We start from the raw sequence: 58,078 nt of genomic DNA, 5'->3' as shown, positions 1-58,078 counted from the left end.
GTAAGTATTTAGCTTACCTCTATTCTGTCCTCCAAATCCCAGTTCTAATGGTTTTCATTTTGGAAGATGCCATTTTATCCTCATCCATCGGTAGACTTCTTCCATTTGTTGTCCCACAGTCTCAGGTCTTGAACATATTCCTTGATTGTTGTATCTTACACCTCACATGTAGAAGGCAGAGCTCCCAGTGAACTAACTTCCTTCACTAGTGGCATATGGAGCCAGTACTTGGAACCAGTGTTTGACATGGAGGAAGTAGCATGTTGAAAGAGAGAGTCCCAAGAAACATTCTTTTCACAACAGGTTCCTCCCAGTCTCAGCAACCGTTTGAAAATAGGGATGCTGGGGCTAACTGTTCTTTAAGAAAGAGATCTATGGGAACAAATAGGCAGGCATACAACAGTGTGGAGGTTTGAGGAGAGTTCACACACTCAGCATACATTCCTGCCAGAGACACTCTAGATTGTGCAGCCTCACCTCACTTTCATTTGCATTCTCAGGACTTGACATTGGTGCTTGGCATTTACCCTTCAGATTCAATATGCCTAGTTAGAATATATCATTTGGAGAGACTGAAAGAGAGTACAGCTAGCAGCCAGACCCTTGGAAATTTTTGTGTAAAATTTGTGGAATTGTCCAGGCGGTGGTGGCACATGGCTTTAATCCCAGCACTAGGGAGATGGAGGCAAGCAGATCTTTGTAAGTTTGAGGCCAGTCTGGTCTACAAGAGCTAGTTCCAGGAGAGGCTCCAAAGCTACAAAGAAATACTGTCTCAACAAATTATGCAATTATATGAAAGCTTGGAGTAAGTTCATATATGAGAACATCCAAGTTTCAGTGTTCAGTGACTAGATTAAAATTTCCTGGGACCTCTCTTTTTTTTAATCTCACGTCCATCTTTCTCACAGCTGTCCTCACTAGTTATCTGGGAAGGGAATACTAGAATCTGGGAAGGAAGCCTTGATGTTTTCAGGTCTACCATGCTGAAATTACAGGAACATTCTGATCATTCTTGTTCCAGCAATCTCTTTTGTTGTTACTGTTATTGTGTGTTCTTTTTTCAAAACATTTTCATCTCAGTGAAAGAGAAGCTGGAATGATTTTTTTAAAGATCTTAAGAGATCTTTACTGAACTGTGGGGATCCAGACCTACCCAAGACTTTCTCAGAGGCTCTCATGAAAAGAGAAAGAGAGTTTTAGTTCTTTGTCCTTGTTCAGGAGTGGACTTGGCAAAGCAGATCTGGAGCCAGTGCTTCCTTAGAGGAGTCAAGGTTGCGGTTTCTGGAAGGCTGACTCTTATCCCTGGGCTGTAGTTATCAGTTGACAGGCAGATATGTCTGAGGGAACCCTCATCTTGTTTGCCAGCATTGTCGATTTAGCTCTTTGAAGCACAATTAATAAAAACTCATAAAGAGAAATTGGGATTCAACCTGAAGGTCAGAAAACAAAGCAGCTAACCACTGGATCTTATCTTGACCTCAGTCTGAAATGGTGATCCTGCCTCCAGGAATCTCAGAATGAGACTGTGTCTGAGAGCTGTTACCTCCCATCTTATAATTCTCTCTAGGGGTTAGATTAAAGGTGTCTACCTCTGAGATTAAAAGCATGCATAGCCCCATTTCTATGGCAAGCTACTGTGGCTACTAGGATTAAAGGTATATGTTACCACCATCTGGTCTAAGACTGACTAGTGGGGCTGTTTTATCCTCTGATTTTAGACTAGTTTTATTTATTAAAATACAAATGAAATATTACTACATTTTCCCTTTTTATCTAAAATGAAAAGGCTATAACTAATATAAGAAAGCCATATACAATAAGTACAATGACTATATATAATATATCAGGCAATAAATACATCAATAATGTCTAGTCCATTCTTTTGCATGCTTGTATTTTCTGTTTACTTGGCATTATTTCCTTCTTGGGTCTCTGAGGGAGTTGAAGACAAGGTAGTTACAGTTTTCCTTGTTTACATGATGCGGAAAGCAAATTATGATAGAAAGTAATTTTGGTAAAAGACTTTGGACTCACCAAGATAGGATAGATGTGGAATATTTTCTCTGAATTTGTCAAATGCAAATGTACTAGACATTATTGATTGATTGTGGCTTTTCCGTATTGATTTTGTTCTGTTGCAAGGGAAATTTCCTTGATAAAAAGTGAGGAAAACACTTATCTGTTGATATAAGGATAATCAACAGATAAGGAGTTTGTTAGGGAGTTTCCCTCTTACAGAACTTTTGGTTACTGCCCAGGTATGTATGTCACTACACTACTCTTCCTGTGTTGGCTGTTGACGTGGTTCATAGACATCACAGCTGGCTATGACTTTTGATCGCCTCCTCTCTCTAGAAGCTTGCATGGTTACTTTTGGTCATATGAAAGCTAGACCTCAGGGAGAACGCATTCAGGTTAGTTCCAGATATGGGTCATCTTGGCCCTGTGTCTGGAATGTGTGCTATGTTCAGCAATAGGGACTTATCTTTGGGTAAGTCCATCTCTAGGGGGCTCCTGGGAAGAAAAAGGTCCTTATACTCAGAGAGAAGCACTAAGAGAACTAGGGTTTATCATTCAGGGGTGTCTTCTTAATGGAGAAGACACAAAGCAAATACCTGAATTCCATCCAGAAACTTGAGAATGAATTTTGTTAACAACCTGGTGATCTCTTCAGTCTCAAAAAGGACAGACATCACTTTAGTGACCCAGAATGATTATCCCAGATTCTTTCTTCCCTAGAAAATTACCAATCCCCAGGGAAGTTGTCACATGTACTTTGTGGCCTGCTGACCCTTATGTTATCAGTCAAAGACCACACTCGATTTTAGGTCTGTTAGTTACAGAACCAAACCTCATGATCACATGTACTTTGTAAGTGAGTCTCTATGTAATTACATCTTAAACTTTATTGTACACCTGAAATTCGACTGATTGGGCTGATTGTTGCTGGAAAACCTTTTCCAAAATTGTGCTGTGTATTAAATACACCAACAATGAACCACCTGGTATTAGACTCCTCGAAGTCTGATCCAGGCTGATGAAGTCAATTTATACCAATTTTTAATCTGATTTTTTAAATTTACTGATTTATTCTAATAAGCTATATTTTCTCTTTTACATACCAATCTCAGTTCCCACTCTGTCTCCTCCTCATGTACCTACTGTCTTCCTTCCATTCCATCCCCATCCACTCCTCCGAGAGGGTAAGGTTTCCCATGAGAAGTCATCACAGTCTAGCAGATTGCTTTGAGGCAGGACTAAGGCCCTCCCCACTATATCTAGGCTGAGAAAGGTATTCCTCCAAAGAGAATGGGTTCCAAAAAGCCAGTATAAACAGTGGGGATAAAACCTGGTCTCACTGCCAGTGGCTGCACAATCTGCCACAGCCATAAAACTCTCATCCACATTCAGAGGGCTTAGTTTGGTCCTATGCTGGTTCCCCTGCTGCCAGGTTGGAGTGGATGAGTTCCATTAGCTCCTTTAAGCTGTTTCAGTGAGTATCCCCATCATGGTCTTGACTCCTTTATTCATATTATCACTCCTCCCTCTCTTCGACTGGACTTTTGGAGCTCAGCCCAATGCTCTGTTGTGGATCTCTGCATCTGCTTCCAGCAGTTACTGGATGAAGGTTCTATGATAACATTTAAGATATTCACCAATCTGACTACAGGGCAAGGCCAGTTCAGGCAACCTCTCCACAATTGCTTAGGGTCTTAGCTAGGGTTATCCTTGTGGATTCTTGGAAATTTCTCTACTGCCAGATTTTTTACTACCCCCTACAATGACTCCCTCAATTAAGATATCTTTTTCCTTGTCCTCCCTCTCCGTACTTCTTCTATCTAGGCCATCCCGTTACCTTAAGATCTCTTTCCCATTCAATTTTTTTCCTGTTCCTTCCCTTCAACCCCTGTCTCCCCCACCCCCATGCTCCCAATTTTCTAGGAGATCTCGTCTATTTCCTCTTTGAAGAGGGATTCAAGTGTGTCTCTCTTACCTAGCTTCTCTTAGGCTCCTTATCCTTTGCTTTATGTCTAATAGCACTCATGATTGAGTACATACTGTGCTTGTCTTTCTGGGTCTGAGCTACCTACCTCACTCAGGATGCTTTTTTCTAGTTCCATCTATTTGCATGCAAATTTCAAGAAATTATTGATTTTTATCACAGAGTCGTACTCCATAGTTTTAATGTATTGGGTTTTTTTTATTTTTAAAACAATCTTATTTTATATACCAATCCCAGTTCACTCTTCCTCCAACCTCCCAATTTTTCAACCTTCTCCCCACACCACCCCTCGGAGAGGGTGAGGATTCCCATGGGGATTTAACAGAGTCTGTCACACCACTAAAGGTAGGACCAAAGTCCTCCCTACTGTATCTAGTCTGAGCAAGGAGTCCCTCCTTAAGGAATGGGTGCCAAAGAGCCAGTTCATGCAATACGGATAAATACTGGTTCCATTTCTAGTGGTTCCACCAACTGCCCCTGCCATACAACTGTCACCCTCATTCACAGGGCCTAGCTCGGTCTTCGACTGTTTCCTCAGTAGTCAGTCCAGTGTGAGTGAGCCCTCACTAGCTTGAGACAGCTGTTCCTGTGGGTATCCCCATTATGGTCTAGACCCCTATGCTTGTAATGTAGCTCCACCCTCTCTAAGACTGGGCTATAAGAGTTTGGCCCAGTGCTTAGCTGTGGATCTCTGCATTTGCTTCCATCAGTTACTGGATGAAGGTTCTATAGTCAGTCATCAATCTGATTACAGGGGAAGGGCAGTTTAGATGTCTTCTCCACTATTGCTTATATTCTTGTCTGGGATCATCCTTGTGGATTTTTGGGAGTTTCTAGTGCCTGATTTTTTTTTAAAGATTTATTTATTTATCAAGTATACAGTGGTTTGCCTGACTGTGGGCCAGAAGAGGGAACCAGATCTCATTACAGATGGTTGTGAGTCACCATGTGGTTGCTGGTAATTGAACTCAGGACCTTTGGAAGAACAGGCAGTGCTCTTAACCTCTGAGCCATCTCTCCAGCCCCTAGTGCCTGATTTCTTGCTAACCCCACAATGGATCCCTCTTTCAAGGCATCTCTTTCCTTGCTCTCACTCTCTGTCCTTTAACTAACTCAATTTTCTCAAACCCTCATATTCTCCTTGCTTCCCTTCTCCCCTTCTCATTCCTCTACCACACTCCCCCTTCCCCCATGCTGCCAATTTACTTAGGAAATTTTGTCTACTTCTCCTTCCCAGGATGTTCCATACATGTCTCTCTTAGGGTTCTTCTTGTTTCCTGTTTTCTCTGGGGTTGTAGACTATAGGCTGTTTATCCTTTGCTTTATGTCTAATATTTACTTATGAGTGAGTATATACTGTTTTTGTCTTTTTTTTGGTCTGGGCTACCTCACTCAAGATGACCTTTTCTAGTTTGATCATTTGCCTGCAAATTTTATGACTTTGTTAATTTTTAACACTGAGTAGTACTTCATTGTGTAACTGCACCACATTTTCTTTATCTATTCTTCATTTGAGGGGCATCTACGTTGTTTCCAGATTCTGGCTACTATGAATAAGGCTACTATGAAAATGGATGAGCAAATGTTCTCATAGTATGATTGAGCATCCTTTGGGTATATGCCTAAGAGTGGAATTGCTGGGTCTTGATGTAGGTTGATTCCCAATTTTCTGAGAACCTGCCATACTGATTTCCAATGTTGCAATATAAGTTTGCACTCCCATGAGCAATGGAATAGTGTTGTGCTTACTTCACATGCTGTCCAGCATAAACTATCATTAGTGGTTTTGATCTTAGCCATTCTGAATGGTATAAGATGGTATCTCAAAGTTGTTTTGGTTTGCATTTCCCTGATGGTTAAGGTTATTGAATATTTCCTTAAGTGTCTTTCAGCCATTTGAGATTTTTTTGTGTTGAGAATTCTCTGTTAAGATCTGCACCCCATTTTTTAATTGGATTATTTGTAATTTTGATATTTAGCTTCTTGAGTTCTTTATATATTTTGGAGATCAGTCTTCTTTCTGATGTGACATTGGTGAGGATCTATTACCATTCAGTAGGCTGTCCTTTTGTCTTTATTGACTGTATTCTTTGCTTTGCAGAAGTTTTTCGGTATCAGAAGGCCCCATTTATTTACGGTTGCTCACAGTGTATGTGCTACTGCTATTATGTTTAGGAAGTTGTTTTCTGAGCCCATGCATTACAGGCTACTTCCCACTTTCTCTTCTATCAGGTTCAGAGTGGTTGGATTTATTTTGAAGTCTTTGATCTATTTAGACTTGAGTTTTGTGCATGGCAATAGATATGGATCTATTTGCATTCATATACTTGCTAACATCCAGTTATGCCAGCACCATTTGCTGAAGATGCTTTCTTTTTCCATTGTTTAATTTTAGTTTCTTTTTCCAATATCAGGTATTCATAGGTGTGTGGATTAATATCTGGATCTTTGATTCAATTCCATTGTTTTAACTGTCATTTTTATGCAAATACCAAGGTGTTTATCATTACTAACTCCACAATGGCTCCCTAATAGCTCTATAATAGAGCTTGATGATGAGGATGGGGATGCCCCCAGAAGGTCCTTTATTGTACAGAATTGTTTCAACTATCCTGGGTTTTTTGTTCTTCCATATAAATTTGAGTTTTCTTCTTTTGAGGTCTTTGAAGAATTGTATTTTGATTTTGATGGGGATTGCATTAAATCCGTAGAGTGCTTTTGGTAGAATTTCCATTTTTATTATGCTGATCCAGCCTACCCAAGAGCATGGGAAGTCTTTCCATTTTCTGATATGTTCTTCAATTTTTTTCTTCAGTGACTTAAAATTCTTGTCATATAGGCCTCTCACTCCTTTGGTTAGTGTTACCTCAAGATATTTTATGTTATTTGTCACTATTGTGAATGGTAATGTTTCTCTAATTTCTTTCTCAGTTCCTTTATACTTTGTATATAGGAGGGCTAGTGATTTCTTTTAGTAAATCTTGTATCCTTCCATGTTACTGAAGGTGTTTATCTACTGTAGGAGTTCCCTCATCAAATTTTTGGGATTACTTATGTATACTATCATATTATCTACAAACAGCCAAATTTTGACTTCTTCCTTTCCAATTTGTATTGCTCTAGGTAGAACTTCAAGAACTATGTTGAATAAATAGGGAGAGAGTTGTCTCTTTCCTGATTTTAGTGAGATTAATTTGAGTTTCTCTGTTTAATTTGATATTGACTGTGGGCTTGCTGTATATTGCTTTTATTGTGTTTAGATATGTTCCTTGCATCCCTGATCTCTTTAAGATCTTTATCAGGAAGGGTGTTGGATTTTGTTGAATGATTTTTCAGCATCTAATGAGATGATCATATGATTTTTTTTCTTTCATCTTATTTATATTGTGGATTTCATTGATAGATTTTTGTATGATAAACCATCCCTGTATCTAAACAATGAAGCCAACCTGATCGTGGTGGATAATCCTTTTTCCCGTGTTCTTGAATTTGTTTTTTCAGCATATTATTGAATTTTTTACAGCTATGTTTATGAGGGAGATTGATCTGTAATTCTCTTTCTTGGGTGACCCTTTGTGTGATTTCAGTATCAGGGTAGCTACAGCCTCATAAAAAGAGTTTGACAAGGTTCCTTCTGTTTGTATTGGGTGAAACAGTTTGAGGGTTATGGGTATTAACTCTTCTTTGAAGTTGTGGTAGAATTCCTGGCTGAAACCATCAGGCCCTGGGCTTTTTTTGGTTGGCATTTTTTTGATGACAACTTCTATTTCTGGACAGATTATAGGTCTATTTAAGTTGTTCATTTTGTCTTGATATAATTTTGGTATGTGGTACCTATCCATATAATTGTCCATTTCTTTTACATTTTTCAATTTTGTGGTGTACAGGTACAGGTTTTTGAAGAGTGACCTAATAATTCTCTGAATTCTCTTAGTATCTGTTGTTATGTCCCTTTTTTCATTTCTGATTTTGTTAATGTGACTATTCTCTCTCTGCTTTTTCATTAGTTTGGATGAGGGTTGGTCTATCTTGCTGATTTTCTTTAAAAACCAGCTCTTTGTTTCATTGATTCTTTGTATTGTTTTCTTTGTTTCTATTTTATTGATTTCATCTCTCAATTTGATTTTTCTCCTATCATTTACTCCTCCTGGTGAATCTGCTTCTTTTTGTTCTAGAGCTTTCAGAAGTGCTGTTAAATCACTAATATGAGATTTCTCCACTTATTTTAAGTAGGCACTTAGTGCTAGGCACTTTTTTCTTAGTACTGCCTTCATAGTGTTTCATAGCTTTGGGTATGTTGTGCATTCATTTTCATTGAATTCTAGGAAATCCGTAATTTTTTTTTTTACTTATTCTTTGACCCGGGGTGATTCAACTGAGCATTGTTTGATTTCCATGAGTTATAGGCTTTCTTAAATCAGTGTTGTTGTTGAATTCTAACTTTAAGCCATGGTGATCCAATAAGGTACAGGATGTTATTCCACCATTTTTGTATCTGTTGAGGTTTTTTTTGTCACCAAGTACGGGGTCAATTTTATAAAAGGTTCTATGAGGTGCTGAAAAGAAGGTATATTCTTTTGTGTTTGGGTGAAATGTTCTAAAAATGCCTCTTAAGTTTATTTGAATCATGACACCTGTTAGTTTTCTTATTTCTCTGTTAATTTATTGACTGGTTGACCTGTCCATTGGGGAGAGTGAGGTGTTGAAGTCTCCTACTGTTAGTGTGTGGGGTTTGATGTGCGATTTAAGCTTTGGTAAAGTTTCTTTTACATATGTGTGTTCTCTTGTATTTGGCACATAGATGTTCAGAATTAAGACCTCGTCTTGAAGGATTTTTCATGTGATGAGTATGTAGTGTCCTTCTCCATCTGTTCTGATTGCTTTTACTTTGAAGTCTATTGAGTTAGATATTAGGATAGCTACACCAACTTGTCTCTTAGACACATTTGATTGGAAAATCTTTTCCCATACCTTTACTCTGAGGTAATGTCTGTCTTTAAGGTTGAGGTGTGTTTATTGTTTGCAACAGAAGGATGGATCATGTTTTCATATCCATTTTCTTAGCCTGTATCTTTTTTATGGATAAATTGAGTACATTGATATTAGCAGATATTTATGAGAAGTGATTATTTATTACTATATTTTTTCAGTGTTAGTGTTTATGTGTTTTCTTTCTTTGAGTTTTGCTGGTATGATGTTATCTGTTGTTTTTGTGGGTACAGTTAGCTTCCTTGGTTTGGAGTTTTCCTTCTAGTGCTTTCAGTAAGGGTGGTTTTGTAAATAGGTATTGTTTAAATCTGGTTTTGTCATTCATGGTGATTAAAAGTTTTACTGAGTATAGTAGTTTGGGCTTGCACCCATGGTCTCTTATTATCTTCAGCACATCTGTCCAAGACCTTCTGACTTTTAGGGTTTTCATTAAGGAGTCGGTATAAGCCAGACAGTGGTAGTGCATGGCTTTAATTTCAGCACTCAGGAGGCAGAGGCAGTAGGATCTCTGTGAGTTCAAGGCTAGCCTGGTCTACAAGAGCTAGTTTTCTGGACAGGCTCCAAAGCTGCAGAGAACACCCCCCCCTCAAGAAAAGACGTTTGCCTTTATATGTTACTTGGCCTTTGTCTTTGTAGCTCTTAATATTCTTTCTTTATTCTGTATGTTTAGTGTTTTGTTTATTATATGAAAAGAAACTTTTTTTGGTCTAGTCTACTTTGTGTTTTGTATGCTTCTTTTACTTTCCTAGGTATAACCTACTTTACGTTTGTAAAGTTTTCTTTTATGATTTTGATGAATATATTTTATGTGCCTTTGAGTTGGAGTTCTCCTTTTTCTATTCCTCTTATTCTTGGGTTCATTTTTTTACAGTGTTCTTGATTTCCTGGATGTATTGTGTTAAGAATTTGTTGGATTTAACATTTTTTTTGACTGATGAGCTTATTTCTTCTACTTTATCTTCAACTCCTGAGATTCTCTCTTAATCTCTTTTAAAAGATTCTCTTTTAATCTGTTGGTTCTGCTTACATCTGTATTTCCTGCTCTTTTACCCAGATCTTTGATTTCTAGAATTCTTTGGTTTGGGTTTTCTTTATTGACTCTAACTCAATTTTCAAGTCTTGAACTTTTTGAAATGTTATTTTCATCTGTTTGTTTTTTTCTTGGTTTTCTTGGCTTTTTAAAAGTGAATTATTGATTTTTTTCCAAGTTTTGTTTGTTTTTTTCCTCCATTTCTTTAAGGGAATTTTTCATTTCTTTTTTAAGCATCTCTATCATCTTAAGAAAGTTTTATTTAAGTGCCTTTTCTTCTGCTTCTTCTGAGTTAGGATGTTCAGGTCTTCATTTTGTAGAACTACTAGGTTCAGGTGTTACTATTTTGTTCTTTTGGTTGTTGAATATATTATTGCATTAGGACCTACCCATCTCTTCCTCCAAGGGATGCAGGTTGAGCCTGTTCTTTAGGGGGTCTCTCTTTCTCCAATTGGTACAGGTGGAGTCTGTGAATTAGGTGGTCACTCTTTCTCCTGGTGCCAGTGGAAATGTGCCTCTGGAAGTCCCTGATGCAACTTTGAGGATTCCTCTCCAGATGCAGCCAGGACAAAAGCTCCAATGGTCATAGATGAAGTAGGGGGACCAATGCAGGTGTAGGGAGGCTGTTCTGGGATCTCTGGGGTTTGGTGGTTTGGGTTGGGGCATGGGATGTTCCCTTATGGGTTACTGTCAGAGAGCTGAATGCTCCAGCTATGAATGCAGACACTGACCTGTCCAAGGGCAACCAGGGACAAGGCTCATGTTGTCATTGATATGGTGGGAGGGTGACTGAAGGTGTGTCCTTCAACTGCTAACCCAGACACTAAATTTCTGGGGGCAATCAGGGCCAAGGCTCTCTTGGTCAGAGATTTGGTAAGGAATGGATGCGGGTGTGAGGAGACTTCTCCCAGGTCTCTGGGGCCTACCTGGGTGGAGGTGGTGCATGGAATGTGTCTCTGGGGGCTAGGGTCCAGAGAACTGGGCTCTCCAACTATGACTGGGTCTTTATTCTTGTCCCATTGTTCAATTCACTTCCCTTTATGATATCTACAGAAACCCCCACAGGGACAACAAAGGGAAATAGTAATAGGCCCTCTGTTTGGGATAATCTTGCCTAACAAGTCAAAAGAGAACTTTTCATGCTCTGGAGATTTTGTTAGGTGGTCTTTGGCTTTTGGAGTGAGCATTGTTAGCCAGGTACAAGTTTATTAAAGTTTATTAATATTTATATAAAGAATTACATGTTCCATAGGGTCTTTAATTAGACGGTAGTATAATGCTTTATGACTTTTTCAGACATTCATACTCTTATTTTACCCCTCTCTCTTTCTTCTCTATTTCCCTCCTTTCCTCTTTCTAGAGAACCCTCCATTTTCCCATTTCTTCTACCTGCTTTTGTACCCTGCTGTTCTCCTATGTCACCCTCTTCTTCTTCTGTGTTTACCCCTTTCTCCATCCATCAAGAGCCCTTTATCCATTTACCTGATCAGACCATATTTACCTTGCTATTTCCCCACTCTGCTGCTCACTAGACCCTTTTCTTGACAATAGATCAGTTTTACTTTCCTGGATTCTGAAGTTACTCCAGGATATTTCTCACATATGAAGATTTGGATCTAGAAGCCTCTCATGGGAAAGAATCTGTGACATTGTCTTTCAGGGCCAGGATTACCTCATTCAATAGGATCTTTTCTAGTTCTATTAATGTACATACAAATTTCATTTTTTCTTTATAGCTGAATAACATTCCACAGTGTTTGTATACTCTGTTTTTATTAACTATGCATGTGTTGAAGGACATTTAGACTGTTTCTATTTCTTAACTATTGTGAATAGGGAAGCAGTGAACATGGCTGAGCACCAGTTTTTAAAAAAATCTTGGATAAATTCATCTTTCAAGTAAGTTGAATTTCTCCTGTCTACAAAATAGTTTGTGAACTAGACTTTTGTTCTTTATTATGTAGCTATAGCTATCTTGCATAAACATCCAAGTTATATCAGGAAGATAAAATGAAAAACAGATTCTATTCCACTGAGTTAACACTTTTAATATTTTAATTGCACATCTACTTATCTATTCATGTTATGTATGTCTGGGGGGCACTCCTGTCATTGCATGCATGTGGAAATCAGAGGACAACTGAGTCACTTCTTTTCTTCTGCCGTTTGAGTCCTTGCGATTTAACTCAGATCTTCAAACTTGGCAGCAAGTGCCTCAACTCACTGAGATGCCCCACTGGACAGAGATAGTACTGTTTTATAAAGTACAAATATACAGTGACATAGCAGCTTCTTTATCTATTGATCAGTTAGTTGTTGGATATTATAATTGTTTCAGTCTGTGTTTCTTATAAATAAATAACAAGGCTTAAATATTTTTGTATATCTGATTAGTAGACATTTATATTTGTATCTCATCAATAGACACCTGAAAGTATAGTGTCAGCATGACCTGGTCAACGTAAGTTTACCTTCAAATACTGACATAGGGTTTTCTGAAGTCACAAATCCATTTGTCATCCTCACAGCAATGTATATAAAGTGTTCATGTGCCACCTGCAGGTCCTCACTGGTACTACTAGTGATTTGAATGGACCTTATAATATCATTGTGGTTTAATTTTACATTGTGTGACTAGACTGAATACATCTTCATGTTCTTATTAATCTTTAACATACCTTCTATTATGGAATGTGTTTTCAAATATTATGTCTGTTTTCTTTTTGGCTGTTTTTCTACTTTTGATTTTTCTGATTTCTTTACGGATTTTAAGTCTTTGGCTAGACACCTTCATGAAAAACTTTCCCTTGATCTATGATTTGACATTTTGGTTTTTTTAGCTGTTTTTCTTACCGTATCTATCAATTTTCATTTTTTAAATAAAATCTATTTAATAGTTATTTCATTGTAATTAACAAATTAGTAGATTTATTTATTAAACATATATTGTCTAAATGCTGTCTTCTAGATGTGTTGTCATGGTTTTCTAACAAGTCAATAATTCTATGATCTATTTTGCTTTAATATTTGCCTTTGTATTTGATGATAAATGAGAATCCTCTTATTGTACACACAACTAACTTCTACAAGCCACTTACTGTAGAGACCTTTTAAATCATGACATGGATCCCTTAGAAGCTGGACTTTTAGGGACCCCATTACCTGGCATCTTGAACTCAGTACTCAAAATTCATAAGAAGCAGGCATACAAGCATACCCAAGGAAGAGGAGTCGCTTGTTTGGAAGTTGTCCCCGAGAGACAAAGGTGTTGTTTCCTTACTTTTATTCTTGGTCCTTTTGTCATTTATATATAGAGGACTACTGATTTTTGTTAGTTAATTTTGTATTCTGCTACTTTATTAGAAGTGATATCAGCTGTAGAATTTGTTTAGTAAGTATTGAGGTTACTTACATATACTACTGTTTCACCTACAAAACCTTTTGACTTGTTACTCTACAATTTGTAACCCCTAGACCTTCTTCATTTTCATTATTGCTCTAGCTAAGACTTCAAGTACTATATTGTTCAGCATTGAAATTTCTGCTTGGGAGCAGTTCTTCCCAGAGAGGTGAGTGGGTGCTAGCCTGGGCAGCCTGCCTGCCTGTCTGGGAAGGGAGCACAGCCCTCCCCGCCTCAGCTTCTGCGGCAGGGTCTTCGGTGTTCCAAGGGACCCCTCCCCTCCCCCCACTGCTGCGGGCCCTTTGTCTCTTGAGTCCTGGGAAGACCAGCTAGCCCTGTTGCCCTGCTGAGCAGTTCTTCCCAGAGAGGTGAGTGGGTGCTCACCACTGCCCAGGAAGAGAGCACAGCCCCCCCCAGCATCTGCAGCAGGGTCTTTGGTGTTCCAAGGGACCCCTCCCCTCCCCCCACTGCTGCGGGCCCTTTGTCTCCTGAGTCCTGGGAAGACCAGCTAGCCCTGTTGCCCTGCTGAGCAGTTCTTCCCAGAGAGGGCTGAGGAGCTCTATCCAGAGAGTGCTGTGAAGTCCTACCCAGAGAGTGCTGAGGAGTTCTATCCAGAAAGTGCTGAGGAGTTTCATCCAGAGTGGAAGAGATGGGCAGGCGCCAATGCAAGAATTCCTCCAACAACCTGAAAGGCAACATGACACCGCCAGAATCCAGGGAGCTCGAAACTAGAAGAATTGAACACCCTACGCCAGAAGAAATAGAAGAAATTGACTCTAAGCGCTTCTTTATGAAAATAATAGAGGAAATTAAACAGGAGGTGAAAATCTGCCGTAAAGAAATGGAAGATAAGTATAACAAAAAAATTGAGGAAATGAGTAAAGAAATGGAAGAGAAATATACCAAAAAGTTTGAAGAAATGAGTAAATCCGTAAATGAAATTCTGGGAAACCAAGAAAAAACAATCAAACAGGTAATAGAAACAGTTCAAGATTTGAAAACTGAAATGGAGTCAATGAAGAAATCACAAACCGAGGGCCGGCTGGCTATGGAAAATCTGGGTAAACGAACAGAGACTTCAGAAACAAGCTTAACCAATAGAATACAAGAGATAGAAGAAAGAATCTCAGACTCTGAGGACACCATAGAGAAATTAAACACTCTGTCCAAAGAAAACAGCAAATCCAACAAATTCTCATCACAAAACATTCAGGAACTGTGGGACACAATAAAAAAACCAAATCTAAGAATAATAGGAGTAGAAGAAGGAGAAGAATTGCATTTCAAAGGTCCAGAAAATATACTCAACAAAATTATAGAAGGAAACTTTCCCATCCTAAAGAACGATATTCCTATGAAGGTTCAAGAAGCATACAGAACACCGAATAGACTGGATCAGAAAAAAACATCCCCTCGTCATATAGTAATCAAAACACAAAGCATTCAGACTAAAGAAAGGATATTGAAAGCTGCAAAGGAAAAAGGTCAAGTAACTTATAAAGGTAAACCTATCAGACTTACACCAGACTTCTCTATGGAAACCATGAAAGCCAAAAGGTCCTGGATAGAGGTACTGCAGAAACTAAGAGACAATGGATGCAAACCCAGACTACTTTACCCAGCCAAGCTATTGTTCACTATCAACGGAGAAAACAAAATATTCCAGGATAAAAACAAATTTAAACAATACGTAGCTACTAATCCAGCCTTACAGAGAATACTAGAAGAAAAATCACAACCCAAGGAATCCAACATTCCCAACACTGCCTACATTAACTCAGACATCTAGCGACCCTCCACAAGCACAACTCAAAGAAGGAAAACACATACACGCTACTACCCAAAAAAATGACCGGAGTCATCGATCACTGGTCATTAATATCACTTAATATCAATGGTCTCAACTCACCTATAAAGAGGCACAGACTTAGAGATTGGATACGAAAACAGGATCCAACATTCTGCTGTCTACAAGAAACACACCTCAACCACAAAGACAGACACCTACTCAGAGTAAAGGGTTGGGAAAAGGTTTTCCAAGCAAATGGACCTAAGAAACAAGCAAGTGTGGCCATTCTAATATCTAAAAAATCGACTTCAAACTAAAATCAATCAGAAGAGATGGAGAGGGACATTTCATACTCATAACAGGAACAATTCATCAGGAAGAAGTCTCAATCTTGAATATCTATGCCCCTAATATAAAGGCACCCACATATGTAAAAGAAACTCTTCTAGAACTCAAGGCAGTCATCAAACCACACACACACTAATAGTAGGAGACTTCAACACTCCTCTCTCACCAATGGACAGGTCAATCAGACAGAAACCTAACAGAGAAATAAGAGATTTACTGGAGGTACTGAATCAAATGGACTTAACAGACATCTATAGAACACTCCACCCAAATAGGAAAGAGTATACCTTCTTCTCTGCAGCTCATGGAACCTTCTCGAAAATTGACCACATACTTGGTAACAAAGCAAACTTCCACAGATACAAAAAAAATATTAGTGACCACCTGTGTCTTGTCAGATCACCATGGATTAAAATTAGAATTCAACAACAATGGTACCCCCATGAAGCCAACAAACTCATGGAAGTTGAACAGTCAACTACTAAATCACCCCTGGGTCAAGGAAGAAATAAAGAAAGAAATTAAAGTCTTCCTTGAATATAATGAAAACAAAGACACAACGTATTCAAACCTATGGGACACAATGAAAGCAGTGCTAAGAGGAAAGTTCATAGCACTAAGTGCCCACCTAAAGAAAACAGAGAAAGCACACATTGGAGACTTAACAACACACTTGAAAGCTCTAGAAAAAAAAGAAGCTGATTTACCCAGGAGGAGTAGAAGACTGGAAATAATCAAACTGAGGGCTGAAATCAACAAAATAGAAACACAGAAAACAATTCAAAGAATCAATGAAGCAAAAAGCTGGTTCTTGGAGAAAATTAACAAGATTGACAAACCCCTATCCAAACTAATCAAACGGCAGAGAGAGAACTTGCAAATTAATAGGATCAGAAATGAAAAGGGGGACATAACCACAGACACAGAGGAAATACAGAGAATCATTAGATCTTACTACCAAAGTTTATATGCCACAAAGTTGGAAAATGTAAAAGAAATGGACATTTTTTTAGATAAGTACCATATACCAAAGTTGAACCAAGACCAGGTGAACAATCTAAATAGACCTGTTAGTCGTGAAGAACTAGAAGCTGTTATCAAAAATCTCCCTACCAAAAAAAGCCCAGGACCAGATGGTTTCAATGCAGAATTCTACCAGAACTTCCAGGAAGAGCTAATACCTATACTCCTTAATGTATTCCACAATATAGAAAAAGAAAAGTCACTGCCAAACTCCTTTTATGAAGCTACAGTCACCCTAATACCAAAACCACACAAAGACACAACCAAGAAAGAGAATTACAGGCCAATCTCACTCATGAACATCGATGCGAAAATTCTCAATAAAATACTGGCAAACCGAATCCAAGAACACATTAGAAAAATCATCCATTATGATCAAGTAGGCTTCATCCCAGAGATGCAGGGATGGTTCAACATATGCAAATCTATCAATGTAATCCATCATATAAATAAACTGAAAGAAAAAAAATCATATGATCATTTCATTGGATGCTGAAAAAGCGTTTGACAAAATTCAACACCCTTTTATGATAAAGGTGTTGGAGAGACTGGGGATACAAGGATCATACCTAAATATAATCAAAGCAATATACAGCAAGCCGACAGCTAACATCAAATTGAATGGAGAGAAACTCAAAGCCTTTCCACTAAAATCAGGAACACGACAAGGCTGTCCACTCTCTCCATACCTCTTCAATATAGTGCTTGAAGTTCTAGCAATAGCAATAAGACAACATAAGGGGATCAAGGGGATTCGAATTGGAAAGGATGAAGTGAAACTTTCGTTATTTGCAGACGATATGATAGTGTACATAAGCGACCCCAAAAACTCTACCAAAGAACTCCTACAGCTGATAAACACCTTTAGTAACGTGGCAGGATACAAGATCAACTCCAAAAAATCAGTGGCACTCCTATACACAAAGGATAAAGAAACGGAGAGGGAAATCAGAGAAACATCACCTTTCACGATAGCCACAAATAGCATAAAATATCTTGGGGTTACTCTAACCAAGGATGTGAAAGACCTATTTGACAAGAACTTTAAGCCTTTGAAAAGAGAAATTGAGGAGGATACCAGAAAATGGAAAGACCTCCCCTGCTCTTGGATTGGGAGAATCAACATAGTAAAAATGGCAATTCTACCAAAAGCAATCTACAGATTCAATGCAATCCCCATCAAAATCCCATCAAACTTCTTCACAGACCTTGAGAGAACAATAATTAAGTTTATATGGAAAAACAAAAAACCCAGGATAGCCAAAACAATCTTATACAATAAAGGAACTTCTGGAGGCATTACTATCCCTGACTTCAAACTCTATTACAGAGCTACAGTATTGAAAACAGCTTGGTATTGGCATAAGAACAGAGAAGTCGACCTATGGAATCGAATAGAAGACCCAGATACTAACCCTCAAACCTACGAACACCTAATTTTTGACAAGGGAGCTAAAGGTATACAATGGAAGAAGGAAAGCGTCTTTAACAAATGGTGCTGGCATAACTGGATGTCAACCTGTAGAAGAATGAAAATAGATCCATATCTATCACCTTGCACAAAACTCAAGTCCAAATGGATTAAAGACATCAACATCAATCTGTCCACTTTGAACCTGATAGAAGAGAAAGTGGGAAGTAGTCTACAAGATATAGGCACAGGAGGCCACTTCCTAAGTAGGACCCCAGCAGCACAGACAATAAGAGAAACAATGAATAAATGGGACCTGCTGAAACTGAGAAGCTTCTGTAAAGCAAAGGACACTGTCAGTAAGACAAAAAGACTGCCTTCTGACTGGGAGAAGATCTTCACCAACCCCTCATCAGACAAAGGTCTGATCTCCAGAATATACAAAGAACTCAAGAAACTAGACACTAAAACTCTAATTAACCCAATTAAAAATGGGGTACTGATCTGAACAGAGAATTCACAACAGATGAACTTCGAATGGCCAGAAGACACTTAAGGTCATGCTCAACCTCCTTAGCGATCAGGGAAATGCAAATCAAAACCACTTTGAGATACCATCTTACACCTGTCAGAATAGCTAAAGTTAAAAACACCAATGATAACCTATGCTGGAGGGGATGTGGAATGAGGGGAACACTCATCCATTGTTGGTGGGAATGCAAACTTGTGCAGCCACTTCGGAAATCAGTGTGGAGGTTTCTCAGGAAACTGGGAGTCAACCTCCCTCAGGACCCAGCAATTCCTCTCTTGGGAATATACCCTAGAGATGCCCAAACAACTACAAAAGCGTTTGTTCAACTATGTTCATAGCAGCACTATTTGTAATAGCCAGAACCTGGAAACAGCCTAGGTGCCCCTCAATAGAAGAATGGTTAAAAAAGGTGTGGAACATATACACATTAGAGTTTTACTCAGCGGTAAAAAATAATGACATCTTGAATTTTGCATGCAAATGGATGGACATAGAAAACGCTTTACTGAGTGAGGTAAGCCAGACCCAAAAAGAGGAACACGGTATGTATTCACTCATAAGTAGATTCTAACCATAATTTAAAGGTCTTTGAGCCTATTATTCGTGATCCTAGAGAAGCTAAATAAGAAGACGAACCTGATGAAGATTATTTAGCTATCCGCCAGGAGGTAGGAAATAGTCAAGAGTCCCAGGTAACCTTGGGTGCATGGGGGGGGGGTGGGAGGGTTGATGGAAGGGGAGAGGGTTAGAGAGAAGGGAATAGGGGAGGAATGGAGAAAGCTCGGTTGACCGGGATGGGGGGAAGGGAGGAAGGATGAATGTGGGATCAGGGAAGAATATATTTCAACTAAGGGAGTCATATTAGAGTTTACAGGAAACTTGATTATATATGGGATCCCAGGTCCAAGGAGAGATCCCCAGATTGTTCTCTGGACAGAGGAGGGGGTGCCTGAACCGGCCTTGGCCCGTGACCATACTGATGAATATTTTGCTTATCACCATAGATCCCTCATCTGGCGTTGGAGGACGATACAGATGGAGGCCCGCGTTGGAGCACCGAACTGAGCCCCCCAAGATCCAAACGAGGAGCAAAAGGAGGAAGAAAATGACGAAGGACTGCGAGGGATACTATCACCCACTGATACAAGGGGTCGGATCTAATGAGAGTTTACCAAGGCCAGATGGACCGTGACTGAACGAGCATGTGATCCAACCAGATTCTCTGAATGTGGCCGGATTTTCTGAATGTGGCTGGCCTGCAGTCTTTCCGAGAAGCCTTTGACAATGACACTGGGACTGGTTTCCTCTGCATATACTGGATTTTTGGGATCCAGTCTGTTTGGATGCTCACCTTCCTGGACCTGGAGTGAGGGGGGAGGAACTTGGACTTCCCACAGGGCAGGAGACCCTGACTTCCCTAGGGGACAAAGAGGGAGGAGGAGAGGGAGGGGGGGAGTGGGAGGGCGTTGGGAGGAGGGGCGTAAATGGAAACTTTTTATAATTTAATAAAATTACAAAAAAAAGGAAAAAAAAAGAAATTTCTGCTTGATGGATTTTTTTCCTGTGACTAATATGAAATGTCCTTCTTCGTCTCTTTTGATTGACTTGAGTTTGAAGTCTATTTTGTTAGATATTAGTAAAGCTACACCAATTTGTTCTTATGTCCATTTGATTGGAATATTTTTTCCAACCCTTTATTCTGAGGTGATGTCTGTCTTTGAGGATAAAGTGTGTTTCTTGTATGCAGCAGACGGATGAATTCTGTTTTGTATCCAGTCTGTTAGCCTTTGCCTTTTTATAGGTGAGTTGAGTCCATTTATATTAAGGGATATTAATGACCAGTGGTTGCTATCTCCTGTTAATTTAGTTTTTATTGCTGGTGATGTTAATTTTTGCATTTCCCCCTTCTTTGGTATTTGCTGCTATGAGACCATCAATTGTCTATGTTTTTGTTGGTGAAGCTATCTTCCTTGTGTTGGAGTTTTCCTTCTAGTATTTCATGTAGGGCTGAGTTTGTGACTAGGTATTGTTTAAAGCTGGTTCTGTCATGGAATATCTTATTTTGTCCTTCTATGGTAATTGAGATTTTTACTGGGTATAATAGTCTGGGCAGGCATCTGTGGTCTCTTAATGTCTGCATAATGCTTGACCATGACCTTGTTGCTTTAATTGTCTCCAATAAAATGTCAGGTATGATTCTGACAGGTCTGTTTTATATGTTACTTGGTCTTTTTTCCTTTGTAGCTCTTAATATTCATTCTTTATTCTGTATGTTTAGTGTTTTGGTTATTGTGTGGCGAGGGGACTTTTTTGGATTCAGTCTTTTTGGTGTTATGTAAGTTTTTTGTATCTTCATAGGCATATCTTTCTTTAGGTTGAGAAAGTTTTCTTCTATGATTTTGTTAAATATATTTTCTGTGCTTTGAGTTGAACTTTTCCATCTTGTATGCCTATTATTCTTAGGTTTGGTCTTTTCATGGTGTCCCAAATTTCCTGGATATTTTGTGTTAAGCTTTTGTTAGATTTAATGTTTTCTTTGACTGATGAGTCTATTTCCTCTTTTGTGTCTTCGGTGCTTGAGATTCTCTCTTCCATATATCTTGTATTCTGCTGTCTATGCCTGTGTTTGTGGTTCCTGATCATTTTCTTATGATTTTTTTCTATAATTCCCTCAGCGTGTGCTTTCTTTATTGTTTTTGTTTCAGTTTTCAAGTCTTAAATACTTTATTGTATATGTTTGCTTGCTTTTTTCTGTTTTTTTAAAGGAATTTGCTGTTATCTTCCAATTTTTTGTTTGTCTTTTCCTCAATTTCTTTGAGGGAATTTCTTATTTCCTCTTTAAGAGTTTCAAATATTCTCCTGAGTTAATTTTTAGGTCATATTCTTGTGCCTCATCCATATTTGCTTGTTCAAGTCTTGCTGTTGTAGAGAAACTTGTAAGAAACAAGTTGGTGTAGCTATCCTATTATATAATAAAATAGACTTCAAACTAAAATCAATCAAAAGAAATTGATAAGGACACTTCATACTCATCACATGGAAAAGCCATCGAGATGAAGTCCCAGTTCTGAACATCCATGCCCCAAATATAAGAGCAACCACAGATGTAAAAGAAACATTACTAAAACTTAAATCACACATTAAATCCCACACATTATTAGTGGGAGACTTCAACACCCCATTCTCACCATCGGTCAGGTCTGCCAGACAGAAACTTAACAGAGAAATAAGGGAACTAACAGATACTATGACTCAAATGAACTTATCAGACATCTACAGAACATTCCACTAAAAACAAAAAAGAATAAATCTTATTCTTAGCATCTCATAGAGCCTTCTCTAAAATTGACCACAAACTTGGTCATAAAGCAAATCTTAGCAGATCCAAAAACATAGGATTAACACTCTGTATCTTATAGGACCACCATGGAATAAAGTTAGAATTAAAAAACAACACAAATCACAGAAAGTCTACAATGTCATGGAAATTGCACAATTTTCAACGGAGACACCACTGGGTAAAGGGAGAAATAAAGAAAACAATTTAAAAGTTCTGAGAATTCAATAAAAATGTAGGCACAACATATTCAAACTTATGGGACACTAAGAAAACAGTGCTCAGAAGAAAGTTCAAATACTTTGAAAATGAAAAAGTAAGACATAAAACATAAAATTCAGTTATTCTTTGCTGTAAAGTGAGATTATATGTAATTTTGGAGACATAAGGCTTATTGTCTTCTTGCTTGTGACAGTGATTAGAAGTGTTTGCCACTGTTTTCTCAAAGAAAATAGATTAAGAAAGCTCTTGTACTTTTTGTTTGGCTTATGTTTCAATGTGCTGTTATGATGTAAATGGATTTATGAGCTCAGGAAATGGCTTAAGAATTTTTTCTTAAGGCTTAAGAACGACTTCAGTTCTTTTTATACTATGGCTTCTGTAGCCTTAGTTTAAAAAACTGAATGTTTAAATTCCTTATTATTGTTTATTCTTCATCATGGAAGTTGGTCACTGTAGAACATAATAGAACTTGATCACTTGAAGCTCAGACCTATTGGTCCTGATTGAATCTAAGACAACTTTAGAAATAAGGTTTTTTTGCCACAGAACAGTTTGTAAGACACTCTTCTTAATGCAGTACATATTTTGACAGACCTAAGGATTGCTCTATAAGTATAACAGTATTTTGAGAGCTGGAAGATTTTCCATATGAAAGTCAATTTCTAAAATGCCTTAATAGGTCTAAGCTATAATTTTTTATTTAGTTTTTGTAAGCATCCAAGATGATGGGGAGTCTTTTTCTGGAAAAGAATTATCTTAATAAACACAAAGGACAGTTATATTTGGTGTAGGGCACCATTGGTTATGGGGTCATAAGTTAATCTGCTGCCTGACAGGCTAGTAGACTTCTGTATGAGGTATCTCTGTTGCAGTGATTGGCAAGACTGAGTAACTTAACCAGTCTCATTTTCCAGCAGTAGATTGTATGGCACTTTTATTGTTCATACAATCACTAGCTTAATGCTAGTAATAAAACATTTTGAAGTACTAAGTTTGTGTTTAAAGCCCTCTAGTTAGTGAAATACAGAATTATTTTATCACCATATCCACCAACAAACATGGGCAATTATTTTAACAATGCCTTTATTTGAGCACTGTAGTGTATTATGGAATACAGTTCAGTTAAACCTTGGGTTTTAGTATGTCTAAAGAATACAGTGAGAGGTTAATTTATACTCAAGCGGTACCACTTAAATGCATGTGTTCTTTTAGTATGTAAAATGAAATAGTACCTTGAGTTTAAAAAGAATGCTCTTAGGATTGTAGGGTCCTGACATAGATTTTTCCACTACATAATTGAAATGAAAGGAGCAATTAGTTTCTCATTCAGAAATGTGAACATTAATACTTAGTTTTACTTCCTTGTAGATAATATTAAGCACATACACTGCAGTTTTCTGAAAGTTAACTGCAAAGATATTGTTCAGGTTGATGGAATACCTGCAAAAATGTGACGACTATGTTTCATGGCTAATTTGTTTTTTGCAGTACTCATGAGGTGTGGGAAGCACAGAAGGCATTGCTGTCGTTAGTTATTTTGTTTTTCTTTTGTAGCTATTTGTTATGTTAGTGTATTGATTATAAAGATGCTATCTATTTATATATTGCTATTTTACATTTTATGCATGCTCTGTATTTTGACCTTCTTTTAGTTATTGATTTGGAGTATATTCTCATCCTAATAAACAGTTTCAGGGGGACAAAAAAGAATTTTTTTCTAGTACTTCTAGATAGAATGGTATTTTAGGAAGTGGTGAGGATTAGCTCAAATGTTGAAATAAGATTTGTCAAAAGTCCAGTCACACGGGAGTTCCTGCCTTTATTTAGCTTAATATTTGGGTGACTCCAAGTCCACTTAAAACTTTGCTTAAAAATGTATGATTTTGACCAAAATACAACTGAGATTTCAGGACACAAAAAGAGATTTAGCAAAAAGCAAATGTTATGGGCCACTTTTGAAAAGTATCAGAATAGTTAAAAGGGTTCTCTCTCTCTCTCTCTCTCTCTCTCTCTCTCTCTCTCTCTCTCTCTCTCTCTCTCTAAATGGAACACAGTGTGGCTGAGATGGGAATATTCTCTGGTTTCACTTCATTTCAACAAAGTGCTCCTTATTCTAGGAAAAAATTTTTAACTATATTTAAAAAAATCTATTCTCAGTTCAAGATGAATTTCAAGTAAGTTGCCTTTTGATCACATTAGCCACATACAAAACAGGCAATTCTGATGTAGAGGACGTCAACAGTATATCAGACAAATGCGTTTTCCTACTTTTATGTTTTTTTTCAAATACATTTTATTGAATATGTGGGAGTTTCACACCATGATTACATGTACTCTCCAGCCCTCCCAGCTCCACCACCCCTAGCGATCACCCCAAAGAAAAGAAGAAATGCAAAAAAATTGAACAAAAGAAAAAAAATACCACTTTCAATTTGTTTTGTCCATATACTCACTATGTTGCAGGAGGCCAATTGTTAGTTTCCGACTGCTCAGCCCTGAAATAATCACACAGAAACTGTATTAATTAAATCACTGCTTGGCCCATTAGCTCTAGCTTCTTATTGGCTAACATAATAATTTAACCTATTTCTATTAATCTGTATATAACTATGAGGTCGTGGCTTACCAGCAAAGTTTCAGCACATCTATCTTCTGCGCCAGCTCCATGGTGTCTCTCTGACTCTTTTCTTCTTTCTCCCAGCATTCAGCTTAGTTTTCTCCCCCTATCAAAGTTCTTCCCTATCAACAGGCCAAGCCAGTTTTCCCTATTCATTAATGGTAATCACAGCATACAGAGATAAATCCCACATCATCACTGGAGCATGGTCCACTCCCAGTGGCCAACCCCTTAAAGAAAATTGAGTCCTTCCCAACCCTCACACCTGACGGAAGCCATACACAGTGAAGAGCTATACCCCAGGATTCCTGTTACAATTTTAGGAGTTCTCTTCAATGGCTTGGCATCTAGTCTGTTTCTTTGTGGGAGTGGTTGGGGTCAAGTAGGGAAAAGATATTAACACAGAAGCCTTTTATGTCTCTCATTCTCAACACTGAGTCTGCAGTCATCCATATCACTGCAAAAGAAGTTACTTTGCCTTTTATAGTCTGTGGTAACTTGGATAATGTACTTCCACATTGTTTCGACAGCAGTACAACTAGAGACATGAGCAGAATCCTCAATCAAAGTTTAGCCCACAGTGGGAGTGGTAGTACTATTTTTTTTTACTCTTTTTTGTCTCTTTTTACTTTTGGGGGGGGGCAACCACCACCCAACTTTCAAATAAGTCACAAGGAGATTTATTCTTAGAAATGTTTGATTTTAGGTTGGTTTGTTTTTAGCCAACTTTCCTTAACTTTAATTATCCTGCCTACTTTTTGACCTCTGGGTTATTCCTGTTCTCTTATGTCTGTAAATCTTACCCTTATGTCATGAATTGTTGTGAAGGTGAATGACTGGCCCCTGATGTCCTCCTCCTTCTCTGGCTACTTCTTCAAACCTTCCAAATTTCTCCCTCTATATATTCTCTCTGCCTGCCAGCCCCACCTATTCTTTGTCATGCCCATTGGATGGTCAGATCTTTATTAGACCATTAGGTGTTCTAGACAGGCAAAGTATCATAGCTTCACAAACAAATGCAACATAAACAAAAGTAACACAACTTAATGGTGTAGGAGATTCTTCTGTCTATGTGTTGCTTTCATTGGTTGACTAAAGAAACTGCCTTGGCCTTTTGATAGGGCAGAATGTAGGTAGGCAGAGTAGACAGAACTGAATGCTGGGAAGAAGGACAGATGGAAGAACACCATAAATCTACTACCTGGTATGGATGCTGGTTAGAATCTTGCCAGTAAGCCATAGTTATGTGACAATACACAGATTAATGGAAATGGGTTAGATTAAGATGTAATAATTAGTCAACAAGATGTTAGAGCTAATGAGCCAGGCAGTGTTTAAATGAATACAGTTTCTGTGTGATTATTTCGGGGGTTAAGGTAGCTGGGCAGCCAGGATGAAAAGCGGTCCCTCTATCCATCAACACCTTAACAAAATATTTCCACCAGACCACAGATACTATCATGAACCTTGCTTACAACAAAGGCCACAGATATCAACATGGCGTCTAGCAGAAGCATAGACCACAAACATCAACATGGTCTCTGGCAGCAACACAGCCCATAAATATCATCCTGGCCTCCAGAGGTAACATAAGCCATGGAAATCAGCATGGCTTTTGTGGCAACATAGACCATGGACCTCAACATGGTCTCCATCAGCAACATAGACATCAACATAACCTTCATTGGTAATACAGATTGCAGATGACAATGTGGTCTCTAGTAGAAGTCCAAACCATGGACATCAATATAATCTCTTGCTACAGTATAAGTGACAAAAGTATCATGGCCCTCAGTAAGAGTAAAGTCCATGAACATCAACATAGCTTCAGGTGGCAGCACAGGCCACACACATCAGCATGGCTTCTGACACCAGCATGAACCATGAACATCAACATGGCCTCCAGGGGTAGATCCATATGGGCCTCAGGCATCAACAAAGTGTAGGGCAACAGCATGGACCATGGAAACCAGTATGTCCCTATCTGTAGCACAGATAACCCATGCCAACATGGTTTCTAGGGAACAGCATGAACCCTGGAGGTTATTTGAGGAGTTCCAATCCAGAGAATGAACTGGTCTTTATCTTGGACTTCTGGTCATTGATCAGAGTCAGTATGATTGTGTGACTGTGCACAGTGTTTGAGAGCTGAGCCTGTGCAAGCTCCAGTGTGCTTCTCTGCTGGTCCTAATTGGCAAGGACATGGTTTTTGTTTTGTTTTTTAATCTATCACAGCCTTCTCCTGCATCTGTTGTCTTTGCATTCCAGTTCCACCCTTCACCACCTTGCACATCCTGTTCCTTCTTTCATCCTTCCCACCTCTATATCTTGCATTTGTTCATGCAAGTGGCATTGCAAACAAAATTGTAAAGCACACTATATATGTTTTTCCCAAACAGCTTCACATGCAAACACTCATTGAAATAAGTTAATGGTCTGGTTCAAGGTTTCTAGTCTCTGAAGCACCATAAATACTGGACCATCCCTAGAGACTCTTTCAGATATGCTGTTATAGCCCTAAGCCAGGGTGGTCTTGCAGCTAGGCATCCAAAAGCAGCATTCACAGAAACACCAGGTAGTGCTAGAGAAGGCTTCTTGTTTGTTCCTGGCTGCCCGGCTAGCTTAGACACAAAATAATCACACAGAAACTGCTTTAATTAAATCACTGCTTGGCCCATTAACTCTAGCTTCTTATTTGCTATCTCTTACATCTTAATTTAACCCATCTCCATTAATTTGTGAATCACGACAAAGTCATGGCCTACCAGTAAAGTTTCTATCTCTGGAGGCAGTGGCTCCATGGCATTTCTCTGACTCCGCCCTTCTTCCTCCCAGCATACAGCCTCACTTTTCCCACTTAGTTCTGTTCTTCCCTGTCATAGGCTCAAAGATCTTTATTCATTAACCAATAAAAACAACACATAGACAGAAGAACCTCCCACACCAAGGTAGCTACACTCTTCACTGCCCATGGTGCTGGTAACCTTGAAGTTCACCCTACGTGACCATTGTGATTTCAGTCTATGGGTTCTACCATTGCCTCCACCTCCCCTCCTTCCAGGTAGGCAAGCAGCAAGGGCTTGCTCAATGCTGCAGGTTGACTGGGTAGTGTCAGCACTATTCAGTAATGACATGTATGCTGGTCCAGGGTGCAGCATACCTCCCTGTCTTCTGTGTGAGCCACTCCACATCTCACTGGCATGTTGTGTTTGAGTACTCTCATTCTTTCTGGATGAGCAGCAGCAGTGGATCTATTCTGTAGATACACATTTGGTGTTCTTTGATCACTGCATCTTAAGATTTGTCATTCTCCCCACTGAAGCATTTTGCTCTGCTGTCTTTTCTTCCAATTCTGTGAAACCATCTTTTAAAAGCACCTTTCCATCAGACCTGTCTTTTAGTTGTTCCAAAGATACTGGTCTCTGCAGACTCCTTCTCATGGCAAGGCAAGTTCTGGCTGATACTTGTGTTCTGCCACCTCAGCTCCTCCATCAAGGCTGCAGGATTGACAATGAGGGTAGGAGGGAGCACTGGCTTGGTGGTGGCTTCTCTTATCGCTGCACTGAGCCCCACATAGCTTATGTGAGTAATTAACTATGCCATGATGTGGGTGGGATACACAGGCATGATGGGGAGACCTCAACTATGTCTCTGCCTCTAGCCCTCAGCAGGAGCCTTGGGCACTGCAAACATCTTGACACTGATCTTTTATGTTCCTATAAGAGAAAACTTTTTAAATCAATTTATGGTCTATATTATGAAGACTACATAACTTAAATGTGTCTACACTAGGAGTCAGTAAGACACTGTGTGTACACACATGCATGCATGCATGGTGTGTGTGTGTGTGTGTGTGTGTGTTCTTAAATACTTTCAAAGCAGCAGCATCTAAAATGACTGAGATCTAACAGGTGATTGACATGGCATCACTGCATAAAAGATTGGGGCCTTGATGCCATAAATGTAGATTTTTATGAAGAAGATGAATGAGTGTCTGGAGACAAGAGAGGAGCCAAAGATAGGAGAGAAAGTCCAGGGCACACAGAACTCTGGATACTAGAGGAGGACCTTTAGAGGGAGGGAGTCATGTGCAGGTCAGGTTATATCCTGGGCTTTTGGGGAGTCTTCCAGACAGGACGTGACACTAGAAAAAGACCCACACTGGCAACCAGTAGCAGAGTCTTGTTCCCCTGCTCATCACAGGTGAGTGGTAAGTGAGAATAAGCAGACTGTCTTAGTCAGGGTTTGTATTGTTGTCATAAACACTATGACAGAAAGTAAGTTGGAGAAGACAGGTTTTATTTGGCTTAAACTTCTGCATCATGTTCTATCACTGAATAAACTCAACGAGTGCAGGAATCTGAAGGCAGGTGCTGAGTCAGAGGCCATAGAAGAGCTCTGAATACTGGCTTTGCTTTTTATGGCTTGCTCAGACTGTTTTCTTATAGAACACAGGACCACCAACCTAAAGATGGCACCACCCACCAATAAGTTGGGCCTTCCTCAGAATAAATAATTAAGAAAATGCCCTACAGGCTTTCCCTTAGCCTATGTAATGGAAGCATTTGCTTAATAGAGTTTCCCTTCACTCTTACTATTTCTTCAGTTTATATAAAGCTATCTTGCACCTAGAAAGATCCAGGAAGACACTGAAAAATGAGACACATTTGATATCTCTAATGATTTTGCCCAAGTAAGAAATGACAAGGGTCAAAGATAGGATTGTCTCAAGAGAGATTAGAAAAATATATAATGAAATAAAACCTATTAATGTGTTTAATATAAAAGAAACTTTTATTTGTGGAAATATAAATATAGGAGACTCTAAAAGTAAATACTAACTTTATGCATGGTATTTACTTGGGGGAGGTGTGTCTATCAGATTGACACATATTTGAGCAGCTTTGGAGGTATGTGTGGAGGAAGATGATTGATTTATTGGATAAACTGTATTCCAGATTAATACAATGATTAACATGAATGTTCTGCAGTTTCCAAGTGCTTTTTATGTGATATTAAGCTGAATAATTTTAAAAATCTTATGAAGAACATTTATATAAAATACACAAATCAAAGGCTGCAGAGATGACTCAGGGGTTAAGAGCACTATGTGCTCTTCCAGAGGTCCTGAGTTCAATTCCCAATAACCACATGGTGGCTCACAACCATCTGTAATAAGATCTGGTGCCCTCTTTTGGCCTGCAGGGATACATGCAGGCAGAACACTGTGTACATAATAAATAAATAAATCTTTAAAAAGCCTATGCACATAAAATAAATAAATTTTAACAAATGCATGAATCACAAGTACAACTTATCCATAGATTGGTGAAAAATTGTTTCTATGATCAATGTGATTAACTTCCATACCAGAACTGAAAACAAATAAATAAACGAACAAAAACCAAGAACCCTAGTATTAAACTAACCACACTATCCTGAGTTTGAGAAGAAATTATCGGCTGAGTACTTGGAAGAGGGAATCATCAGCATATAGATAACAGTTGAGACCAATAAAAAGTAAAACACCATCAGTCATGACAAGTCTGTGAGAGGTTAGTAAGCCAGGGGTTACGTATATGAGCAGAGTCAATGTTCATTAGACTGTGAGATGTTATTATCACCTGCCAAATACAGAAAGCTAGTGCTCTCCTACTTGATAAATAGATTCTTCTCTCACTCCCATGTTCCTTTCTTCCTAGGGGATCCCAGATGGCTTCTGCCTTGGAGGAACAATTTTTATTTTATTGTGGATATTTTACTTTTCTTACATAACCACATTTTAATGTATTAAATGATATTGTTTTAGGCAATGGAGAATAAAAGGCAAATATATCAGCCATCCTATCCTTAATTTAGTTTTAGAAAAGTCAAACACACAAATAGCATGCATTTAATAAAGCTTGACTGTAATTATTTCAGAATATGGTATAGGAATGCAGAGGATGAAATGGTTCAAATAATTTCTTCATTAAATACACTCATTCAAAAATAAAATAAGTTTCCCACTATGAATGCATATGCACAAATAAGGTAAAAAACAAAGAAGGTAAATCAGAATACAGATTTAGGCAGGTTAGAAACAAGATGAGTGTTCATGTGTAGTGAAGAAGGCATGAGAACTTTGTAGCAAAAAGGAAGCAGCAACATGTAACAGCATTCTCTGGGGATATGCAAGACTTGAGCCAGCCAGTAGAAGAAAATTTGAAATGACCTGAGATTACAAGTTTTACAAGTTCTTTAAAATTTCCATTCCCCAAGTAGAATGACTAGTCTGGCATCTTTTCAGAATGGAAGGGTGTTTACAGCACATCAATAAGTTTTTCATCTCTTGACAATGTCTATGCAGAAATTCCTTGCTGCCAATAGATCTCGCAGGCTTACAAACAGATGTTTGTATTATATTTAAACATTCTTTTTTTTGAAAGTAATTTTATTAAATTATAAAAGTTTCCATTTACGCCCCTCTTCCCAACACCCTCCCACTTCCCCCCCTCCCTCTCCTCCTCCCTCTTTGTCCCTAAGGGCAGTCAGGGTTTCCAGCCCTGTGGGAAGTTCAAGTTCGTCCCCCCTCCCTCCAGGTCCAGGAAAGTGAGTATCCAAACAGACTGGATCCCAAAAATCCAGTATATGCAGAGGAAACTAGTCCCAGTGTCATTGTCCATGGCTTCTCAGAAAGACTCCGGGCCAGCCACATTCAGAGAATCCGGCCACATTCAGAGAATCTGATTGGATCCCGTGCTCGTTCAGTCGCAGTTCAACTGCCCTTGGTAAACTCTCATTAGATCCGACCCCTTGTATCAGTGGGTGATAGCATCCCTCGCAGTCCTTCGTCATTTTCTTCGTCCTTCTGCTCCTCATTTGGACCTTGGGGGCTCAGTCCGGTGCTCCAATGTGGATCTCCGTCTGTATCGCCATCCTTCGCCAGATGAAGGATCTATGGTGATAAGCAAAATATTCATCAGTATGGTTATGGGCCAAGGCCGGTTCAGGCACCCTCTCCTCTGTCCAGAGAACAATCTGGGGATCTCTCCTTGGACCTGGGATCCCATATATAATCAAGTTTCCTGTAAACCCTAAAATGACTCCCTTAGTTGAAATATATTCTTCCCTGATCCCATATTCATCCTTCCTCCCTTCCCCCCATCCCGGTCAACCGAGCTTTCTCCATTCCTCCCCTACTCCCTTCTCTCTAACCCTCTCCCCTTCCAACCACCCTCCCACAGCCTAGGTGCCCCTCAATAGAAGAATGGTTAAAAAAGGTGTGGAACATATACACATTAGAGTTTTACTCAGCGGTAAAAAATAATGACATCTTGAATTTTGCATGCAAATGGATGGACATAGAAAACACTTTACTGAATGAGGTAAGCCAGACCCAAAAAGAGGAACACGGTATGTATTCACTCATAAGTGGATTCTAACCATAATTTAAAGGTCTTTGAGCCTATTATTCGTGATCCTAGAGAAGCTAAATAAGAAGACGAACCTGATGAAGATTATTTAGCTATCCGCCAGGAGGTAGGAAATAGTCAAGAGTCCCAGGTAATATTTAAACATTCTACAGTCACTTTTATTCTTAATCATCACCCCTTTATAAAAATGTCTTTTAAAATTTTTATTAAAAATAGATTATTTTCCCATACAATATATCATGATTATACTTTCCTCTCTCTTCATTCCTCCCTGTTTTTCCACCTCCCCTACCCTTCACATCCACTCCTTTTCTGTATCTTGTAGCATGAATAATAAAAACCCAGAGACAGATATTGGGGTTCAAGCTGAAGATCAGAAAAGCAAAGCAGCCAAGCCACTAGAGAGTTCCTATGTATGCCAAGGCTCAGACAAACAAAAGGGCGATCCTGTCTTCCACATGACTGTAGACTGCAGTGCTCTCCATCATACCTCAGTCTGCACTGAGACTGCACTGGGCTCCTGCTTTATATTTCTCTCTAGTGCTGGGGTTAAAGGCATGTTATCCCAAGAGCTGGGATCAAAGGCCTGAACTCTGTTTCTCCTTTAGACTGATTAATTATCGTGTAGCCCAGGTGATCTTAAACACACAGAGATTCATTTACCTCTGTCTGCCAAGTGGTGGGATTAAAGGTGTGACCACCACGACCTTTCATCTATTGTTAACTAGTAGCCTAGATATGTGACTGACTAGTGACTTAGCTCCTAACCAAGTGTGTGGCTAATAAGTGGCTTAGCTCTGTACTCTGATTTTCAGACAAACTTTCTTTGTTAGATTACAAAGTATCACTACAGCATCTCATCAGAAAAGAATAGGCTTCTAAGAGAAAAAAAGCCAATGTGACAAAATAAAATATAAGATGAAACAAAAGCTATCATTTCAAAGCTTGATATGGCAACACAACAGGAGGAAAAGAGTCTGAAGAGCAAACACAAGTGACAGAGACACACTCTTTCTCTCAGATAGGACTCTCATAAGCATACTAAACTAATAGCTATAATATATACTTTGAGGGCCTGTCTTATAATCATGTAGTCCCTGTGCTTTAATACTTCAGTCTCTATGAAATCATGTGCCCCTTACTTAGTTGATTTATAAGACTTTGTTCTCCTGGTGCCCTCAATATCCTCTTACTCTTAAAATCTTTTTGTCTTCTCTTTCAGGTGATTCCCTGAGATCTAAGGGAAGGAATTTGATAGAGACCTACAATTTAAACTCTTTCTGCACATAATGTCTGGCTGTAAATCCCTGAATCTCTTCTTTGCTGATGCCAGAGGAAGCCTGTCTGATGATGACTAGATAAGGTACTGATCAATGAATATAGCAGAATGTCATTAGGAATCATTTTTATAAAATCTTTATATCAGTAGTGTTTGGTTTTACCCTAGGTCTCTGGGCTATTTCGTCTCTGGTTCTTGGTTACCTTGGTGTAGTGGGCTTTAAGGTAATCCAGATATTGACTGGCTAAGTTCTGCGTCACCACTGTCTAGAATATTTTGCAAACAAGATATATTGTAGGTTGAAGGTTTGGGGCCTGGATTGAGAATTACACTTCTTTTTTGGTAACCTGAAGAGTTTCTTCAGGAACCAAAAGCAGCAAAGAAACTAGAAAGTTGTGGCGAAGGCTCTATGTAGGCATTAGGTTGACTTTTCAGTGAGTCATGTGGATGTTATACTCAGCCACAGGGTTCCACTGTCTGGTTGTAGATAGTAACCCATTGTCTTGGCAACAACCTGGGTTGTTTGGGGAATTCCATGGACTCCTTTGGCCACCAACATAACTGAATGCAACTTAGTCCTGCCAATGGAAACCTCACATGACGGCTAGAAACGACTAGTAGGGACTCCTTATTCCCCATTACTAGGAGTCCTCATTGGAATCACCTTTACAGATCCCAGGAAGTTTCCACTGCCATTGGTTTCCACGTCACCTGCCAAAGGCACCTGATTTCCAGCCTTCTCTCTTAACACTCTATCCTTTGATGACTTCATCTTTTCCACCTTACCCACTTTATCTATGCCCACCATCTCCCAGCCTGCTCATAAAAATCCATTCTGTTTCCCCTCCCAGGAAGATCCATGTATCCTCCCCATACCTCTCATTCTTTATCTAATCTCTCTGGGTATATGGACTATTACCTTGGTTATCATTTATGTAACACCTAATATCTACATGTAAGTGAATGCATACCATATTTATCTTTCTAAGTTACCTTATTCAGGATTACCATTTTTTTCTAATTCTATATATTTGCCTGCAAATTTCACAATGCCATATTCTTAATAGCTTGGTAATATTATGTAAATATACCACATTTTCTTTATTCATTCTTTTGTTGGGGGACAACAAGGCTGTTACTAGTTTCTGGCTATTATTAATAGAGCAGTAATGAGCATGATTGAAAAAGGTATCTTCATGGAAGGAAGAATCATCCCTTGTGTATATATCCAAGAGTGGTACAGCTGGGTGTTGAGGTATAAAGATACTCAATTTTCTGAGAAACTGCCATATTGATTTCCATAGTAGTTGTACAGGTTTGCACACCCACCATCATCAGAGAAGTGTTTTGTTTGCTCTATATACTGGACAACATGAACTATCAGTTGTATTATTGGTCTTATCCAGATCAATCTCAGAGTTATTGTGTAGAATACAATCTTAAAGTTATTTTGATTTGCATTTCTCTGATGATTAAGGATGTTGAACACTTCTTTAATTATTTCAAACCATTTGATATTCCTTTATTGGGAATTCTCTGTTTAGATCTCATTCCTGTTATTTTTTTAAATTTGATTATATGTATTTTTAATATCTGGATTATTGTGTTAATAATGTATATTAGTCTTCAGCTGGAGGCAGAGTTCTTAAAAATCTTGTCCCATTCTGTAGGTTGCCATTTTGTTCTGTCTAGAGTGTCCTTTGTCTTATAAAGATTTCAGTTTCATGATTTTTTATTTAGTAATTGTTGATTTTAGTGTCTGTGCTATGCTTTCAAGGCTGTCTCTACTGTTTCCTCTATCAGATTCAATGTATCTGGTTTTATGTTGGGGACATTTGTTTGTTTGGAGTTTTTTTGTGCAGAGTGATAAATATGGGTCTATTTGCATTATTCTACATAGAGACACCCAATTTAACCAGTACTATTTGTTGAAGATGCTGTCTTTATTCCAGTGTGTATTTCTGTGTTTTTTATAAAAGTCTGGGATCTATATATGTTTGAAATCATGTGTTGGCCTCCAATTCTATTCCATTGATCAGTAAGTCTGTTTTTCTGCCAATACAATGCTGCTTTTATTGCTATGACTTTATAGTACAACTCAAAATCGGGGCTAGAGATACCTTCCACATTCTATCATTCATGACTGTTGTAGTTATCTGTTGTTGTTGTTGTTGTTGTTATTATTCTTGTTTGGGTTTTTTTTAGTTTCCATATGAAGCTGAAAACTGTCCCTTCAAATTCTTTCAAGATTTGTGCTGAAATTCTAATAAAGATTGCATTGAATTTGCAGATTTCTCTTTGCGAGGATGGCTTTGTTTGCTATATTAATCCTACTGAGACACAGCCATAAGAAATCCTATCTTTTGATTTTTTTTCTTCAATTTCTTCCTCTAATCTCTTAAAGTATTTGTCATACAAGTCTTTCACTTGCTTGGTTAGAGTTTCCCCAGATATTTTACATTATTTGAAGCAATCATGATAGCTGTTTCTCTGATTTCATTCTCAGTCAATTTACTATTTGTAAATAGAAGAGCTAATGATATTTTTGGAGTTAATTTTGTATCCATTTAATTTGCTTAAAGTGTTAATCATCTGTAGGGGTTCTCTGATTAAATTTTTAGAGTCACTTATTTATATTATCTTATCATCTGCACATAATGATATTTTGTATTTTTCATTCAAATTTTATCCCTTGATCTCCTTCATTTGTCTTATTGCTCAAGTACTATAGCGAATAGATAATAGAGATACTGGATAATGTTGTATTGTTCCTGATTTTAGTGGAATTGCTTTGATGTTCTTTCCATTTAATTTGATGTTGGTAATTTCCAAATTAGGTTTCCTTCCTCCCATAAAACCCCAGTTTGTGTCAAGTGGAAGATATTTAACCAGTACAATCTCATACTCTGAATCCAATAGAAGATAAAGTACACTTCAGCTTATAGACAAAAGAAAGAACTTTCTGAACAAAGACACTCTTTTTCTAATAATTTACTTAATTTTATTTTGTGTGCATTGGTGTTTTGTTTGCATATATGTCTGTGTGAAGGTGTCAGATCCCCTGGAACTGGAGTTACAGTCAGTCATGAATTGTCATGTAGGTGCTGGGACATGAACCCAGGTCCCTTTGGAAGAACAGTCAGTGCTCTCAACCACTGAGCCATCTCTTCAGGCCCTGAACAAAGACTCTTATATCACAGCCATTAAGACCAAAATTGTCAAATGGAATCACATGAAACTAAAACACTTCTGTATAGCAAAGAATGCAATCATGATGGCAAAGAAGAAGAAAGGGAAAATAGTCTTTACCAGATTTACATCTGAGAGAGGGTGATTGTCTAGAATATATAAAGCACTAAAACCTGAACAAGAAAACAATCCCAGTATGGATGGGATATGAAACAAAACAGAGAGTTCTCAGAAGAAGTAACACAAATGACCAATAAATGTGATCTTTAAAGTGGTCAATATTCTTAACCATCAGGAAAATACAAAGTAAAACTTGTTTGCAGTTCACTGTAAAATAGCCAGAATGGCCAAGGTGAAAAATACTAACCACAGCAAATGCTGGTGAGGATTGTGGGAAAGAAGAACACTTCTGCGAGTGGGAGTACAAACTGTTGCACTCTGTAGTTGCAAACGGTAAGAATCAATGAGAATATTTCTCAAGGTGTTACAGACAAATATAGCACATGTTCCCAAGATGTTGGAGACATCCAAGGTGTGAGGCATCTGCCAGGGGCTGTGCATACAGAGAGTGGAACAGATATAAGCAAGAACTGGATGATACATACAGCCAAGATGGAGGTCTGGAGCCTTCGAGAATGAAGCCTCAATACACCAGAGACAGAGCAACAGGATTTGGTGTTTTCCCTGATTGCTTTGCTCCACTCTTATTACCCTTTATTCTCCATTTTGAACTGGTAGCATAATTCTGTGCCATTATTTGAAATATATAAATTTTTATAAATTTTTATTATTATTTATTAAAGACAAAGTTAAGAGTTTGAAGTCTCATATTTACTTAGACTTTGTAGTTTAATCAATGTTGAGACTATCAAATACTACAGGAATTTTTATGTTGAACTAAATGTGTTTTGCTTTATGGTATATCCTTTTGGGGTCACGATTGGAAACTATGATTTGAATGAGAAATGGCCCATAAGCTTATTTATTTCAGCATTTGGTACCTAGTTGGTGCCACTGTTTAGGTAGATGTGAAAATTCTAAGAAATACCTTGTTTCTTCACAGCCTATGCACATTTGCTGTAGGAAGTATAACAGTGGAATAAGGTTTGGTAGTCTGTAGCCCCATTGGCTTACAATTTGCTATCTGTTTCCCATATACTGTTGAGATGTGATCTCTTAGCTTCTTGCTCCTACTTCTTGTTGTGTTCCCCCATAGTGGTGAAATTTAGACCTCTAGAACCTCATCCAAAACAATCATTTTCTTCTGCAACTAGCTTCTAGTTACAGTATTTTATCCCAGGAGCAGGAAATTGTCTCATATAATTATAAAACATTACACCTTACTGGAACAAAATCAGTTTAAGCAGAATTCCAGCTCACAGATTAAATTCAGGTTGGGAGAAATTACAGAGGCTGGAACTTGAGCCAGATGGTCTTACCTCATGACTGGTCAACAAGCAGAGATCAGAGAATGATTGGTGCTCAGGTAACTCTTTCCTTTATATACAGTCTGGGACTGCAGGCCAGGAAATGGGGCTGCCCAGTTAGGGAAGGTCTTCCTACCTTCATTAATCTCTTCCTTATCATCCTTCATGAGCACAGACTGATCTAACCTAAAAAATACCTTTCACTGGTGACCTGGAGTTAAACTGACAATCACTGTTACACATAAGCCTTGATTACCTCACCATCATAATGTAATCTGGGAATGATACATTCTTGGACAGATATGCAAACGAGGTTTTTAATTGTTCGATAGTCTTTATTTTATTGAAAACCTTGTTCATACACTGTATTTTGGTCATGTTTTCCACCTTCCCAAATTCTTTGCCAGTCCTCCCCATTTCCCTATCTACACAAGTTTTTATCTCTCTCTTTCAAACAAGCACACAAAACAGGAAAAATGAGAAATACATGAAAATCACAACACCCCCAACCCAAAAAATAGAAATCAAAGTCAACAAGCCAAAATAATTATCATATTTAGCACATTATATATAAAGCAAGAAATAAAAGTCTGAGAGAAATAAAGTTATTTTAATAGAAAATTTTCAAATTTTGAAATGCTAAGTGATTTTTTTTAACTTAGTTTATAAGGCAGAAGAATGAAGATGTGATGTAAATCAATATTAGACTCCCTTGGATAATGTGAAACTATTATAGCACTGCTAGTGTCCTATTTGTGGCAAATGTTATTTTTCAAATCATCAAGCACTTCCTGCTTTGTGATTTTGGCCCATGAATCTGGAATAGTACCCAATTTTTTAAATTTTTTCCCGTTTTTCTCTTCTAGCTCTGATCTGAAGCGACAGACAAACCATTTCCAATATGGCTGAGCAGATGAGTCTGGGGTGATGCTCCACGTGGCAAAATTGCCTCCTGCTTCTCGATATTTCTTATATGGAAATATTTGGAGGTCATGTAAAATAAATGAACGATCACTTGCCACACAAGTAGTACAGCACTCAGTGGCAAAGTAGTCTGTTTTATGATAATGCCATCCATTTACAGCCTGAGGACGGTGGAATGGCACACTGTGGTCTCCCTCATGTTGGGGAATGGTGTTTGTACAAATTGCTTTACAAAAAGGACACTGCTTCCAGCAGCCACAGAGATGATCAGAGAGAATTTTCTCAATGTCAGGAACCATTTCATCTATGGGCTTACTTGAGCAGTCATCTTTGACTTTCCTCAGTGCAGAATCCAAAGCTGCACTCATGGTTCCTTTGAGAAACTCAGTATCCTTTATTTCCTGGTGCTCGATGCTTATCAGCTCTCTTCTTGGAAAGATCAGATTGCTCCCTAGATGATCACAGAACAAATCCAACCAGTCAGTAGCAGTGCTGTTTTCATCTTTAGCTTCTGCTGTTGCCTCATTAATGGCAGAGAGGATGGCATTCTTGATGTCATCTAAACTTATTTTTAAAAAGGTCTTTATTTTTTCACCTCCTTTTTCAAAACAGTATCTTCTAATGTGATCACTGATATAACCCTTAAAAAAGGATTCTGGATAATGAATGTATTGCCAATACTTATCAAAGTTTTCTTCTTCAGCGAGAGAGTAGAGAATATGCTTTTCCAGGTTAGCCCTGTTGCCATTGAATGCAGGGCAGGTGGCTCGCATGTCCCCAGCTACTTTAGGACCCATCATTTCCCATATGGTGGCAGAGATAGCAGGAGTGAGCTTGATCCACAGAAATTCAACAAAGGATGTGATGGAGGTGGCACCTTGGCAGGAGATCTTAAAACTCATGAAGAAACCATCTTTCTTTCTCTCCAGATAGTTCACAGGATCATTTTCTCTCTTGAATGCCTTGTGCATTTCCTTGAAACTCTTAGATGCTCTTTGGAATAAGCACAAGGATAAGTCAATGGTGTAGTCTCTGGTAAATGTGTATTCTTCCTCAGGGGGAACAGATTTCACTTCATTTTCTATTATCCTCAGGATTTCATGAAAATCACTCTGACTGTAATCACGCTTTTGCTTCCAAATGTTTGTTATTGTTTCATTATTTCTTGAATAAATGTTATTAGTAGTCTTACTAATAGACTCTTGATGATAGACTTCTAAACTCCTTGGAAATATAATACTTTTTTTTTCATTTGGACATGTTTGGAATAATTGATTTCAAACATCTCTCCTGACTTCACTTTCAGTCTTTCCACTATGTTTTTCTCTTTCTTGAAATATTCCAAAAGGATATTTTCAGCATCCAAATCAATGTCAGGCTCTTTGACAGGAGGTGCAGTCAAAGACACATTGGAGATCCAATTTGTCCAAAGTTGGTCGAATTTCTCACGCAACTCTTCATCACTGAATTCTTTACCCTTTACACTCAAAGCCAACTGTCGGCTCCTCTCTAACAGTTCATTTTCATATTGTGACTTTTGGTTATCTAGTCTTTCTTGGCTTTGTTTAAGACCAATAAGTTCATTGCCTTTCCTTCTGGTGTCTGAAATAAGTGTGTCTTTAAGCATTAGTAGCTTATGTTCAAAGTTTGCTTTCCATTGAACTAATATTTCACTGTCTGGGTTTTCTTCAAAATACCTGTCAAATTCTTGCATGATGGTTTCATATTTTGTACTGACTGGACCCTCCAGTGCATTAGTTGTGAGAGTCAGGATTTTCCCATTATGAATCTGATTGTACAGCTGAATTTGTAAATCCAGCACATGACTCCTCAGCTCCCAGGTCCATTGGTTATACATGGTTTCCAGTTTATTCATGGCTATGACCTCTTGGGTGTTTCTGAAACTGAAAATGAAGTTCTCACTGACCAGGGCTTTCCACAAATCCTGAACTCTGAATTTTACATCTGAGATCTTCATGATCCTTCCCTTGGATTCCTGCTGGGCAGTCCTAAGAATACCAGCCTTCAACTCCTGGACATTGTGGCTATAGTGAGGATTAGGAGGTGCCATTGGGGGGTTGCCATCCCAAAGGTGGGCGAAGTAGTAGACATGACTATTGGCATCAAATTTAATTACATCACTGAAGCGAGTTATGTCTGAGCACTCTTCCTGTTCAGCAGCTAATGCTGTCATTTCATCCAGTCTCTGCTCCAGTCTCCTTCGGCCTTCCACAGTTTGGTCTTTAGCTGTAACTTCTCCCACATTCTGATGGACAAAGATGCAACTCGGGGAGATTTTCACTTGTTTCATCCTTAGAAAGGCCTGGACAACTATTTGTAGGATATCCTGCATCTCTGATGGATTCTCCCCAAAAATATTTATCAGAGTCAAGTTTCCAAGGCCAATGACGAATGTTGCCAACTCATTGTCCCGATTCTGGGATTTGTTTTTGAGTTCTGGAGCCCGAAGTCCTTCTGTGTCTACTGCTAGAATATAATCAAAGCCAAGTTCCTTTGTGAATGTCTCATTTACCTTGAGAAGTTGCATATAGGCCCCCCTAGTGCACCGACCCACACTGACTGTGAACTGCAACCCGAATAGGGCATTCAGCAGAGTAGACTTCCCTGAGCTCTGCAGTCCCAGAACAGAGAGAACAAACAGCCTTTTGTCTCCAAGTTTCTCTGAGATCTTCTCAAAAACAGCTGCCACCCACTTTAGAGGCACATATGAAGCATCCCCATCCATTAGCTCAATGGGAAGACCAGAAATCATCAGGTCTGCAGCAATCTGGGGGAGAGAGAAAAAACTTTTATCTCTAGTGCAAGCAGTTTCTTCCAGAGCTTCATAAATCTGGCCAACTTCTCTGAGAAGATGCTCAGTTCCAAAAGTACAATCATGAATCTCTGTGGAGATGGCTTCTATCTGATTCTGCCAGGTTGTCAGGGAGTTACTTTTATATTTCTTATGTTTTTCTGTTTGTACCATTGACCACAAAGATCTTTGTTTCTGCTGTAATTTTTCCAAATGTCCTTTGGTCAAGTTGTGTAAAAAATGACCCAGCCAGTGCAAGATGTAATGTTTAGCAGGAGCTTCATCATGTTCTTGAAGGATTGTAAGAAAAGAACGCATTACATCATTGAGAGGAAAGGCTTTCTCTAATTGTTCATATCGTATTTTTTGTTTCTGAATATCTATATCACTTTTATGTTGTTCAATACTCCGATTTCCCTTTTCTCTCAGATGATAGAGTTCTTTGTCCTTCTTACACCAAGTATGCCACAGTTGTCCCTGAAGAGGTAGTAGGTTTTCCTTTATCTTTGATAATGTCTGCTTTGCTAGTAGGGCCATTATAATCTCAGCCTTTTCTTTGGCATCCTTGCAGAGTCTCTGGTCTTCATCAACCAGGAATCCTTGTCTTCCAGCTATCTGTGAACAGTCTTCTAAGCTAAGAGAAGTATCAGAGACCTCTAGTAAATGTTTAATGGCATTTGTGAGTTCCTCAGTTAATTCTGCCTCATTTCTATTCCTGATGCCAATTCTTACTCTTCTACCAGAACTGTTGGCCAAGACATTTTTTTTATCATCCAACAAGCACACTAGAGGTATTGATGACTGACACAAGTGTCTGACAAGATTCTGGTTTTCTTTGTTTTCATCAGAAGCTGACATGAGGACCACAATGACAGAAGAGATTTCCTGCAGGAAGCTGAGTTGTTGCCTATGGTCCTTGGCATCTCCATGAAGATTGGTGAAGGCCACACACTTATCAAATATGTCCTCATTTTGACCCCCAGGATAGAACCAGGAGATTTCCACCACTCCTTCCATCAGGAGACAATCTTTGCTACTTCCTCTGCAGTGCCTGTGAAAAAACACATCATGTTTACGTTTACTGAGAAGAGAGTTCATGATCTGAGATTTGGAAGCAGAGAAGCCTTTTCCAACTCTAATGAAGGACACAATGGGTGTAGAAACACAGCACATCTGCTGATTCCTGTGACTGTAGCTCTTATTTTGTGGTGATTTACTTGACTCTTGCCAACTTCTCCTGATTTGTCTGAGAGACCACAGAGAAAATTCCATATGAGAAGTGTTGGGATTTGGCACCACAAGGGGGAGTGCAAACTGACAAATGGAAAGTTTGGACAAAATGTATTGCCTGGAAAGATCATCTGCACAGTGGAAAATGGCCATCTGGATGTCCATTGGGTGAATGCATGGCCAGGACATTTTTGCTGATGACTTTACAATATCTTCAGTCTATTCAAATAACTCTTCATATGGATCAAAAGCCTCATTATCCTGATTGTAGGAGCATTTAGAGACCTGGTGTTCTGTGTTTCCATCATCCTTGAAGATCAGTTGTCTCAGCCTGCAATCCAGCATCAGTAGTTTTTGCAGGAAATAGAATGGGAGTTCCTGTTCAGATCTTGGCTCAGACTTGTCAGACATCTTGTAGATCTGGTGGAAATCAGCTTTGCTCATCTTTTTTGGATAGTGATGTTCTAGACCTAGACGTTGGAGTAAGTGTATGAAAGATTCATTGTCCATCACTCCCTTTTTATTGTTTTCAATACGTTGTTGTTTATAAGACTCTTTAATTTCATTACGAAGACTTTGCAATTTTTCTTTCACTATGTCCATACGCAAAGAAGGGCTAATGTCTTTATAGTCCCCATAAATGAGTAATCTCAAATCATTCTCAAGATTTTCCCAATCATGGTGTGCTCCATGTTTTGAGAGGATATTTACAACTTCTTCAGACAACAGTTGTCCTATATGTTGTCTTACTAATACCAAACGCTTTCTTTTCTCACCTGTGGAAATATCTGTGCTTCCAACTGTGGCTCTCAGAGCTGTGAGCACCAGGAATGCCTGGGCCCTGTAATTACAGACATTTTTAAGCTCTTGGTATTTCTGTTGGGAAGTTTGTATTTCATCCAAGAGGAAGTTTAACTCTGCACTCCCAAGAAGAGGCTGAAGAGCATTGTCTTCCAGCCGATAGCCTGCACCAGCTGCAATGGAGTGCAGTAACAGCTGTATGTCGGGCTGCTCTGATTCTCTGAGAAAGTTCAAAAAGGATCTCAGAGCTGTGGTGATGTCACATGTAGCTTTTCTTTGAGCCTCTTCCACTGTTTGTGAAGATTTGTTTTTCATATTCACTTCTACTAGTTTCTTTTTAATTTGCTTTAAAGTCTTAAGGAATTGAGCAAAGGAGATGATTTTGACCTTTTCTTCCTTTGTCTCTGACTGGTAGATACACTCCATAGTAGATGACACTTGTGGGAAGTTTGTCACTTTGTAAACACAAGGTCCTAGAAATCTACACACTTGAGCATTAATAAAGTGGGTTACATAAGCAGCTGTTTCTTTGAGAAAGTTGATTGTGCTAATTAGAAGATTCTGCAGTTGCCAATCTGTAAAAAACATATAAGTCCAAATGTTATAACTTGTGATTTTTTGACTTAAGGCTTTCATGGAATCTATCAGTCTCTTAAGTTTCCTCTCATAATCAGAAGCTTCTTGGAAATTCATATTCTTTTGGAAAAGTCTAATTTCTTGCCCAAGACTGCACAAATATTCATCATCTTGGATTTGAACAGCAAGGCCAGTCAGGACAGTGTAGTTTTCATTTAGACATTTAGCCAATTGAAGTGGGTTCTTAAAATCACTTCTGTGGCTGCTAAGGATGATGTCCCAAACAGGTACCAAATGAAGTTCCTGGTCAATGATAGACCAGGTTTTGTTGCTGGCAAGAAGACCAGCTGTCCAGTGAACAATTCCATTTGTTTCCACTGGTCCACCTATCTGGGCCACAGATAATTGAACATTGAATTGGAACTTTTCATTAGCTACATTCTGGCACGATCTTACATAATGTGAGTGTGATGCTTTCGCCCTTCCAACAACTTTAATCCCACAGCCGCTGGAACTCCCTCTTATGTATCGATCCAAGGCCTCTGCTGTCTGCTGCTTCACATGACCCAGCTGGTCACTGTTGAAACCCTCTGAAATGGCCTTCCAGCAGTAGATTCCCCCAAGGTGTAGAGGGCCTTGATTAGCATGAGAGCCAAACCTATTAAAGAAGTTTTCAATCCTGTTTCTAAGTAAGAAGAATCTGTCTGGTCCATCAGTGTGTTCCAGTTGTTCCTCAATGGTTTTCAGTTCCTTTAGAGCAGCAGGGGAGAGCTGAAGCTGATCACTTCGAAAGTGAAAGGAGGCCAGGGGCACATAACTGAACTTTGCTGAACAGAAATAAGACTGCTCTGAATATGACTGGTGTGTGTCCTTAGATTCTGAATGTTTGCTTTGATCTCTACCACTTTCCAGACTAAATCCCCAGCATCCACCTGTGGCTGATGCCATTGCTCCAAATCCCAGCTTTTCCACAGTCTTGGTGAACAGGGATTCTGCTTGAGATGATGTGAATTCTCTTGTTTCCATCCGTTTTCCTTGCTCAGGTCCAAAGAGGAAGAATTCCTTGGGGACCCTGAGTAGCTCTTCTCTTTTCACTACCAGGTCCCCGTGTTTGCTTGTCTTATAAATTCCCTGGAGAGCCAGTCCTCCAGATGCCCATCTTACCAGGTCTCTCTCTGGGAGGTTTCCACTGTGGGGAAGTTTGGGATCCATATCCTTGAGATGTCTCACCATTGTTTCAGTGACATCTTTGAGGGGTACTTCCGGTCCTGGCCAGCACTCTTCGGGGATCTCCATTGCTTGCCTCAGCTCTGATTCTTTCCTCCTCACTTCGTCTTCCTGTCTGTGTTTCCCTTCTGACTGCAAGGCCCTCAGTTCCTGCAGTGCCTGTTCTGCCTGCTGCTGTCTGTTCCTTATCATCTCCCCAGGACTCTCCTGGAACTCTGCAGCACTGTTTGGCTGTGAGAGGTCAAGCAACTTTTTCAGAGCCCGTTGCTCCCATGTGTGTTGTGTCTGGGACTTCAACTTCTGGAGGTCTTTTTCTTCCAAGTGTTGTAGGGCCTGGACACAGGTCACACCCAGATCTTTCCGAAGCCTAGGTAGCCAGTAGTCAACAGACAAACCCACTTCTGTCAGCATCTCCTGAAGATCTTGCTGTTTTCTGTGTCTGGGCTGAGACTTTTCAGGAAACTTCTTTGCTGTGTTCATGGCTGTGTGAAGAACAGGTACTAAGTTAATCGATGCCCGATTCTTTTGTAGTGTTAGTTTCTTGGCTAACAGAATGAATGTCCTGAGTCTATAAGTCTGCAGGAACTTCTCATCTTTGCTTTTAATTGTGAAGTTGTGTTTTCACTAGTAAGTTTGTCACATTATTGTCCACATTTGAACTAAATGTTGCTAATGTATCTAATTGTTATTGTGACGTACCTTGTAATACACTGCTTTATAGCACTTCCTCCTCCAGGGTATAAAAAGGAGCAAAACAATGGCTCAAATGCAAAAATATGCTAGTTGATTTTTCATTTCTAAAACACGACTTTTTCAACAGTTCTTTAGCTTTTCTGAATTGGTTTCTGTGAAGCATATCTACTCTTGCCATTCATAATTTTTGTCACTGCATCTTAAATCATACAATATTGGTTTTGTCTCCCATGATTCTAAACACACCTTTACCTTGGTTGATGCTTATTTATTTGTGACTTCTCATTTTGCTCTTTGATGTATTAAACAGCTCCCAATGTACTGGTACCAGCCATATTTATATATGCATATTCTAATCCACTACTCTACCCAACTCATTTTATGGAGTTATTCTCACACCTCTACACACACACACACACACACACACACACACACACCTCAGTGCATTTATGCATAAGACAAAGGAGACTGTATTTGCTTCAATTGCATATATTACTTAAGTTTCTAATTTTCCTATATTCCTGTCCTATTCAGAGGCACCCTCATATTAACTAACTATTATTATATTTATCTTTCTTCTACTTAATATAAATTTAAATGACTTTTAAATGACTTCTCCAATCTCTCTTTATACTTGTTTTCTTTGCATTCCTATGAGATTTTCATTATATTTTGCATCTATATGCATTTATTGTAATGGCTATAACAGGCATCACTTCTGATACTTGTTTCTTTTCTACTCTTCAAGATTCATTTTTAAATCAATTATAATTCAACATTATTAGGGTGCATATGTTTTACTTTGTAAAGCTTCTTTTCCTATATATTGTACTGATATGTACTGCCCGTGGTGAGGAATTTGGAAATATGAAGAAGAGAAAGAACACACAGAGTGTTTTCTATCAGTGTTTTTAAGTTCTCATCTCCATAAAAAAGATGTCAGACATACAGAACAAACCCTGAATACCAAACAAAGTAGAATTTGTTCTCAAAGTTACACAGTAGAGAGTTACTGGGAGTTTCTTAAGTAAGAGTTAAATTGAACAGGCTTTTTAATTGTGTACCTCTTATCAGTTGCAGAGGATAGTTGATGAGTTAATTTGTTTGCATGTTATTTTTTATTAGGGTGACACAATAAAACCATTTAATTTATTTGTAATATTGAATGTAGATAAGAATGTTAGACATGTTTTTGGTTTAGTTTCCTTGTGAGACCTAGTTTTGTGGTTACTGATCTCATGCATAGAGATTATATTACATACATGACATTTTTCTCCTGACTTCCCTCTGCTCACCAATAAATCTTCATCTCAGAAACATGAGATTAACATCATTATTAAATGGTGAGTTCAACTGCTTTTCTACTCTTTGTATTTCTTCTGTGTGAAAAAGACAAAAGAAGGCTCACTCTAGGTGCCTGTGTGCTGATTTTTGATTTCTCGGAATCCAGAATGGTGAGGCTTAAATTGTTTTTGTTGTAAATTTTTATTTTTGGTGTGTCTGTTAAAAAACTGATTGAAGAAGACAGAAATTGGTGAGTAGAGCTGAACTGTTAGGACAATACCTGAGAGATGAAGTGTCAGGATAAACACCTGGGAGATGAAGTGTCATGATAAACACCTGGGAGATGAAGTGTCAGGATAAACACCTGGGAGATGAAGTGTCAGGATAAACACCTGGGAGATGAAGTGTCAGGATAAACACCTGGGAGATGAAGTGTCACAATAATCACCTGATGATATGGAAGCAGCATGACAAATACGTGTTGGAAAGAATTTGGAAGCACATGAGGAATCAAAACTACATTACAGCCCATACAGGGCTGTGGGCAGTTTTGCTGAGGACCCTGACTAAGAGCAGAACTACGAGAATATCTGTATCTTTTCGGAGATGAACTGAGTTGTTACGATTCAGACAATGTTAGACAAATGTGTGTTGTATGTAGTACACCATCTCTGTACTTCATCCCTGGCAGAAATGAGGAATGAGCTGTTGGAAGCCAGATGTAAGACCAATCTTATGATGAGGCAAATAACATCACTAAATTGTTAGTATAGAAGAACAGGATAAAGATCATTCAAGAATGATTAGATATAGTCTGCAATGATCTCAACATTGCAGCATGATCTTGAATGTATGTGAGTCCAGATTTAATCTCCATAACAAAAATGAAAAAAGAAATTATTTTATGAATTCACCCTTATAAAGTTTTATATTTATCAACAATGAGTAAACTTTCTAAAAGGAAACACTTGACCTAGATTACACCCATGAAATATGTGACATATGCAAGAAGATATTACACCAGATTGAAAATAATTTCTCCCTAAAAATAAATACATACTTCCTAATTGATTCTCTGAGGTCATTGATACCTTACTTCTAAATTCTGATTAAGACATGACAGGAAAGATAATCTGAAAACAAATATCTCTTATTTCCCAGAAAAAATATTATTTAAAATCCAACAATATATAATAGAATTTTGAACATGGACAACAGGGATTTATCTAGCGGAAGCAAACTAGATTTACAGTAAAGAACAATGAACATATATCCTATAAGCACAGTAAAGAAAATTATATGATTATATCTATCAGACAAAAGAGCATTTTAAATAATTAAACTCCCAATCATGATTTAAAAATCTCAGCAAATAGGAAAATAGGGGAAAATACTTCAATTTGGTAAAAAAATATGCAAAAAGCATATAGGTAACATATTTAATATTAGAAAACAGATGCTTTTGCATTAAGATCAGGAACAAAGCAAGGATCCAATTGTCATAACTCTTATTCAATAGCCAACCTGAAGTCTTGGGTAATAAAGAAGATAAACAAAGCAACTAAAATGCATACACAAGAAAGAAATAGCTGAAAAGAAACTACCTTTATTCAGAGATAATATCACTTAGTATGTAGAAAATAAAACCTTCCTTAAACTAGCATGAATATAAGAAAATCTCCCTTATAATGAGTTAAAATTAGAAAGATTGCTCCTTGTATATAAACAAGGAATAAGTGAGTAGTATTTCAAATTGAAAGCACATTACTATTTACATGAATACCAAGAATAAACATTCAATGTAAACATAAAAATATGTACAAACATATGAAGAAGACTGTAAAATCCTGATGAAACTGATTAAAGAGTATGTAAAGTAATGAGGCCATATACCTTAATTTATGCTTTTAAAATTCTAATTGCCCTATTGATCTCTAGATGAAAAGAATCAACAGAATGTACGTACAGCTAAATTATAAGAATAAGTTTATTACATTGGCTCATGTGATATGAAGAGGGCTCCTGGACAATGTTCAACTACATGCTCCAGAGACTGAGAACTAGTTCCCAGCCCAGGAAGCACTCTCAGTCTAATGCTGAAAGCCTTGGGGAGTTGCTGGAATTGAGTCCATTGTGAAGAGCTGAAGAGCTGGCCTCTAATGTCAGCAGGTGCCAACACCAGTAGAAGCCATCACTGTGAAAAGTAAGACTGACCCTCTGTGTGCTGCCTCCATCCACTTCCTCACAGAACAGTTTACCCCATAGGTAATCTCACCCTTATTCAGAGCAGGGGCTTCCTCACTGTCTGACATGTCAACCCTACCTGAAAAGCTCGCCATAGCCATACAAATGCATTGTACAAGTTCTAGAGTTCTACCTAGTTCCATTGTCACTTAATGGCAACTATCCCACTAGCTCTTTACAGCTTGTTCATTATAGATTCTCTACAACCTTATCAAAATCCCCACCAAGTTACTTTCTGAATAGTAAACCAGACAAAGTTTAGATGAAACAACAAGAGGTACAGAACAACCAGCATATAATATTAAAGGAAAAAAGTAGAATATTGACATCTCAAGGCTTAATAGAAAAAGATACACCAATAAATGGCACATGGCATTGATGGAGACTTTTTAAAAAATCAGTGGAAAACAATAGGGTCCAAATGTATAATATGCAAATAGAATTAAGTATCTTTAGACCAAGGGTCAAGAACATTACCACAATGGAAAGGCTAATTTTCTCCCGCATATGGTTCTGAAAATCTTCATATCAACATCCATATATATTTAAAAATTCATGGTGTATACATAGTTTTTGAAACAATGAACTAAGTGAAGAATATGGGATCCAAAAAAATCACAGATTATATCTATATATCTACTGTTAAATCTAATACTTTGAAACTACTTTGCTACTCTTATTACTTATAAACCCAGGAAAGTGATATTTTAAAGTTCATTTTATAAATTACAACAGTGGGTTAAGTACAAACTTAGATAATTTCTATTTTTAAAGCTCTAATAAATATCTAAAATACTCTATTTAAGATATAGCTCATTTAGAACAATACTCTTTAATTCATAAAATATTTTTATTAAGCTATCAATTTATGACTACATAAATATTAATATTCCTAAGCATTTTCACAAAAATCAATAAATTGAATTTTACTAATTAATTGATTTAAAAATAGTCAAATGTAGATGTAACTAAAGAAGTCCACAAGAGCCCAGAATAAAGGATAACAACTTTTTGTTTAGGGAACACTCACAATAAGAGAGCTGCCACAGTCCTCTGTGGGTACTAGGAGCTGCATACAGAAACTTAGACCACCAGCCAAGAGAGTGTGCATGCTCCCTGTTTGTACTTATCAGCCTACACATTCTACCTCAGACCACAGCCTAATGGGCCAGTTTCCAAAAAGCTATTGTCTGAATGATTCCACAACACCTTCTCCTTTTGTCTAAATAAGAGGGTTCTAAATCTAATCCAAAACTATATGCAATTATCAAGTATTGTCCAGGAGAAAGAAAAGGCAAAAACAAAAAAGAACTACAACCAACATAAACAACATCAAGCAAGAAACACATGCTAAATGTCCAGTCTAAAGTAATCAGCAAATAATAAAGATTATTTCAATAATTGTTCTATCCTGAGGAGTCTAAGTCTTACACTAAAAATATCTTAGTTAAGTTATGAGAGGAAAGTAGGTATGACTATCTAGTCTTGAACACCATCAAAGACCTGAGAGAGTAAATAATATTGCCTGAGTAAGAAGGAAGTGAAAGCAAACCATTTCAAAAAAGGTGTAAGAAATGACGGAAACAGCTGACTTCCTGAGCAATCACCCAAAGTCTCATTTGTAACATTGAGATCACCAAATTTGGCCAAGGCCTAGGGTATTTGACACACCATTTTCAGAAGCAGGAAAATTTAAAAGACAGTCCTAATTTAGGTTGGCAAGGTTTGGCAATTGTTTTTGCTTGTCCAGTTTAAACAGTGCACATATTGTCATTAGTTGAGGCAAGGGAAGTTCCTTGCCCACAGGCCAGTCTTGTTAAGAAGAAAACAAGCTCCAAGTGCATCCACCATTCTCTTTGGAATAGACCAGTGCTGTGGGGAGCAATTGTATCTCATGTCAATAGAATCCTGAGTTATTTAAATGCCACATTCTGTAGGTCTTTGAAGTGCTTGAAGATACCTATCTATGTGGAGCACATCTATGTGCTAGAGAACTTGACTAGCCTAACTAATAGTGTGACAAACATGGATGACTATTGACCTGTAATTCTTAATACCTATATAGCCTTAAGACTAAGGCTTCAAATTATAAAAATAAACAGTCTTTAAACAGATGTACAGCAAATGAGAACAATGACCTCATAAATGTAAGGTATATCAGAGGTAGAAACATATAGTACAATATGATATATATATATATATATCTTAAATTGTTTCAATTTGCAAAATATCTTAAGCAGAGGTAGAAACATACATACACACAATAAGATAAAATAACTTTGCATATGTGCACAGATATTATAAACAGAAGTAGGAAGACATATAACATAACAAATGCAATTTAAACTTATATAAATATACATATTGTCTTAGAAATATAAAGATAATTTTATGTATGTAAAACCTACAAGAATCTATACCAATGTAAATTGTCTATAACTAATAGTTACCTGCTAATATAACTAATAGTAAATATGCTAATCTATTCATTATCCATTCCCATCAATTCCCCCCTCCTTTTTAAGGATATTTCATATATATATATATATATATATATATATATATATATATATATATATATATATATAAAATATATTAGTTCTATATATATATTAGTTTAAAATATCAAACGAATAGCAGCTATGGCTAAGAATCTATGTGTCCCAGGTAGGTCATATAACTCCTCTAGAATTTCATCCATAGTAGAAATAAATAGGTTTATAAATTCCTGGATGGTGATATTATCTGACATTATCTTCAGAATAATTTTCAAATTTCAAAAAAGATATTTATTTATTGATTTATTGATCAATCTAATATTTAGTTATCAAATAACTTACCTCAGTTAAAATCCTCAGAAAATGGTTGTAGGTGTAATAATATAGATTGACCAGCAGGTGGAGGTGTTGTTCTGTTGACTGGGTCAATCGGATAAGGGTTTAAAGTATAATAATGATGTTGACCAGCAGGTGTTGCAGTTGTACCGCCAGAGAGGTCCAGGGACACTGACGCTTAGGTCTTCTTGTCCCAACGTTGCCCAGCCTGTGAATTTATAAACAAAACTTCAAAACCAAACTGAATGGATATTTGTTAAAGAAAAAGGGGGAAAAGTGCACGTGGACAGCGGGAGTCAAGGGAAGCCACAGGAGTCACAAGGCAGGAGTTGTATGGGAGTGACAACAGCCTCAGGGGTCAGGGGAAGCCACGTGGGAACTGTGGGGAGGACAGAAAGCTAAGGGGGGGCATAGTGGGAGGAGAAGTGGAACCCAATCGTTTGGATTCTGGCCACATGGACATTGGGCACTAGGATGTAGGCATAATTAAGGAACGCCACAAGAACCCAGAACAAAGGATAACAACTGTTTATTTGGGGAACACGAACAATAAGAAAACAGCTGTGATCCTTTACTCTGTCAGCGCTGGAAGCTGCATGCAAAAACTCAGACCACCATCCAAGAGAGAGTACAAGTTTCTTGTCTGCACTTATCAGTCCACACATAGTACCTCAGACCACATCCTAATAGACTGGTATCCAAAAGACTATTGGTTCAATGAATTCTCACAACAAAAAAAAAAAAAGAAAAAAAAAGAAAACATAAAATGTTTTATGTTACTCCAATATCTTTGGTATACATGTAAATTCTTTGATTAAATTAATTGGCATGGAATTTTTTCACAAAAAAATTCCCATGTACAAATGATAATTTTAAGATTTTTATCAAGGTTGTGATACACACAAATTGATAAATACACCTACATAAACATTTGTCAGATAAGTTTGTGTTACTTTTTATTTTTTACAATTGAAATTTCAGAGGAAACAATCCCACATCATTAACATTAATTATATAGGTAAGCTTACTTAATATATTTCTTTTAAAAAGTTATTCATGTAGCGATACTAAACAAGATCTTAACAATAAATATTAGCTAAGAATTGTGAGTTTAATATGTAAAAACTATTTGCTACATGATTGTGCTCTCCCCTCTTAAAAGAAAGTAGACAAAACAGCTTTCTCCCCAAGTTTCTTATCTTGGCCAATTTAAGACCATAAAGACAGAAGACTAAAATGAAAAAGTCTGCAAGACTGCTAATGGGTTTTGCTTGAGTTTCAAATATACCTTCCTATGCATCCATTTTAAATATATATATCTTGTTAATAAGCAAGAGTTTTCTAATTTTTGTCAGTTCAAATATATATAAGGGATATTAAGTAAAATTAAAGAGATAAAATTTTATGAACACAAAGCTTATTTTAGTAAGGAGAATAAAAGCATAATTTTAGATGAGAGGGTATTTGATTTGTAAATTTTATTTTAAGGTAAAAGATTGTTCATAAGTAAAAAGAGACATGGAAAAACTGAAAGTTAACATGTATCATAAAATGGCTTATAAAAGCTGAAATTTGGAAATGGTATATTGAGTCAGTGAAATGATTCTGTGGGCAAAGACATCCAAGGACCCGAGTTTGGTCCACAGAACTCCTGTGTTAGGTGAAACAGACTTTCACAAGTTATCCCCTGAACTTCCACATGTATGCCCTGGCACACATATCCCCAACACACACACACACACACACACACACACACACACACACACACAAATCCATAGACGCAATTAAGTAAATATGAAAGTATTATTGATTTATAAAAGCTTCCTAAAGGGTGAGGATTTTATGTTTTATCAGAATAACTGTGTGTTTTCTAATTAAGAAACTAGATCTGAAAAGAATAAATATTTGTTTAAAATTATTTGAAAGATTTATTTTAATGTTGTACAACTAACTTTATTCATTCTTCCATGCTGTTGTAACCGACAGTCTGGGTGCTCAATAACCACAGGTAGGGGGTCAAATCAATGAGGATCTTCAGGCCAAAAAGAAAATAAATATGTTGGTCATTGCTCCCAGGTCACCAGATCACCAAGGGAGCAGCGGAGAGGGCACCTCTAAGAGGGTCTTATCCCTCCAGGAAATCAGCTGTCTTCCTGATCATAGACGACAAGGAGAGAGATTTAGAGACTGGACTGTAACCAGTGCACACTTCACATAATGGTGACCACCACAGAAGGAAATTTTCAGTGTTTCCAAGAAGTCATGGTCAACAAGACCCTGACCCTTCCCAACATGTGACACAACTGGTAAAGAGATATTGAGAGCCAGCAAAAGAAGGCTGAGGGGAGGCAGATTTTACCTCCCAGCTTTCAGAATACAGCACTGTTTAAATATTTAATTTCTGTTCTGTTGTTAATTTTTGGAGGTGCCATGAACTAACATGTGGTTTTGATATAAGCTTTAGGTTCTAGTAGCATGGCAATGTTAAAATCCCATATGTGGCGCTAGCATGTCCCACGAGTATCTATAATTTTCATCATTTCTCGTTCTCCTCTAGCTTCTGTGTCTGTTGTACTTTTCTGTCCTCTCGTTCCCCCTTTTCACTTACTTGTCTTCTTGAAGCCAAGCTCCTGTCTTCAGGCTGCTGTCCCAGAGAGAAGTGAGAGGAGGTTATGCCCCTTCCTCGAGGCTGCCAGGCTGCTGACCATCAGGGAGGCAGAGGCTGAATTTCCCCCTGAGGAGGAGGCACCTCCCCTTTCCTTCCTGTTGAGAGGATTTGTTCATTTCTTGCTTATATTTGTACTTGTGTCATGAGAATCAGGGTCCCTTGTGTAAATTCTTGTCATTGAAAACTTAAAAATGGCCTGAGGGAGAAACTTAAAGACATATTTATTGGACTTTTAGAGAAAACAAAAACAAGAATCCTGGGTTTCAGTCTTAGAAGCTGGCAAGAGCAGGTGGTTGGTAAGAGGAAGTAAGTCATATGTTCAGAATCAGAGCTTTAAAATAGAAAGCAGGCAGGCTCAGCAATGGTGTTAACTGTTTTGTCACACTGTGTGCCCGTGTGGGGGACAGGTTCTGTCACCTATTCATGGTAAACCAACTAAAAGGAGTCAAGTTAATAACAAAAACAGAAAAGGGTTTTATTCAATATGGGCACATAGGGAAGAAGCATAAAGATATTCAGAGACCTCTCACCATATCTTTATCGTCCTTACAGAAAGAAGGAAGAGATTCATAAGTAAGCAGTCTGGTCAAGGTGTGGTCCAGTGACTATCATTGCCTTAGCCCTGGTTTCTCCTGTAAGATCACCTGCAAGCAAGTCACTGGGCACTGTATTGAAGAACTGTCTTAATCAGAGAAGTTAACCTGTTAAGAACTACCCTAGGAATGATCAACAGCCTTCTGATGGCAGCCCACATAAAAGAACATGAGAGAAGCAAAGTTTTGCCTTCTGCTGCCTGCCTTTATTCTTTCTGGAGGTTTGCCTCTTCCTTTGCTGTCGCCGTGGCATTCCTTTGCTGATATTAGAACCAACTTCTTCAGGATTCTAATATAAATCAATAGCCAGAAGACCTCTAGGCCCCTAGCACCATACTGGATTTCTTGAGACGTTCATCCTTACGAATTAGCACATTTACTCAGTCTTCTGGTCTGAGACAGTCATTGTTGGACTAGTCAGACAGTATCACGTGAACCACCATTTAATATGTATTCATTCTATTGGTTCTGATTTTTTACCAAACCCTGGCTAAATATAATACTTGACAATTTTTACATCTTTCTCTGGAAGACAGCCTCTGCTTCTGCCTGCAAGTTCCTTCTCAGGAGCACACCATGCCAGAAACAGACACATTTGTGTCTTTCCATCATGTCAGAATTTATTACTAACATAAATTCATAAGGTTCTCCAATTTTAGGGATATAATTTGCCAGATAATCCCAACTATTTTGGTGGTCTGATAGTGGCAAATGCAATTTCCTTTTACCTCAATTTTAATTATTTAATATTAACTCTCATATCACACGTCTCATAGTACATAAAAAGTGCCTTTTATGCAGTTTACAAAATGAATTTGTGTTAAATAGGTTACAGAAGAGTTTAAGAGGTTGGGGAGATGGATTGAGAGAAATACAAGCAGAGTCTGTATTGATAAGATAAGGAACCCATAACTAGACATGGGAAAGTCATGGTCCAGGGTCAGGTGGAAGTCCAGCTGTAAGGGGAAGTAGCAGGTAATGGTGTGCTCAGGCCCATCAGGTGAGCACATGTTTGGGCCACATCAACAGCAGGGAATCAAGCAAAGTTCAGTCCCCAGGAACAGTCAGAGATTCTCTGCCTGTTGGCCCCTGACACACATAAGAGTTGTTGGATGATAGGTGGGTTTCGGGGCTACTGTGATAGTGCTGGGTTCCTGCTGTTTGATGGTGAAGGAGGCTTGTCCTCTCCTTTTTTTGTTAAGTTCTTGGTCTTGTTTCTGCCATACATATTTCATACATGTGCCCATGTTACAGTAAAGAATAGCGTCTGCCTATGAGTGAATACATGTCAGTGTTTTCTCATTTAAAATTCAGTCCAAGGGGTCTAGTTAATCACCTGGTCAAGGAACCTTTCCTCCATTCCAGGAAAGTGGAGCTACCTTAAGCGATGCTAAAGAGATAGAAAAAATAATTTAATTATCCCTTCAGTGATATAATGTCCTTTTCTTTCTCAGAATTCCAGGCTCTGGTGCAGTAGCCTAGAACCAAGGCCATCCAGTTTCATAAGTTTGTCCCTTTACGGAGTTACTCAGAAAAGTGTAACTCTTCCTTTGCTTCTGTCTGCCCATATTATGAGCATGCTTTCCCTGACACACTTGACTTCCCTCATCTTCTAAAGCTCCCTTCCTGCCATGCTGCTGCTTCTCCACCGTGTGGCTGACCTCTCTGCAGCAGAACTCTTTAAAGTATGGCTTTTTGATGGGAATTACATTGAACCTATAGATTGCTTTTGGTAGAATTGCCATTTTTACTATGTTGATTCTCTCAATCCAAGAGCAGGGGAGGTCTTTCCATTTTCTGGTATCCTCCTCAATTTCTTTCTTCAAGGACTTAAAGTTCTTGTCAAATAGGTCTTTCATTGGCTTGGTTAGAGTTACCCCAAGATATTTTATGCTATTTGTGGCTATCGTGAAAGGTGATGTTTCTCTGATTTCCCTCTCTGCTTCTTTATCCTTTGTGTATAGGAGGGCAATCGATTTTTTGGAGTTGATTTTGTATCCTGCCACATTACTAAAGGAGTTTATCAACTGCAGGAGTTCTTTGGTAGAGTTTTTGGGGTCGCTTATGTACACTATCATATGGTTCGCAAATAACAAAAGTTTAACTTCATCCTTTCCAATTCGAATCCCCTTGATCCCCTTATGTTGTCTTATTGCTATTGAGAGAACTTCAAGCACTATA

The 58,078-nt window shown here is 38.2% G+C and overlaps 1 protein-coding gene across 1 annotated transcript; it reads right to left on the bottom strand.

Annotated features, from left to right (window-relative positions):
- Nucleotides 1-38,325: 38,325 nt before the first annotated feature.
- On the bottom strand, nucleotides 38,326-55,595 carry LOC125395233 (interferon-induced very large GTPase 1-like). Its single transcript, XM_048426540.3, is given in 4 exon segments — nucleotides 38,326-40,175; nucleotides 40,178-46,063; nucleotides 52,643-52,844; nucleotides 55,245-55,595. Coding segments are annotated over 2 exon segments (7,299 nt in total). The 5' UTR covers nucleotides 46,062-46,063; nucleotides 52,643-52,844; nucleotides 55,245-55,595; the 3' UTR covers nucleotides 38,326-38,760.
- Nucleotides 55,596-58,078: the final 2,483 nt, after the last annotated feature.

This window comes from Myodes glareolus, chromosome 7 (assembly GCF_982192425.1).
Source record: "Myodes glareolus chromosome 7, mMyoGla1.1, whole genome shotgun sequence".
NCBI classification, from domain to species: domain Eukaryota; kingdom Metazoa; phylum Chordata; class Mammalia; order Rodentia; family Cricetidae; genus Myodes; species Myodes glareolus.
This window is presented reverse-complemented; position numbering and strand designations above follow the sequence as displayed.